Raw genomic sequence first — 72089 nt, 5'->3', positions numbered from 1 at the left:
ACATTTTTGTTAATACTGACAGGTCTATTTCTTAGCCCTTTTGTGTGAGAGACGCAACGTCTCGACGTGGCACCAATTCGCCATTGGAGTGGCTTTCTTACTAATTTTCAGTGTCCTTTTTCTCTTATCGTACAACCTGAAAAATGCAGTCATTCGAAGAAGAAGAAGTCCGAGGATTCTAACTAATTACACCGTACAGGCTATCAGATCGTGATATGCAATTTACATTTTCAAAAGTTCCATCGGTCCACACCTTTAGTTGCGTGGGTCGCAACACCAGTCTGGAACAATTACAACATGCATTATTTCTCCTGTTCGGCACTTATTTAGTGAGCGGACGTGGACGCCAACTCACATCAGGTAGTGCCTTACATGATGTCCTTGGGCTACACAACGCAGCACTCCATAAAAGAGCTTAGGCTAAGTCCATATCGTATCGTCATTCTGTCCAGTCTTTTCTTTCATTTCTTATGACCTTATGTCAAATGAACGTTAATTCTAAACTTCCGCAGTTCTTTCGTCGTCCTAGCTTCTACAGAGCAACTTCTAAAGAAAAAATGTACGCTTGTCAGAGGGCCCGAAAATCATCATTTTGGAATAACGAATCAAGTTCTAAAACGATTACTTCACGTAGTAAACACATGATGTGGTGTGACGTCTCGAAATGTGTGTAATGCGTGTGAGGTGCGTGACTGTGAACTGTTCGTGTTTCATAACAAACGACTGGCTGCCGCACTGACATTTGTTGCACAACTAAAAGCAATACACAGTCGTGTGGTGATTTGATCAGGCTAGAGTTTCTCACTGTATTCAGTATCTGGCTGCCGGTCAGAACTGCAGCTGTAATCGTTGTATCTACATACGGCGACTCACTTTATGTATGTTTGTAGAGGATGTAGCGCCAGAGGGACTCTACAGAGAAAAGTTTCGCAGCAGGAACCATCACTACGTACCGAACTCAGTGCGGCTCAAGCCACAGAGAGTTAGCCATGGTTCTCGATAAAGGATTATTCGCATCATACAATCAGAGATGGTGAGCCGTGAGGAAGGAGATTCATCAGTAAGCGCCAATCAGCTTGCAAGTAAATTTCCGTTTTTGGAAATTTCATTTTGGTGTGTAATGTGGGAACAGTACGTACGATCGTGTCACAAAGTTGTGCCAGCAACGGGCTAAATGATTCTGTACCAAAAGTTCAGTCCTGCCAAGCTACACTGCAGTGTCGGCTATACACTGCTCTGCAAAACTTAACGACACGATAGGTAAAGTAACATAACCTATTAATTATTCTGTGGAAGTAAATGAAACTGGAGAAGCATGTCTCCAGAGGTCTCCCAGACGTCCATAGAAAGATGGAGAGATGAAGGTCAACGTGACTACAGCGCCAAATGCGGTTGCCCCACATCACGAGGCAGCTGAAGGAACTGGTGAAGACAGTTTGAGTCGTTCATCGAACGGTAGCAATGCATTACGTTGGTGTTCTTCATTACAGTATGACCAGTAGACAGAATTGGGACGACTTCACACGGGGAAGAATCGACAGAAACTGGAAGAAGAACGGCATGTGATGAATGTAGCCCAGGGGTTTGGTGTTGCTCACAGCATTGTATCACTTGCATTTGAGGGTCCAGACCCACAGGCCTTGCTGCTCGAGCTGGTCGACCATCGGCTTCCACACAGCGCATAATCGCTACATTGAGCATCAGGGAAGATATATGAAGTCGTCACGGGTTGTGAGCCAGTAACATCGTCGTCTCGTAGCAACGTTTCAATGGAATGCGTCTACATCATCTTCGCCTGAAGAGACGACGATGCTACTCGGCTCACAACACGTGAAGACTTCATAAATGAAATTCGCCGAGAAAGCCTGCACTCACGTATAGGTAAGATATCTTTTCACAGCGGTGGACGATGTGCTCGATGGCCAGGTGCTACAACCATTACGGACAGTCGTTCCCGAGACAACAGCAAAAAACGTGGTCGCCACCTGGACAGCGCTGTTCGGCTACCCTTACCACTTCACTACAGATCATGACTGGTAACACGAGCCCGTTTTGTTCCACGAGCTGTCCAATTTATGCGGCATACTGTTTCATCATACGACAAGCGACCAGCTTGTTAGTAATGGGATCGCAGAAAGATGGCATCGGAACGTAAATACATCTCTGATGTGCTGTCGCGAGAAATTTACAGAGACCTTTCCCTTGGGACCGTATGAGCCAGACACCGAAGCATTGTGACATGAAAGCAGTTACGCATTCCTACGGTCTCACACGGCACGGTAACAGCCGAACTGCTACAGTTGGTGCAACAGATCCAAAATCATAAGGTCAGTATCCAATGCCGTCTATTTCCCACCATGGTGAACAACCAGTTTTCGCCCAACAAGTTTTGGACAGGTATATTCACATCAAGTTCCACACAGATATACACTACTGGCCATTGAAATTGCTACACCAAGAAGAAATGCAGATGATAAGCGGGTATTCATTGGACAAATATATTATACTAGAACTGACATCTGATTACATTTTCACGCAATTTGGGTGCATAGATCCTGAGAAATCAGTACCCAGAACAACCACTTCTGGCCGTAATAACAGCCTTGATACACCTGGGCATTGAGTCAAACAGAGCTTTGATGGCGTGTACAGGTACAGCTGCCCATGCAGCTTCAACATGATACCACAGTTCATCAAGAGAAGTGACTGACGTATTGTGACGAGCCAGTTGTTCGGCCACCATTGACCAGACGTTTACAATTAGTGAGATATCTGGATAGTGTGCTGGCCAGGGCAGCAGTCGAACATTTTCTGTATCCAGAAAGGCCCGAACAGGACCTGCAACATGCGGTCGTGAATTATCCTGCTGAAATTTAGGGTTTTGCAGGGATCGAATGAAGGGTAGAGCCACGGGTTGTAACATATCTGAAATGTAACGTCCACTTTTCAAAGTGCCGTCAATGCGAACAAGAGGTGACCGAGACGTGTAACCAATGGCACCCCGTACCATCACGCGGGTGATACATCAGTATGGCGATGACGAATACACGCTTCCAATGTGCGTTCACCGCGATGTCGCCAAACACGGATGCGACCATCATGATGCTGTAAACAGAACCTGGATTCATCCGAAAAAATGACGTTTTGCCATTCGTGCACCCCGGTTCGTCGTTGAGTACACCATCACAGGCGCTCCTGTCTGTCCTGCAGCGTCAAGGGTAACCACAGCCATGGTCTCCGAACTGTTCGTGCAGATGGTTGTTGTCTTGCAAACGTCCCAATCTGTTGACTCAGGGATCGAGACGTGGCTGCACGATCCGTTACAATAATGCAGATAAGATGCCTGTCATCCGACTGCTAGTGATACGAGGCCTTTGGGATCCAGCACGGGGTTCCGTGTTACCCTCCTGAACCCACCGATTCCATATTCTGCTAACAGCCATTGGATCTCGACCAACGCGAGCAGCAGTGTCGCGATACGATAAACCACAATCGCGATAGGCTACAATCCGACCTTTATGAAAGTCGGAAACGTGATGGTACGCATTTCTCCTCTTTACACGAGGCTTCACAACGTTTCACCAGGCAACGCCGGTCAACTGCTGTTTGTTTATGAGAAATTGGTTGGAAACTTTCCTCATGTCAGTACGTTGTAGGTGTCGCCACCTGCGCCAACCTTGTGTGAATGCTCTGAAAAGCTAATCATTTGCTTATCACAGCATCTTCTTCCTGTCGGTTAAATTTCATGTGTGTAGCACGTTATCGTCGTGGTGTAGCAATTTTAATGGCAGTAGTGTAATCCATTCGCAGTCCCAACCACCGCACACCGGCTTCTTTCTGGTGTTCCGATGAGGGGGGGGGGGCAGGGGGGGGGGGGCACACCGCGGAGATTATGCAAATCGGCAAAGCTACGGAGGTCATTATTGAACTAATCGAACCTGTGGGGGTTCTACCTGCATCCCTACAAGCCTCACCACGCCAGGATACACCTTGTCGCGAATGGGTCGTGGATGTCAGTAGAAATGCATAAGTTTGCATACGATGAACCTGTAGGAAAGCAACCTAATGTCAGCCAGGGCGCTGGTAAGCAAGAGAGCTGCGTTTTTGTAGCAAGGGACGCTGTAGCTACGTGACCAGCTACGACAGAATGTTCTAGAAGGACGACAGGACATGGGAGACGCGCGTGATCGCGGGGGATTGCATCAGACGAGCCTCTATAAGCAGGGCCGCTGGTGTTGCTGGGGAGATTCCTTCGACAGTTGTCTCAGGTGCTGGACCTGAGTTACTCTGCCCTCGGGACGGGACTTAGTTTCTCGTGGCACTTAGCTGCATAGGGTACAAGCAGGACTGCACAACTTCCATTAAATGTGTTTGTGCCTCTTAGGGTTCGACAGTGGTCTTATCCTACCTCGCGTTTCGTCTCAGTTATTTCATCAGAAATATACGTCCTTTATCCCACCGAGTTCTCTTATCTGCAAAGAAGTTCCAGCTTGTTTTCCAGCATCAGGACTTCGAGTTGGACGATCCACCTTATTACTGAATTTAGCTTCTAGCTCCCATCCTGATCCTCTCGCAGGAAACTACAGACGCGACGACCTTCGTAGCCCTCACCTGCGGTTACCACTCTCATCCATCAGCTTGCAGCCACACTGTCGCACCATGCAGCTATTGTACCGACGCTGTGACAAGTACTCCGCAAAACGGCTGGCTGGTGAATGACGTTTAATTTGCTTACATTCCAGCAGCTCCACGCTACGGCCACATGTACGCCCCGCAATCCAGCTCAATGTGTGTGGCCAAGGGTACGTAGTGTGCCAGAGTCATTGCCCATGCGGCCTTGAATCTCTCCAGTTTTACCATCTTCGTGCCATTTTTGCGAGATTTACTTAGGAGGAAGCAATATTTTGGATGGCTCTTCTAGGAATGCACGCTATCGGAATATAAGCAGTAGACGTAATGGAGCGTTTGCCACTGAAGTCGGCGAGCATATCAGTGATGCTTTCACTCTTACTAAATTAACCTCTAACGACACGTGCATCTCTTCATTGGTCTTCTCTCTTCCCTTTTTCAGACTTATTTGGTATGGATCCCATACTGAAGAGCAGTATTCAAGTCCTTTGTTGATAGACCACATTTCCTGAGTGAGCTGTGCTGCGGCTTGCGTTGATACTGTTTGTAGGTTTCCGCCCTCTGTTGGAGGCCAGACGGTATCATTTAGTTGGCATGGTTGCAGTTGTTCGTCTTCTTCTGGTGTTCACTGGCGCCACTCGGTTTCGCAAGCGTTGCCTGTCCTCTAGTGGCAGCAGCGGCAGTTATCGATATGTAGTAACTGTTGCCATAGCTTTGGGGCGAAGTCGTTGTTTTACCGGGTCGTGTGAGTGGCGAGTTCGGTTGGGGACCCAGGAGGAGCCAGATCCACGTAGTGCCAGAACACGCCGGGATCACTGGCGGCACGCATGGACTGCCGCATGGAAGATCTGTGGTCACGAGGGTGCACGACCTCGTCGTATACCAGATCCAGCAAACCTTTAAGATGAGCGCATTTCGGCCCAAGTAGAGAAACCTCCATCATTGTGATATCTCTCGATTCTCCTATGGCTTTGGTTCGTGTTGCTGCTCGTAGTGTCGAGACGAAGAAGGGCTAGTGGAATGCTTTCTACTCTCGTGGTAATGGTTCCTTTTTCGTTCTGGGCGCTCTAAACACAATATTCTAGGGACGTAGTGTAGACCGCCGGTTCCGGCGTTGGGGTATTGTTCCATCGTTGCATTTTGTTTATCGGACGTCAGGTAGCTTCAGCAAGATTGTCATCGGTCATTCGTTAGACTGTCACTAGTCTGAGTTTCCATCTTGTGAAGTAAATGCAACTCTTTGCTGCCTATCTCAACGCTCGGGAAAGTGTTTGTTGCCGGACCGTCTCAGAAGTCGATTCCTGGAGCACCGTCTGGATCAGTTGCTTGTTTTTTTAATTAACTTTTGATATTGTACTTGTTGTTTTACAGCAAGTTACAGTTTTTTTATATTATTGCCGTTCTTGGCGTGTAAGGCCTTCAGCCGTAATTCGGGTCATTTGCCTCAAAATTTTAATTTGGTATTTGTATTTTAGCGGTAAACCTTAAAACCTTACTTACTGCCATTCCTGGCGTCTCATGCCTTCTGCTCTGTTTGCGACGACTTACCTTAGTATTTCAATACCTGTAAGTTCTTAAACAATTCTTAATTTATTGCCATTCTTGGCGTGTATGGCGTTCAGCCTTGATTGTGGTTGCTTGCCTTAAAATTCTAAATTGGTATTTGTATTTATGCAGTAAGCCTTTAAAACCTTATTTACTGCCATTCCTGGTGTCTGATGCCGTCTGTTGTGTTTGTGGCGACTTGCCTTTAATATTTAAATACCTGTAATTTGTAAGTTGTAGCGAGTTTTAAACAATTCTTAATTTATTGCCATTCCTGGCGTCTGACGTCTTCTGCCCAGGTCACAGTGGCTTAGTTTCAAAACATTTTCTGTTGTATCTGTATTTAATGGTGATTTGCTAAATTGTAACTCATTGAAAACAATATTATTTACACTGTTGTTTATTCCTTCATTAATAACGTGTAGCATTTTTTAATTATTTATTGTTGAGTCTGGAATTACTGGTTTAAAATAAATTGTGTGTAATTGTAAAAGGCAACCAGTAGTAACTAATTATGGCCGCGTCCACATTGGTAACCGAATCCTGCCTTCCCTTAACTATCAGGTTTCACTGAGGGTTCTTCCACTGAGTCTCAGTCTGGCATCTTCCTTACTCGCAAATAATTTTATGTGGTCATTGCACTTCAGATCGCTTCGGACGCTTATAATCCTAGATATTTTATGGAAGTAACTGCTTCCAGTGATTGTCCTGCAATTTTGTATTGATACAGTGAAGGGTCTTTCTGTCGGTGTATTCGCATACCTTACATTTGCTTGGCCACCCCCTGCGCCAAGCTCCGATCCTCTGCAAGTCTTGCTGCATTTCGCTGCAGTTTTCTAGCGTCGCGACTTGTCTGTATACGACAGCATCATCCGCAAGAAGCTCATGGAACTGTGGGCTTTATCTAATACGTCTTACAAATATTGTAAAAAGTAATGGTCTTATAATACTCCAATTCGGTACCTCGAAATTACTTTTAGCCTGAAGACTTCTCTCCTTTCAGAACGACGTGCTGTGTTCGATTTGATAGAAACTATTTAGTCTAGTCACGCAATCGACACGGTATTGCACATGTTCGTATTTTATTCATTAGGCGGCAGTTGTATCGAATGCGTTTCGGAAGTTGAGGCACACAATAACCACCCAGGCGCCTGCACCTACTACTTTCTGTGTTTGGTGGACGATCAGAGCGAGCTGGGTTTCACACGAACCTCGTTTTCGAACCCATTTTGGTTCCTACAGAAGAGATTTTCGGTCTCTAGTGAGCATATACCACCTTCCAAAATTCTACAACAGACCGACGTCAGAGATATATGCCTTTAGTTTGGTCCCATTGTTCGACGATCCATCTTGAAGACAGAAATGACTTATGATTTTTTCCAATCATTAGGAACTCTTTGCTCCTCCAAAGACCTACGGTACACTGCTAGAAAAGGAGGAAATTCTTTTTCATTGTGTAGAGTCGAATTGGTATTCCGTCGGGTCCAGTGGCCCTTCCTCTGTTGAGCGATTGCAGTTTCTTTGATCCCTGGGTCACTAACTTCGATATCTGTCGTTTCGTCGACGATTTAAAGAGGAAGTACACTGCGATTAGTCCATGAAACAGCTTTGCAAAAAGACGTTTAATATTTCAGTCTTTTCTGTGTCATTCTCTGCTTCAGTGATATTGTAGTCGCAGAGCGTCTGAACAAATGGCTTCGATTCTTTTATTGATTTAACGTGAGACCAGAACATCTTAGGATTTTCTATCAAGGTAGTAGTTTGTGTTTTTTTTTCCTTTCGTATTCGTCGAACGCTTCACGCATAGCTCTCTTTACGCTAATTTTGCCTTCATTTTGGTTTTTATTTATCTGTGAGGCTTTGGCTACGTTTAAATTCGCAGTGAAGCTCTGTTTGCTTTCGCAGCAGCTTCCTAACACGCTTGTCGAAACACGGTGTCTCTTTTCCATCCCTGATAATTTTGCTCGGGATGTACTCGTCTAAACAGTATTGTACGATGCTCTTGAAATTCTTCCATTGATGCTCAAAATTGCCAGTGCTAGAGAGGAAATTTTAGTCACGACATGTAATCTGAAATCTCTGTCTCTTGTCATTCTTGCTAAACAGAAAGACCTCCCTGCCTTTCTTTATACTTCTATTTACAGCCGTATTAAGTAATGCTGTATCGGCCTTATGATCACTGATCCCCGTTCCACGGTAACTGAGTCGAAATGCTCGTGTCGGTTTGTCACCGGCAGGTCCAAGATGTTGTCTTCACGAGTCGGTTCTCAAGGTAATTTTCGTACATGGCACTCAGAATGATTTCACATGATTTTCTGCCCCTACTACCCATCCTAATCAAATGAGTCTCCCAGTGTACAACTAGTAAGTTAACGTCTCCACCTACAACTACAACAACACCAGGAAATTTACGTGAAATATTCAAGTTTCCCCTCAATTGTTTTGCTGCTATGGTTGCTGGAGGTCTATTAAAGCATCCGATGACCAAGTTGGTTCCATCCCTAACTCTAATCTTCAACCAAATTATTGGGTAATCTGGGTCTATACAAATCTCACTAGATATTGTCGTATTTTTTATTCTGTTAACATCCCTCAACCACCAGCGTTTCAACCTGTCTCTGCGATCAACATTCCAAAATGAATTTAGAATTCCATTGCTATGAACCACTGGTTTCAATCAGCTTCCTGTCCCATGTTTCACTGTCACCGTTTAAAAGCGGGATTAAATCTGGTACCTTTCTACAGATGCTCCTGCAGTGAACTAATTATTTTCTTTCTCCGATCTGCAATGACGAATGCTACTTGTCTGGACTCTGGAGGCATCTTATTGGCTCTGTCGATGGACTCCTGTAACCAAAAACAGGTATGTGCAGTCCACACGTACTCCGCTATCCTAGTAGCTGTTTCCTGCGTGTAGTGCACACCTCACATATGGCTGTTTCTGTTGTCGAGTTATCTGTTTTTGCTCGTGAACATATATGTGTGTTGCTCGAAATAAAAAGTAATGCTGTACACTTAAAGTCTTTCTACTTTGTTTTATATAGAAACAGGCCTTCACCCCATGATGGCACACACTTTCAGTGCGTGAGTTCTTCATTAAGACTTAACAAGAAGTGTATAATTTCAGCATGATGTACTACGTGATACATAATAGTCATTCAGTTTTTTAGTTTCTATAGTGTATTTCTTCCATTCATCGGAGTAGAGTGACGGAACTTCTTGTGATCGTTGCTTGCTGCGTAAGTTGTGGCAGCGGCCGGCTCAGTGTCTAAGGAAACTGTGGTGAAGATTCAGCCCCCAGAATGTTGCGTTGGTAGTGTACTCGACAAAGAAACAAAGATATTAATGAAATATATGTTTCCTATAACGTTTCAATGCATATTTCAAGTCATTTAGGTACACATAAAGCACTTTAACATGCAGGGTAAACCAGAACTCAACGGGAAAACTTTAAAGGGTTGTGCAGTGTTACCTCCTAGGTACCTTGGTATGTTTCATTAATTCGAGATACTCGCTGTTGGCTACAGTATGACCACTTGATGCTTCGCCCTCAAACCTGCACTCAGTACCCTCAGTTATGTTTCGGGTTTTTTTCCGGTGCTGTTAGTGTTCCTTTAACACTAATACACAGCAGTATTAACTGTTGGAAAGTTGGCTGATACCCACCTCGGTATTCACTGGAAGAGAGACTGCGGCAACATCATACACTCATGGAAATGGAAAAAAGAACACATTGACACCGGTGTGTCAGACCCACCATACTTGCTCCGGACACTGCGAGAGGGCTGTACAAGCAATGATCACACGCACGGTACAGCGGACACACCAGGAACCGCGGTGTTGGCCGTCGAATGGCGCTAGCTGCGCAGCATTTGTGCACCGCCGCCGTCAGTGTCAGCCAGTTTGCCGTGGCATACGGAGCTCCATCGCAGTCTTTAACACTGGTAGCATGCCGCGACAGCGTGGACGTGAACCGTATGTGCAGTTGACGGACTTTGAGCGAGGGCGTATAGTGGGCATGCGGGAGGCCGGGTGGACGTACCGCCGAATTGCTCAACACGTGGGGCGTGAGGTCTCCACAGTACATCGATGTTGTCGCCAGTGGTCGGCGGAAGGTGCACGTGCCCGTCGACCTGGGCCCGGACCGCAGCGACGCACGGATGCACGCCAAGACCGTAGGATCCTACGCAGTGCCGTAGGGGACCGCACCGCCACTTCCCAGCAAATTAGGGACACTGTTGCTCCTGGGGTATCGGCGAGGACCATTCGCAACCGTCTCCATGAAGCTGGGCTACGGTCCCGCACACCGTTAGGCCGTCTTCCGCTCACGCCCCAACATCGTGCAGCCCGCCTCCAGTGGTGTCGCGACAGGCGTGAATGGAGGGACGAATGGAGACGTGTCGTCTCCAGCGATGAGAGTCGCTTCTGCCTTGGTGCCAATGATGGTCGTATTCGTGTTTGGCGCCGTGCAGGTGAGCGCCACAATCAGGACTGCATACGACCGAGGCACATAGGGCCAACACCCGGCATCATGGTGTGGGGAGCGATCTCCTACACTGGCCGTACACCACTGGTGATCGTCGAGGGGACACTGAATAGTGCACGGTACATCCAAACCGTCATCGAACCCATCGTTCTACCATTCCTAGACCGGCAAGGGAACTTGCTGTTCCAGCAGGACAATGCACGTCCGCATGTGTCCCGTACCACCCAACGTGCTCTAGAAGGTGTAAGTCAACTACCCTGGCCAGCAAGATCTCCGGATCTGTCCCCCATTGAGCATGTTTGGGACTGGATGAAGCGTCGTCTCACGCGGTCTGCACGTCCAGCACGAACGCTGGTCCAACTGAGGCGCCATGTGGAAATGGCACGGCAAGCCGTTCCACAGGACTACATCCAGCATCTCTACGATCGTCTCCATGGGAGAATAGCAGCCTGCATTGCTGCGAAAGGTGGATATACACTGTACTAGTGCCGACATTGTGCATGCTCTGTTGCCTGTGTCTATGTGCCTGTGGTTCTGTCAGTGTGATCATGTGATGTATCTGACCCCAGGAATGTGTCAATAAAGTTTCCCCTTCCTGGGACAATGAATTCACGGTGTTCTTATTTCAATTTCCAGGAGTGTAGTTCCTTTGCAAATGTCTGAATATTGTAGCATTAGTTTCCATTTTCTGTTGTATGTATTGGTTATTAAATATTAGAGGCTCTTCACTGTTCTGAAGGTATTTTAACAGAACCAGGGGTGATAGTGTTAACAAACCGACCACATCGTAGCCTCATTATTACTCTGTAACGAGCTGCCGGGGACAGTGGGTCACTTACACCAAAATAAGCTGAACAACTTCTGAAAGTTTGTCGGTGGTGTTCTGGGACATCTTCTTTATTGCACTATTACTATGTCCTGTCACCTGCAATCTCTTATGTGGGATGTGTCGCAGTGTGACACTACAATACAGGCAAAATAATGGAACTCCTGTACTTACTTGGGAATGGTTTATTAATAAGGGTTGGATCTCCATTTGCCCCTAATACAGCTGCGATTCTTCTTGGAATACTGGTATATAATGATTGTATAGTTTTCGATCAGATCCGCTTCTAACTACTGTAGTCACGAGGGAGGCGGAAATCTGCTCCGGAGTCTGTGCTCCTATACCGCCCACAAGGGTCGCTAATGTTCAAGTCCGGGGACAGTGCTGGCCAAAGAAGACGCTGCAGTTCACATGCATGCTCTTCATACCACGATTGCACTGCCCTGGCTGTGTGAATGGGTGCATTATCATCCTCATTGTTGGAGAACAACATTTTAATCACGCGGTGCACCTGATCGCCTAAAATGTTCATGTAACACGACCTTTGAGAGAGAATAATGATGGGACCAGCAGAATACCATGATATGGCTGCCCGGACCATCAGACATCGACTTCCAAGCTTAAGGGTTGGAATCAAGCAATTAGGACTGTAGGCTTCTTTTGGCGCACTCCAGACGTAAACCCTGCCCTGTATTGGAAATAATGAAAACGTTGACTCGTCGGACGGTATGACGTGTTTCCACTGTTCAGCTGTGCAGGATTTATGCTCCTGACACCATGTTTTACGCTTCTTTAGATTGGTTGTCGTCACTAATGGTTTCGATATAGCCTCTCGTCCACATATATTCGCTTTATGAATTTCTCGGCGGACTATGTCCATAGATAAGAGGTCTCGAAGATGGTTACTGAGCTCTGCAGTCACTTATCAGTCGTAGTTTTGTGTTGTTTTTATACAATTCGTGTTAGTGTACGACAATCTCTGTCAGCCGCGTGGGATTAGCCGAGCGGTCTGAGGCGCTGCAGTCATGGACTGTGCGGCTGGTCCCGGCGGAGGTTCGAGTCCTCCCTCGGGCATGGGTGTGTGTGTTTGTCCTTAGGATAATTTAGGTTAAGTAATGTGTAAGCTTAGGGACTGATGACCTTAGCTGTTAAGTCCCTTAAGTTCTAAAAAAAAAAAAAAAAAAAATCTCTGTCAGTTAGTTTTCATTTGGGTCCACTATTACATTTATACGGTGATGTCTTTCCATGTTTTGTGTAGGCTGTCATGACTGTTGAAACAGTTGCTCTTGAAACATTCAAGAAGTCGGCTGTCTTGGTTACTGATGCTCCAGCTAATCGGGACTCAACAATCTGTCCTCTTTGGAAGGTCTTTCATTGCACGTAGACCTCTGCCTCTGAATGTAAATACGAAGTGTGCACTACTCGTAAACAACCTGCACTGATCCCTAGTCCGTACTGAACACGCACAGTCCAGCGCGACACGTGCCTTACCTGCGTTGTAGACCGTCAAACACAACCACCCCATTACTGTTCATATTATTTTGTCTATCCCCTGTAGATAGGCTATACAAACATTAAAACAATGTTATGGAAACGGAAGGGGAAGTGGACAAGGATGAGACGCAAGCTGCGACACACTGAGAAACATTTGACTGCACTGTAATACCTAAATCGAAACAAGGCACGTACAGTAGGTGACATTTCGTTAGAATGATTAGGACCCGTGGGAGAATCAATCATGATAAAATTGTTCGCTCTGGTATCCAAGAGCGCCAAGAGACACAAGCAGTGTCCTCAGACTTCAAGATGACTATAGTATTCCCATTTTCAAAGAAGATAGACGCTGAGAGGGACGTGTATTACCGAAAGGGAGGCAGTAGTTGAAAATTGAGTGAGATAGGTTTGTAACCTATCCCCGATATCATTCAGACTGTCCACTGAGTAAGTACTAAAGAAAATGAAACGGAAATTGTGATAGAAAATTAAAGTTTAGGAACAGTACTTAAAATGGTTGAAATTTTCCTATGACACTCAAACTTTGTCAAATATGGGGAAGGATTGGCAGATCGCTTGAACAGAATGAATAGGTTGAATGACAAACATAAACAGGGTAATAAACTGCAGGCGAATTAAATCAGGCGATGCAATACAGACAAGAAGAAAATCGAAGTAATAGTACAAGAGAGTTGAAATTGCGTAGAGTAATGAAGACGGACTGAATCTAATTTTGGAGAAAAGAAGTTAATGGTGTAACTTGGCTAATGGAAGGGATCAGTTGCTAGCAGACATCGCGAGGCGTAAAAAAATTCAATTTCATAACGAAGAGAGGTTAGGGAGAGGGCGGACAAAAAGTGCAGAGGGAGATCAACAACTAACTGCACTAACCATGTTCAAGTAGTTATGCAAAGACGAACAGGCTTACACACGATGGACTAGTGTGCAGAGCAATATCAAATTAAAGACCACAACAATAGCTGAAAAGTAGGTTCCCTTTCTTTGTAAGGTGCCTATTAGTTGGTGCTTACTAACAAGCGTGGGGAAAGGGGAGGGGGGAGGGATAAAGAGGCCAGGGCGGGAAATACGGCCAGCGCATATTTTATGCTCTGAACAGTGCCGCTGCGTACCTAGAATTGATTGTAATGTACACCATCGCTGTTGTCAATGATATTACGGAGAAAGCTTTGCGATAAACCAACTCGAGCAGACAAATCGTTCGTTCAAATATGGAAATGAATTTAACAAGCAGTAGATCAGATAACGCGTAAAAATTCGCTCATAAATGAGTTCTGGGTGTCGGTTCTCACGTAATTATTGAAGGATTAATAATTGAGGAATGTTATCTATCCATTAAAATGAGAATCTTGTTTCGGATTAGCATTGGCTTCATTTACTCTCTGCGAGCAAACACGAAAAAGTAAGCCAAACACTAATGTGCTTAACAAAATACCAAAACGATAGAAAATACTAGCAGTGAACATTGGGACAATGCGACTGTGTCTTAGATCCGCTTGACAATGCCCCAAGTAATGAGTGAGCTAAGAGTAATGATGGCCGTAACACGGTTATGCGTCAACCATATAGTCACCGTTGAAATGATGGCTCTGGTCGTACCAGAAATCATGCAAATGATTCTACATGCAAATCAAATACCGAGGCCCGCGCAGTCATGGAAGGATCGTCTACTACAACATGAAATATCAAGTCACACTGACTAATCGAAGTTCAAAAAAAAAAAAAGATCGAAAACATCTAATCGTTTTCCTCCTGTGATAGCCCAAGCTGCGAGGTACTCTCACCAGAGTCGCTTGCTCGGAAGTGACAGGTGCGTCATCTGCTGTGGCTTGCTGGCAGCAACAACCCATCTGTCTTACGGACATGAACTGATTCTCGAAGTTCAACTCTGTGGTTCTCTTACGTGTTCCCCGAACAAGTGTCCTCGCCTCAGGCCCTCACGCAGGTACTGGCAAAATTTTTCCATTTTCTCTCTGCACCACAGTTTCCTGCAAAAGGTCTGCACAAAAGTTCCTTCACCAGTAGGACAGCACAGTCAAATATTGTACAACAAAATTTTTAGAGAAGGGCCAGCACTCCACCATCAATGGGGTGACTTTCCCTGTATGACATTCTGTCAAAAGGAATTCCAAACTGAATCTAGTAGACGTATCTGTGTGTTACCGTATGAGGTGCCTTCCCACGTTGCAAGAGAAAGAATTTCTTGTCTGCAGTGACTGAGGTCTGGATGACACCATATCTCAAGCACAAGAGCGGAAAGAGAAAGTTTAACAATAACTGCCGCATAGCTTTACAACGTGTAAGTAGCAAGTCCATCCTGGCTTCCATCAGCTTTCTTGGAGGGCCAGTCAGCCAAAACGAACCACCAGGCTGTGCTTTGAGCACAGGTACTGGATCGTAAAATATTTTACTTTGAATTAGCTGCACATTCAACATTTTTCCTCAAACTAAGCTTTTTGGAAGAGTGTCTGGCCACATAAGGCGAGGACTGTAGTTTTAAACATCGCATGCCGCAGTGGACAATACAGCATGGGTGACTAATTTTACTTGCTGAATAGCAGACAGGCCAGTGCCCTCTGCACTGGGCGTCCATCGTCAGCCCAGGAGTCGCCTCATCCCCCAAGCAAGTCGCCCACTGCCCTCAGTGGCTTTCAGCGCTGCCTGCTACGTGGATCACCCATTCCTCTGCGGAGCTGTGTTGCTCGCGAAACATGCAGCCAAATAGATAGACGGAGAAAGAGAAATGACATGGGTGTTAGCAGTTCGGTCTTGGCAATCATTCACATTAGCCGGGACATCAACATACAGATACGTACCAGTCAGTACAGTCATCTAACGGATTGCTATAAAAAGGGGTAACAGCAATGAAATATGGAACGTATCAGGCAAAAGTAGGCTGACCCGTTTCAGCGTGTTGTGCTACTTTTTAATGTAAACATCCTGATTTACAGTCGCCTGAGATAAGGTAAGTCATAACCTCGCTTATACATAGAGCAATTTTTTTTGCAATATCGGTGTTTAAACAACATACGAGGGTCGGCCACAAAGTACGTTCCGTTCCAATTTCCATCCGCGGCAGCGCTGCGACCGCAGTTCCGATCATGCAAGGCAGTTACTCTGACTCAAGGAGAAGACATGTACGCCATTTTCCGATCGCTGCTGCCGACGTGTGCTCTGTAGTGCTTCTTTATAATGTCAGCCGTAATTGAAAATACCGCCCCGTATGAAATCATATCTGTGATTCGTTTTCTAAATGCAAAGAAAGTTAAACCACAGGAAATTCATCGGCAAATCTGCGAGGTTTACGGACAAAATGCTATGAGTGATTTAATGGTTAAGATGGGTCAGACTGTTCAATGAAGGACGTGATCAAGTGCACGATGAAGAACGAAGTGGACTCCCATCTGTGGTTACTGATGAACTGGTTCACACAATTGAAGTGAAGATTAAGCACAACCGTAAGTTTACACTTAGTGCTCTTGATACGGACGTTCCGCTAATCTCACGATCACAAATTCATTAAATTGTTACTGAAAAACTGAAATTTCGAAAACTTTGCTAACGTTGGATACCCAACATTCTTAGAGAACAACACAAAAACAACGGATGGGCAGTGCACTTCAGTTTTTGACGCGCTACAATGAAGAAGGCGATGGCTTTCTTTCTCGGATAGTCACGGGAGATGAAACTTGGGTATCGTACGACACCCCTGAAACAAAACGGCAATCAGTGGAAGGGAGGCACACTATATCCTCAACGAAGGTTAAGCCTGAGCAAATCTTGACACCTCGAAAAGCTATCTGCACCTATTTTTTGGGACAGAAAAGGCATTTTGCTAATTGATTTCTTACCACGAGACCAAACAATTAATGCATATGGTTATTGCAAAACCATTAAGAAATTGCCCAGCGCAATACAGAGCAAGCGCCGAGGATTACTGTCAAAAGGTGTTGATTTTTTCCAGGATAATAACCAACCTCACACGGCGAATGTGACCAAACAACCCTTACGGGAATTTCACTGGAACCCGTTTGATCATCCTCTGTAGAGCTCGGATCTCGCTCCTAGCGACTTTCACCTCTTCTTACAGCTAAAATCTGTCCTTGGTGGTCGGCAGGTGTGGCCGAGCGGTTCTAGGTGCTACAGTCTGGAACCGCGCGACCGCTACGGTCGCAGGTTCGAATCCTGCCTCGGGCATGGATGTGTGTGATGTCCTTAGGTTAGTTAGGTTTAAGTAGTTCTAAGTTCTAGCGGACTGATGACCTCAGAAGTTAAGTCCTATAGTGATCAGAGCCATTTGAACCATTTTGTCCTTGGTGGTCAACACTTCAACTATGATGAAGACCTGAAAGAACATGTTACCACATGGTTGAATACACAGGCGGCAACCTTCTATGAAGAAGGCATACAAAAACTTGTGCCACACTACATCTACATCTACATCTACATTGATACTCCGCAAGCCACCCAACGGTGTGTGGCGGAGGGCACTTTACGTGCCACTGTCATTACCTCCCTTTCCTGTTCCAGTCGCGTATGGTTCGCGGGAAGAACGACTGTCTGAAAGCCTCCGTGCGCGCTCTAATCTCTCTAATTTTACATTCGTGATCTCCTCGGGAAGTATAAGTAGGGGGAAGCAATATATTCGATACCTCATCCAGAAACGCACCCTCTCGAAACCTGGCGAGCAAGCTACACCGCGATGCAGAGCGCCTCTCTTGCAGAGTCTGCCACTTGAGTTTATTAAACATCTCCGTAACGCTATCACGGTTACCAAATAACCCGGTGACGAAACGCGCCGCTCTTCTTTGGATCTTCTCTATCTCCTCCGTCAACCCGACCTGGTACGGATCCCACACTGATGAGCAATACTCAAGTATAGGTCGAACGAGTGTTTTGTAAGCCACCTCCTTTGTTGATGGACTACATTTTCTAAGCACTCTCCCAATGAATCTCAACCTGGTACCCGCCTTACCAACAATTAATTTTATATGATCATTCCACTTCAAATCGTTCCGTACACACACTCCCAGATATTTTACAGAAGTAACTGCTACCAGTGTTTGTTCCGCTATCATATAATCATACAATAAAGGATCCTTCTTCCTATGTATTCGCAATACATTACATTTTTCTATGTTAAGGGTCAGTTGCCACTCCCTGCACCAGGGGCCTATCCGCTGCAGATCTTCCTGTATTTCGCTACAATTTTCTAATGCAGCAACTTCTCTGTATACTACAGCATCATCCGCGAAAAGCCGCATGGAACTTCCGACACTATCTACTAAGTCATTTATATATATTGTGAAAAGCAATGGTCCCATAACACTCCCCTGTGGCACGCCAGAGGTTACTTTAACGTCTGTAGACGTCTCTCCATTGATAACAACATGCTGTGTTCTGTTTGCTAAAAACTCTTCAATCCAGCCACACAGCTGGTCTGATATTCCGTAGGCTCTTACTTTGTTTATCAGGCGACAGTGCGGAACTGTATCGAACGCCTTCCGGAAGTCAAGAAAAACAGCATCTACCTGGGAGCCTGTATCTAATATTTTCTGGGTCTCATGAACAAATAAGGCGAGTTGGGTCTCACACGATCGCTGTTTCCGGAATCCATGTTGATTCCTACATAGTAGATTCTGGGTTTCCAGAAATGACATGATACGCGAGCAAAAAACATGTTCTAAAAGTCTACAAGAGATCGACGTAAGAGATATAGGTCTATAGTTTTGCGCATCTGCTCGACGACGCTTCTTGAAGACTGGGACTCTTTTCCAATCATTTGGAACCCTCCGTTCCTCTAGAGACTTGCGGTACACGGCTGTTAGAAGGGGGGCAAGTTCTTTCGCGTACTCTGTGTAGAATCGAATTGGTATCGCGTCAGGTCCAGTGGACTTTCCTCTATTGAGTGATTCCAGTTGCTTTTCTATTCCTTGGACACTTATTTCGATGTCTGCCATTTTTTCGTTTGTGCGAGGATTTAGAGAAGGAACTGCAGTGCGGTCTTCCTCTGTGAAACAGCTTTGGAAAAAGGTGTTTAGTATTTCAGCTTTACGCGTGTCATCCTCTGTTTCAATGCCATCATCATCCCGTAGTGTCTGGATATGCTGTTTCGAGCCACTTACTGATTTAACGTAAGACCAGAACTTCCTAGGATTTTCTGTCAAGTCGGTACATAGAATTTTACTTTCGAATTCAATGAACGCTTCACGCATAGCCCTCCTTACGCTAACTTTGACATCTTTTAGCTTCTGTTTGTCTGAGAGGTTTTGGCTGCGTTTGCTCTTGGAATGAAGCTCTCTTTGCTTTCGCAGTAGTTTCCTAACTTTGTTGTTGTACCACGGTGGGTTTTCCCGTCCCTCACAGTTTTACTCGGCACGTACCTGTCTAAAACGCATTTTACTATTGCCTTGAACTTTTTCCATAAACACTCAACATTGTCAGTGTCGGAACAGAAATTTTCGTTTTGATCTGTTAGGTAGTCTGAAATCTGCCTTCTATTACTCTTGCTAAACAGATAAACCTTCCTCCCTTTTTTTATATTCCTATTAACTTCCATATTCAGGGATGCTGCAACGGCCTTATGATCACTGATTCCCTGTTCTGTACATACAGAGTCGAAAAGTTCGGGTCTGTTTGTTATCAGTAGGTCCAATATGTTATCTCCACGAGTCGGTTGTCTGTTTAATTGCTCGAGTCAAGTGCCTACAAAATTTCGGGAGCTATGTGGAAAAGTAGTTTAACAGTTGTAGATTTTTGTACAGTAAATTTTTTTCTGTATCTGTACACATTTGTTTTATATAATCAGACGGAACTTGCTTTGTGGACATACCTCGAATTTTGCTTTACAACTATAGTTCCTTGTTGTTTCTTTCGCTTTGATAATTTCATCTGTGAACCATTAATGCCGACATGGTATCCGATCGGCAAACATGGTCACTCTACTTCCAGGTGGTTATTTTTCCCAACAGCTCATTTGTTACCTGTTTACATCTGTAAGAGTTACATGACACGTAACCGTGCAGACTGAATTCTAAATCCTTCTACGTACAAATCTACCATCCGTCATTCTGTCTCTTTTTAACGACTGTGAATCAATTAACCAATGTTATTTAAAGCTGCCTCTGTCCTGCTATATTTTGTCTAACACAAAAATGCGGTCTTCTCGAGTCACTCATTATTTTTAGATACTAGGACACCAAGATGCCTAGAAAATATATCAAGAAATCAGAGCAACTAACGTGGGAACCTTTGCCGATGGAGAATACGATGAGACGATAAAGAATGATAAAAAGCATTCTTCTACAACAGTAAAGCAATTTCATGTAACACATAATACGCTGAAAACAAATGTCGTAGGCAAAAAAGGAAGATGCGGTAGGTGGTAATGAGATTAAAGGAAGTGTGTTCGCCGGCAGCTGTGGCCGAGCGGCTCTAGGCGCTTCAGTCCGGAACCGCGCTGCTGCTACGGTCGCAGGTTCGAATCCTGCCTCGGGGATGGATGTGTGTGATGTCCTTAGGTTAGTTAGGTTTAAGTAGTTCTAAGTTCTAGCGGACTGATGACCTCAGAAGTTAAGTCCCATAGTGCTTAGAGCCATTTGAACCATTTTTTTGGAGTGTGTTCAATAAAAAGCAAGAACGAGAAACCATAGATTATGTTGCTTCAGCGAGGTTACGGAGAATGTTCAATAAAAAACAAGGAAAAGAAACCATGAGTTATGTTTTTGAAATGCAGAAGCGATTTATGGATTTACAGAGAATACTAGTATTCCAGTTGGCAGAGTGGAAATGAATACCACATCGCTTTAACAAACAGTCGGAGATGGCAGGCGGAGACAGCACCCTGATATTAGTGTTAGGAAACTTATCTTAATGACTAGAGAGCATGCTTTTAACAAGGTCAATGTAAATAAGTTTTCTGATATCCTTAAAAAGTACAAGAAAAGCGATTTCATGCTAATCATCACGTTTATAATGCGAATGAAACAGTTGACAGTTCATTCCAAGAGTAGAAAACTATTTGCACTTGAAGTAAGACGCCAAACCAATGGCGTTACCTCAGTTGAAAAAGGGCTGCCGTCCACTTTCGGAGTATGTATATCCTCACTGGCCGCTTTAACCCGTTAGGTTGGAAAAACTGGCCATTTTGTAACACTTCATAAAAAAAATTTACTACATATTTTTATTTGTAAATATTCAGTATAATGCGTTTTAATACGTAGATTCAAAATATGTAAGTGGCAAGCTTCTATCATTACTAAGGTTTGGTGAAAATTTAATTTACCTCAGCGTAGCCACTTCCCCTATCCTTCTGCTTAAAAACTTTACTTAGATGTGCCACGTTGAAAAGGCGCATCTTGTTGTGGAACTCAAGGATGTTCCCCACCTTTTACGAATAGGCCTTCAATCACAGCACCTGCATTGATTATTACTAGCTAACACTGCAATCTCTTTGCTTGGTAGTTTTAGGCAATGATGTAAGGTAAGGCTACGTACGACGCGGCAGGGCCAATACTCGGGGGTGAGGGGGGTCACGACCATCCGCTCTCAAGGCCACGACAAAATGTAGTTCAGTAAGGTTTCTTTTTTTTTTCAAGAAAATGGTTTAAAAGTAGATATTATGCATGTTTTAATAGAGTATAAACGGAAAATTTTTGTGGCTACTTACAAGTTGACATCCATCAAGCAAAGTATTAAAAATACTCAATAACTAAAGGTCTGTACCCCCCCCCCCCCCACCGTCCCCCCCCATACACACACACAACCGTATGGGCACCCTTGACATTTAATAGCACGACCTCACCGAACTGCTATCGTTATACCGATCTTTATGCTGGTGATAAAATTTCAGGCGTCTGCCACATACATTACAGCTAGTTAAATACTTTTTCATTCTGAATTTATGCGCATGCAACAGGCAAAACTGCCACAATACGCTGTCGAACGTTACACACGATCACGCAACGTGTAGCTTTCACGCAACTACTCATTAACGTACAGTGACGAAAAAAAGACAAGAAAAAATTAATAGAGAGTAATGAATACATTTGTTTAGCCAACATAAGTAATTAACATTGGTAGCTCACAGGTACAGCCATGCTCCAACATCCACCGAATCAAGAAAAACCATTGCAGATCTGAAATGCTGGTACATTAATAACCGAAGTAACCATCAGGATATTGAATGAAAGCATGCATTGTGTCGTACAGGTGCGAGGTTGAACTTAGTAGCTAAATGCAGAGACGACTAAAGCTCGTTTTGCACGATGCTGGACTTGTTGTCTGATGATGTCCTATACGTGCGCGATTGGAGACAAATCTGATGATCCAACAGGCTAACACAACGTGACAGCACTCTGTAGGGCATGGTGCGTTACAACAGCGGTATATGGGCAAGAGCTATCCTGTTGGAAAACACGCCCTCAAATATGAGACCTGAGTTTCTCCCGGCCTATATATATGTTCAGATAACTTACAGGAATACAGCCGGGTGGCATAGCCGGCACCCGCTGATGTTGGGCAGGAGCACGCCCTGCCATCTTCAAGGCAAAACTGTGCGCTGTGGAAGGGACTTTCGAACCTCAGTTTTCAGAGGAGCTCCGAAAAGATGACACACACACACACACACACACACACACACACACACACACACACACGCACACGCACAAAACTGTAAATATTGACGTCATCACAAACTGAAGATGATCAGCGTCACAAGTTATCGACAGTGAAATTAATAATTAACGGATGAGGTAGCATGAACTCTACCTCTCCATTTTTTGACAAGGCAGAGAGCTGGATGTTATGCAGAATTTAAACAAAAACCACCATCTCTATTTATAAGGTTATTTGCGCATTTAATGAACAGATTCCTCAATAACACTATCCCAATAGCTGTAAGTGCATGTCGGATCTCTTTGTTGTTGTATTCCATACGACGACCAGGGTCAATATAATGTTCTGTATTTGAGGATTTGCTCGGCTGTTATAAGCGTGTGTGACGCTTATGCTCAGTACTCAGGTCTCCCACAGTCCTGACTGACCAATATACGACATATCACAACTGGAAGGATTATGACAGTGGTCGAAAAAACACTTCACATTATATTTATGCAAAATACGCAAATCGTGCTTGAAATTCTCCCTGCGTAAGGCAGAAAGGCCGTTGATTTTTATGCCATCTCGGTATTATGATCACTTACCCGGTGCGCAGTTTGTCGATTGCGCAACGCACGTCTGATCTGTCTTTCAGTAAAGGCACTATGACGATAGGTGATTTCGAAATGGGCTAACTCAGCTGACAAGCTCTCAGCGTTCGAGATGAAATGGGCCGTGTGAAACAAGATACAAAGTACCTCTTCACGTCGAGCCGGATGATGACAACTTTGTGCCTCCAATAATTCTGCTGCCGCCAATCGCATCCAGCAACGCGCTGTTGTAGCTCTTGTTCGTGAAAGGATCCATTACACTCGTCGACAGTTGATTTTGTTTCCAAGGAATTCTTTCGGCTTCATTCAAATACTGCTTCAAGAATTTCTTTTTTCTTGGGATTCACTGGACGGAGCTTCAAAGTCATAGTCTGACTGGGATTTCATTCTGTAACTGCTGACAAAAATAACACACTGAAGAAAAATTGAAGATGTGTTATATCACGATCAGTTTGGCCTTAGGGAAGGCAAAGACGCAAGAGAGGCAATTCTGACGTTGCACTTGATAGTGGAAGCAAGATTTAAAAAATCAACACATGTTCATATGATTTGTCGGCCTGGAAAAAGCGTTCGACAACATAAAATGGTGCAAGATTTCCGAAATTATGAGAAAAATAGAGGTACGATGCAGTGAGAGACGGTAATATGTACAAAAGCCAAGAGGGAATGATAAGAGTGGACGACCGAGTACAAAGTGCTAGGATTAAAAAGTATGTATGACTAGGATGTGGTGTTTCACCCCTACTGTTCACTCTGTACCTCTAAGAAGCAACGATGGAAATAAAAGAAAGGTTCAGGAATGGAATTAAAATCCTAAGTGAGAAGAAGCATTGATGGAAATAAAGGAAAGGTTCAGGAGTGAAATTAAAATCCTAAGTGAAGGGATATCGTGATACGATTCACTGATGACATTGCTATCCTGAGTGAAAGTGAAGGAGAATTACATGATTTACTGAATGGAATAAACACTCTAATGAGTACAGAATATGGACTGAGAGTAAATCGAAGAAAGACGAAAGTAACGAGATGTAGTGGAATTGAGAACAGCGAGAAACTTAACATCAGGGTTGGTGGTCACTAAGTAGATGAAGTTAGGAAATCCTACTATGTAGGCAGCAAAATAATCAATGACGAACGGAACAAGGAGGACATCAAAAGAAGAGTAGCATTGGCAAAAAGGGCAACCATGCCCAAGAAAAGGCTACGAGAGTCAAACGTAGGCCTGAGAACGTACGTTTAGAGGAGAGCATTCTGTGGTAGCGAAACAAAGAGTGCGGGAAAACCGGAACAGATGAGAATCGAAGCATTTGAGAAGTGGTGCTACAGATGAATACTCAAAATTAGGTGGACTCACAAAGTAAGGAATGAGGAGTTTCTGCGCAGAATCGGAGAGGAAAGGAACATGTGGAAAACACTGATAAGAAGGGACAGGATGATAGGACATCTGTTAAGATATCAGGGAGGGAGCTGCAGAGAGCGAAAACTGTAGAGGAAGACAGGGAGTGCAGTACATTCAGGAGATAATTGAGAATGTAGGTTGCAAGTGCTACTCTGCGAAGAAAAGGTTGTCACAGGAGAGGAATTGGTGGTGGGCCCCATCAAACAAGACACAAGACTGATGACTCTAAAAATGCCTGTTATTTGGCGAAGTTTTAACATGTGGAATCTAATACTATTCTCGACATCCTGTGATAAATCTCACAGAGAAAGCTTTTGACGAGGCGACTTTATCTCTGCTAGGGAAAGGTTTAAATTGTGCACCGATTCGGAAGCTTTTACCAATGAATGATGTCATTAGTTCTGTTGAACAGGCTGTTTTTAGACTACCTCCTGACTTTGCAAAGGAGGCTAGGTGAGAGAGGCATGTAGTATGTTAACTGAGGTCCTTCCACCCAAGAGTAATATCGTAGCAGCTGAAAAGGCTGCTTTCCGTTCACTTAGAGTTATCCGGATAATGTTATATTTCCTGCGGACATGGGCAATGCTAACGTTGTTTTGAGAAAGCAGGATTATATTCAAAAGATGCAGTGTTCACTGTCTGATTCAGTGCATGGCAGGATCGTTACTGACCCCACAAAAAGTCTTGAGAAAAAGGCTAACATTATCCTGATGGAAAGTTCTTTATCGCAGGGGACTGTCAAGAGTCTTCATTCTTATTGTACTGTTCACCCTAGGTTATATACGGCCTCCCTAAGGTCTACAAGTAAGGGGTCATTTTCGTCCGATTGTAACATTGGTGCTCCTAAATAACGTATAGCAAAACACCTTGCTGCGCTGTTGAGCCCTATAGTAGGGCTGCAGTAAGACAACGGCGGATTTCTTACTTCGATCAGAGGGAATGACTCAGATATTCTGATAAGTTTTGATGTAGTCTCTCTCTTCGCACGTGTTCCCCTGTCCGATTCCTTACAGTTGATTCAGGTTAGATTTGGTGCTGAATTAACGAGCCTATTTCGACGGGTGCTGATTTCCACTGAACTTTTATTCAGTGATCAGTACTATGAGCAGATGCATGGAGTTGCGATGGGAAGTCCGTTGTCACCTGTTATTGCCAGTTTGTTCATGGAAGATATCAAAAATGGTTCAAATGGCTCTGAGCACTATGGGACTTAACATCTGTGGTCATCAGTCCCCTAGAACTTAGAACTATTTAAACCTAATTAACCTAAGGACATCACACACATCCATGCCCGAGGCAGGATTCGAACCTGTGACCGTAGCAGTCGCGCGGTTCCGGACTGAGCGCCTTAACCGCGAGACCACAGCGGCCGGCATGGAAGATATCGTGCAACGTGTCTTGGAGTAGGCGGTTTTGAAACCTGCGTGTTTTTATCGGATATGTAGACAGTATCTTTGTTATTTGGCCTCATGACAGTGAGAACTTGAACGATTATTTAGTACACTGAATTCAATCCGCTTCGATATTTTTTTTACGACGGAGGTGGAAAAGGATGGCTTTCTTCCCTTCCTTTATGTGTTGATAACATGGAAGGTGGATGGTACGTTGGAACATGCCCTTTATAGTAAACCTACTCACAGTGACTTGTATCTGCAGGCTGATAATTGAGTACATCTGCCTCAGCGTGGACGGGTACTTCATACTTTGGTTTACAGGGTCGGGACCGATGGACTTTGTGGTGTTTTCCCTTGAACCCCACAAATCAACCAACCCAACCGTATACAGGGTCGATGTCATGTTGGACCCTGAGAGCTTGCCAGCTGAGTTACTCATCCCGAAGTTACCCACCGTCAGAATGGTTACAGTGAAAGACAGGTCAGACATGCATTGCCAAGTCGACCGTCTGTGCACCGGGTGAGTAACAATAATACCGAGGTCGCACCAAAATCTACGGCCCTTCTGCCTTTCGGAGGGAGCATTTTGCGGAAATATGATGTGAAGTGCTTTTCTCGACCACCATCTAAGATCAGGGTCCTTTTAGGTTCCATAAAGGATGCTCTTGGTTTGCCTAAGGCGTGTGTCTACCGTATTCCCTGAAGTAGGGGCATACCCTATGTTGGTCGACTATCAGGACCGGGGAGGACCGATGTACTGAGCATAAGCGTCACACACTCTTACAACAGCCGAGCAAATCCGCCATTGCAAAAGTGGTTCAAATGGCTCTAAGCATTATGGGATTTAACATCTGAGGTCATCAGTCCCTTAGACTTAGAACTACTCAAACCTAACTAACCCAAGGACATCACACAACATCCATGCCCGAGGCAGGATTCGAACCTGCGACCGTAGCAGCAGCACGGTTCCGGACTGAAGCACCTAGAACCGCTCGGCCACAGCGACAGGCCCGCCATTGCAGAACATCGTCTTGGCACTGCTCATCCTATGGAATACAACAACACAGAGATTCTGGCATGCACTTCCAGCTATTAAGATAGCGCTATTAAGGAATCTGTTGAAATCAAATTAGCAAATAACTTCACAAATAGAGAGAGCGCTTTTTGTTTGAATTCTGCGTGGAAGCTTGCTCTCTCCTTGTCAATAAACAGCGGCATAGAGTTTATGCTACATCACCCGTGGATTATTAACTTCAATGTCGATAACTTCTGACGTCGGTCATCTACGGTTTGTGATGATACTAGTGTTCACAGTGTATGCTAGTGTGTGTGTGTGTGTGTGTGTGTGTGTGTGCGTGTGTGTGTGTGTGTGTAATTGTGTGTGCTGGATTCCCATGAGTTATGTGACCCCCTGGAATGCTGTTCAAGAATGGAGAGGCAATAGGTCGAACGATCAGACTATCAAATTTGTAGTGAGGGTGCGTGGAATGAACAGGAGAATGCTCCCGTTGTCATAAAAAGTGACCACCCACACAGTGAGTCCAGGTGTTGGTCGAGTGCGTCTGGGCCGCAGACAGACTGGTTGCGGGCGCTTAACTGGCCTCCTTCTAACCAGCACACGGCCGTCACTGATACCGAATCAGAACCGGATTTCATCCCAAAGCAGAACAAATTCCACTTTGCCCTTCAATGAGATCTCGCCTGACAGCAGTGAAGAGCGAATGGCGGTGGTTTGGGGTCAGTAGAATGATCGTTACAGTGCGTCTGTCTCGGAGCTGTCCTTGAATTAACCGATTTGTAACAGTACGTTGTGTCACTGAGGGCCAACTGCTACTCAAATTGCTGCCATACACCGAACATGATGATCTCCCTCTCGGTAGACTCTTGTGGACGTCCGGAGCCCGGTCTTGCGACCGTAGGTTCTCATGACTACCACTGCCAGGAATCATGTACAGTGGCTAGATTCCTGCCAAGTTTTCTGCAGTACCACAGAAATAACGTGTAGTTTGTCGTAGGTCCATCGTATGACCTCGTTCTAACTCAGTGAGGTGTTGATAATGCCGGCCGTAGTGGTCGAGCCGTTCTAGGCGCTTCAATCTTGAACAGCGCGACCGCTACGGTCGCAGGTTCGAATCCTGCCTCGGGCGTGTATGTGTGTGATGTCATTAGGTTAGTTAGCTTTAAGTAGTTCTAAGTTCTAGGGGACTGATGAACTCAGATGTTAAGTCCCATAGTGCTCAGAGCCATTTGAACCATTTGTTGATAATGGCGTCCTTGTCGTCTTAAAGGCATTCTTGACTAACATCAACTCACCATGACCAATCTCAAAGGTATGTAACGGTCGCGACTGTTGCTGCACGTATTTGAGGCAAATCTGATTTGCATCCTCATGAGGGCACTAGTAGCGCAACTCTTGTAAGATGTTGAATCATAGCTACCAACTTTCGTTTACCTCGTCCAATACGTTCTTGATGTGGTTCTATTTTCCGTCATTGTGTTACGTATTGTTTTAAGATATGTCGGCTTTTTTTCTCGTTCCGTTGCGAAGGATTTATGAAAGTGTGCCCTGTGTTGTTACCTTATAGATGTTTTCGAGTCAGATATCGTTAGATACTTATTCTTCAGGCATTACATACTTCATTCTGTATACCACACAAACACTCAAACACACCGAACACACTTTTCAGTTTAATAACATAAACTGAAAAGCTAATACCTCGTTGTGCAGACATTTAAAATTAGGTTTGCCTTTGACGTGATGACAATGCGCTGCAGACAACCACTAATCAATGAAGCTGTCATCAAATTCTTCACTGCCAGAAAACCACCAACCAATTTACACGCATGCGACAGCATGCTCTACCCAATATTCGCCGAAATGCCGCGCATGAAAACAGCATTCTTGGGGGGCTCGTATTCGGGTTGTGTCGGTGATAGAAGGTAGGGACAAGTGCTCTGAATAGCCCTTAGTCTAGGAACCCGACAGAAGGATCGTCTTACTATAACTATCCTACGGTTAATGGCCAAAGTTTGAAAATTACACGCTTCATCCAGCTCAGGCAAATCGAGCAAGTCTGTCGATTTTACATTACATGTGGCCTATGTTGCACCTTAAGCTTGTGGAGCCTGTTCCTGAGAAAATCCGAAAAATATCGTTATGCAAGACTATGCAAGGCAAATGGCTGTAATTTTTGCGATAAATTCCTAAGATCGCAATCTCGAACAACCTTGAAAATTTTCATCATATCTTTGTCCGTTTTCGAAATACAGAGGTTCAAAGTTACCCTACTTGTACACATAAAATACGCACATAATATCCTTTGTTAGCCAAGAATGTAATTTTAGGAAGGAACTTAGCACTCAGAAGTATGCTGAAAAGAGTCTTTGTTATCATCTGAGGGGTTTTGAAAACTCCATGTTTTAGTTCAAATGGTTCAAATGGCTCCGAGTACTATGGGACTTAACATCTGAGGTCATCAGTCCCCTAGAACTTAGAACTACTTAAACCTAACTAACCTAAGGACATCACACACATCCATGCCCGAGGCAGGATTCAAACCTGCGACCTTAGCAGTCGCGCGGTTCCGATCTGAAGCGCCTAGAACCGCTCGGACACCGTGGCCGGCCCCATGTTTTAGTACTGAAGCACATGAAAAATTTTTGTGCACATAAAATCCGGTCTCAGATGTATAATCAGTTTTGGGTTATTTCAATTACACTTAATCAAAAATGGAAATATTACTGACCGATAAAGTTCTTTTCATATGACTGAGAAGCCCTGTTGTAGGAGGGAAAAGAGGGCAGCCAGCAGAAAAATATTCCTACTGGGACATAAAAAGGGTTAATGCCCTTCTGTTTAAAAGACACAAGTGGGGTACCAGCTGCCTCATTCTATCTTTCTCAGTACCTTTAAAAATTCCCCAAAAATTTTGGTACGGGAATATGTTCGGGTTTTTTGTGTTTGGAGGGAGAAGGAGGCAGTGGCAGTCGAAAAGATAAGGAAAAGATAGTAGCAGTGGTTTGGTACAGAAAGAGCGAATGAGACAATGAGAGTGTTACAGAAAGAGAGGGACACAGTGGCAGAGGAATAGAGCTGACAGTGGCAGAACAATGCTAGAAAAGAGTGAGGAAACAATGCTAGCTGAACAGGAATGGGCGAAAGTGGAAATGGGTGGCAGCCAGTGATAATGAGAGACAGAGTGTGTGAGAATGACGAGAAAGTAAGTTACTGACGGGAAGAATAGACAGCAAATATGGGAAGGAATAAATGAGATAGTAGCAGCAAGAGAGAGCAAGAGAGATACAGTTGCAAAGAGACAATAATCGTAGACCAGCACGAAGGAGACAGCTGGAATGGACGAGAATGGCGAGTGCAGGGGAGGGGTATGAGCGACTCACAGCGATTGACCGGTTTGTGTGAGCGAGTTGCAGTTAGAGGAGTTTGGGGGAGTGAGAAGTGAGTTGTACGCTAAAAAATGAGCGTGAATACGTTTTCAATTCAAAATTTTTGTGAAAATTTTTAAAGGTGCTGAGAGCGACACACTACTGGTCATTAAAACTGCTACACCACGAAGATGACCTGCTGCAGACGCGAAATTTAACCGACAGGAAGAAGATGCTGTGATATGCAAATGATTTGCTTTTCAGAGCATTCACACAAGGTTGGCGCCTGTGGCGACACCTACAACGTGCTGACATGAGGAAAGTTTCCAACCGATTTCTCACACACAAACAGCAGTTGACCGGCGTTGCCTGGTGAAGCGTTGTTGTGATGCCTCGTGAAAGGAGGAGGAATGCGTACCATCACGTCTCCGACTTTGATAAAGGTCAGATTGTAGCCTATCGCGATTGCGGTTTATCGCACCGCGTTGGTCGAGATCCAATGACTGTTAGCAGCATATGGAATCGGTGGGTTCAGGAGGGTAATACGGAACGCAGTGCTGGATCCCAACGGCCCCGTATCACTAGCAGCCGAGATGACAGGTATCTTATCCGGGTGGCTGTAACGGATAAGCAGCCACGTCTCGATTCCTGAGTCAACAGATGGGGACGTTTCAAAGACAACAACCATCTGCACGAACAGTGCGACGACGTTTGCAGCAGCATGAACAATCAGCTCGGAGACTGTGGCTGCGGTTACCCTTGACGCTGTATCATAGACAGGAGCGCTGGCGATGGTGTACTCAACGACGAACCTGGGTGGACGAATGGCAAAACATTTTTTCGGATGAATCCAGATTCTGTTTACAGCATCATGATGGTCGCATCCCTGTTTGGCGACATCGCGGTGACCGCACATTGGAAGCGTGTATTCGTGATCGCCATACTGGCGTGATGGTATGGGGTGCCAATGGTTACACGTCTCGGTCACCTCTTGTTTGCATTGACGGCACTTTGAACAGTGGACGTTACATTTCAGATGTGTTACGACCTGTGGCTCTACCCTTCATTCGATCCCTGCGAAACCCTACATTTCAGCAGGATAATGCAGGGACGCATGTTGCAGGTCCTGTACGGGCCTTTCTGGATACAGAAAATGTTCGACTGCTGCCCTGGCCAGAAAATTCTCCAGATCTCTCACCAATTGAAAACATTTTTGTCAATGGTGGCCAAGCAACTGGCTCGTCACAATACGCCAGTCACTACTCTTGATAAACTGTGGTATCGCGTTGAAGCTGCATGGGCAGCTGTACCTGTACATGCCATCCAAGCTCTGTTTGACTCAATGTATAGGCGTAGCTAGGCCGTTATCACGGCCATAGGTGGTTTTTCTGGGTACTGATTTCTCAGGATCTATGCACTCAAATTGCGTGAAAATATAATCACATTTCAGTTCTAGTATAATATATTTGTCCAATGAGTACCCTTTTATCATCTGCATTTCTTCTTGGTGTAGCAATTTTAATGGCCAGTAGTGTAGAATGTGACATCCGGTACCCCACTTTTTAGTTACAGTCTTTTAAAACAGGGACATATTAAACTTTTCTGTACTCCGACAGGAGATATTTCCATTAGTGAATCTATCATAAACCTAGTTACTGTCACGAAACAAGATCTGGCAAGACGGATTCCTGTCGGTCTCGGTTTTTAGGCTTTGTGAGCAGGAGCAGGCGGCTGCTCGCCGCTGCCCTGTCCACAGCTTCTGCTGCCCAGACTGGAGGTCAGTGTCCGTTGTCGGCCTGGCCGCTGTCCAGGGAGGGGGTGGGACGGCGGAAACCTGTTAGCGCTGCACAGGCCGGTCGCTGCAAAACGGGGAAATAACTCCTGCAGGCCGCCGGACAATGGGCCGTTTCGCCGAAGAGCTGCTGTTCAGCGCGCTACCGTGACGATGCGGCTCCAGACACACACACCGCCCGTCTGCTGGGGCAGGGCTTCATGACGGCGTTCGTCCGCTCCCGACACTATAAAAGCCTACTGCCGGCACTCGGCGCACTAGTCGAGCGCATCCGGTTCTGCAGACTACCAGGGTATCACGAATCGCACGATGAACAAGTTTCTGGTGAGTCTCTCTTATGACCGCTGGAAAACAAATTTTGGCACCGTTTTTCATGAAGTAGACACTGCTCAGACTAGTATAGCTGACCGCTTTATTAGCATACCAAATATTGCGTAGCTACAATGTCACTTGCTCTTGAACGTCATTGAGAATTTAGTTCCTTGTACATTAAAGCTCTTCTGTCACGCAGTCACATTTAGAGGTAAAATGCTGTGTTGCGTAAATCTCTCTGATGGCCCCCAGTATGGGCTGCGTGAGCCTCAAGAATGTAGGGACAGTAGACTACGATTGTCCATTTATTTTAGGCTGGGCAAAGTCTTCTCCAATTTTGGCACAAATTATGAATGGCAATATCTACATTGAAGCTGTACCATTAAATAATGTCAGTACTTTTTACGGTCAGTGGCAACTTCTATTTCAGAATCGTACCATTACCAGAAATCTAAAGAAGAGTTCAATCGGTTCCGTCCCGTTTGATCTTCGTGGTTCCCAGATAGCAGAGTATCAAAAAAAAAAAAAAAAAAAAAAAAAAAAAAAAAAAAAAAAAAAAAAAAAGGCTCTAAGCACTATGGGACTTAACATCCGAGGTCATTAGTCCCCTAGACTTAGAACTACGTAAATCTGACTAACAGCGCGGTTCCGGACTGAATCGCCGAGAACCACTCGGTCACAGTGGCCACCAGCAGAGTATGTACACGGTCTAGTCACGTTAGTGTGACCGCGTGGCCGCTACGGTCGCAGGTTCGAATCCTGCCTCGGGCATGGATGTGTGTGACGTCCTTAGGTTAGTTAGGTTTAAGTAGTTCTAAGTTCTAGGGGACTGATGACCTTAGAAGTTAAGTCCCATAGTGCTCAGAGCCATTTGTACCATTTTGAACCACGTTAGTGTGACCACCAGTGAAAAACGTGAATAGCCACCTTTTGCATCGCGGATGGTTACAGGAAGAGTGTCTGCGAGGTTCTAGAAGGCACCGACAGGGATGTGAAACCACGGCCAGCTGCGCTAGGTTTCTCGGTTGTGAGGGCACATGGCGCGAACAACTCGATCGAGATGGTGCAACATATTTTCGATTGGTTTTAAAGACGGAAGCCTGGAACTCGTCGAACCACGTACGTACACTGCATGGAGGTGTGGCTAATGTCCCCAAGTATAGATGTACACTTGTGTTCAACCATTGTGCCTTGCAGAATGACGAGGTCGCCCATGGAATGCCACGAAAACATTTTCCAGACCATAACGCTCATTCCCATGGCCGGGATTTTTCTGACGGTTGGTGCACCGTGTACATGACGAAGGTCATCTGTCCAGTGGACAATAAAACATGACTTCTAGTTGCAGTTCAAAAATGGTTCAAATGGCTCTGAGCACTATGGGAATTAACTTCTGAGGTCATCAGTCCCTTAGAACTTAGAACTACTTAAACCTAACCAACCTAAGGACATCACACACATCCATGCCCGAGGCAGGATTCGAACCTGCGGCCGTAGCGGTCACGCGGTTCCAGACTGACGCACCTAGAACCGCACGGCCACACCAGCCGGTTCTAGTTGCAGTACTGGCACGTAAATTTCGGCTTAACATCTGAGGTCATCAGTCCCCTAGAATTTAGAACCACTTAAACCTAACTATGGACAACACACACATCCATGTCCGAGGCAGGATTCGAACCTGCGACCGTAGCGGTTGCATGGGTATATGAACCAGGCGCCTGCTTGGGAAACGCACACGCCGCAACGTTCGCTGGACGGTCATTGACCCACCGGAGTGGCCGAGCGGTTCTAGGCGCTACAGTCTGGATCCGCGAGACCGCTACGGTCGCAGGTTCGAGTCCTGCTTCGGGCATGTATGTGTGTGATGTCCTTAGGTTAGTTAGGTTTAAGTAGTTCTAAGTTCTAGGTGACTGATGACCTGAAGTTAAGTCCCATAGTGCTCAGAACCATTTGAACCATTTGAACGGTCGTTGAGGAGGCATTATTGCTGTCCCCTTGGTTCAAATCAGAGCGGTCAGTTGCTCAACTATTACACGCCTATTCGCCCGTATACATCTTCGCAGCTGTCGTTCACCCCGATCATCTATAGTTGGTAGTGCACCATAGTTGCTTCGACGCCGGTTTTGCAGAGCGCCATTTTACCATCGAAAGCATTCTTAAACCATGGCGGCACTTGAGCAGTTTACATACTTAGCCTTTTCGGAAATGCTTCCACCCTTGGCCGGAAAGCCACTGATCATGTCTTGTTGAACGTCAAATAACTCGCTGCTTTTTCCGCATTACAACAGCGTCTGTGCTGTTTTCCGCGTCCCCGCTCACATACTTTATATATACCCCACTTATAATGCTCTACCTATTGATTTTGAGTGATCATTGCACACCTGAAGTCAAACATAGCCGGTGGTCACATTAACGTGACTGCACCGCGGAGTGGAAGTCATGCTTCGCTTTCTGAACTACATAAATATATTCTCATACCCTTCTCTGGGTTCATTACCGGCTCCATAAATTACTTACTGAACATCGGTCTTTGACATTTTGAGCTGATTAAGTAGCCCAGCACTTTTCTTTGGAAGTATATCTACTGTCAGTTATAGGCAAAACTACGGAATGTAGCTTAAGAATAAGGTGTCGACAGTATATCAGCTACGAAATTGACCAGTTATCGAAACTGGCTTCGATTGTAGACTAGGACCTATTTTAGATATAGAATAATGAGGAACTCAACCCAAATGTATAGTCGCAAGGCCTTATTTTAAAATACGTGCGAATCTCAATAGTCATGACTAAAGAAGGAAACTGAACAAATACTTTTATACACAGCGCATCAACCACATGCTTTGTCGTCATATTGCAAGACATTCGCCAGTCTTTCCATTATGATTCCTTCGAATGAGTGAGTGAAGGATATCTGCTCCCCGCATTGGGTGACTTCCGTTTTCATATCACCCTAAATAAAGTCTGGTAAACTACAAAATACACGATCGTGTGATAACTACATTCAAATAAACACTTTACGCTTCCATTTTCAAGTGGTGCAGAAGATTTCTAACGTCTACACAAGATCACGAAAGGCAGGAGGGTAGTACTGTATTTAATAATCAGTGCACGTTAACACGTTCACGCCGGCGCTGAGAATTATGTTTCTCGATCCGGGGTGACACACGTGTTCAACCTCTCCCTCATCTGGCGGAGATGCTTTCCCTGCTTCCCGCTGCGGGCGATGGTAGTGTTCGCACGTATTCGGCTACTATTTTAATATACGGACCTTTTATTTTGAAAATGGCCTGTGTCCATTATTTTAAAGCAACAAGGCATCACATAAAATAATTTTACACTTATTGTCTGACATCTCAATTGTTCAGAAACCTCTCTCGCTGAAGGGCCACAAAATATACTATTCACTGATATTATATGTCCCTGGCTGTTAGGTAAACACATCATGCCTACATGTATTACTGGTAGCATAATACTGGAAGAGTCGATCGTGAGCTACCGGTTGAACACGCCGGCTTGAATCGTTAAAGAAGAGCATAGTTAGCATTTACACGTGCGAGTGGCATGCATACATTCTATTAACAAGATAATTTTAATTGGAAGTGTAATGTGTACTGCCCTGGAAATCAGAAGGAGACAATGTCCACTAGAGCAAAGCTAGTTCTTATCACGTTGGAAAGGAGAAAGTAGGCTGCAAAAAGTAAAAGGTAAAAAGGTGGCAACCATAGACATTTCCCTGAAATACTGCTTCAAACAATTAAGGAATTTCCAGTCGTCAAATATGCATTCTGATTGCTATGAAAATAATTACTGTCACTAGGGAAACACCAAATTCCTAGTTTTCTCACTATTCTACCATGAACTGGTTAATCTACTGATTTTCCTAGAACACTTCAAATTCTTAAATTTAAATAAATGGCAATATTTTAGTTTTGAATGTGAAAACATGCGTAACCTTAACAGAAAAGTCAGCCACGTCACTTAATGCACTGATCCATTGTTCTGTAAATTTGTAGGATGACCTTTAATGTTTAATCTAAAATGTAACGATCGTAAGACAAACATATTTGGAAAAACTGGCCCCCTTAATAACATAGGCATTTCCTTATCGTTATTTGCCCATAGTAGACATTGCAACGTACGTGTCATAGCTCTAGAAAACTTGTCATTGTCTACACAGAAAGTGAGAAAAAATTAGAACTACATGCAGTTCCCAATGGCTGATTTTATTGACATTAGTGAAGCTACACTGAAAAATATCAGAGCAAATGAGGTATGGGATACCTCTGATACTGGACATTTTCCAGTTCTTTATAACTGTGAAGAATATAGGTACGTAGCCCCATTACAACCAAAGCAATATTTAGGTGTCTTTCGAATTTATCTTTCAGCGATAGGGAGCCACAACTCTTCTTACCACAATGTCATCAGCGCGTAGACTGCTCTCTACACTAAGCGTTTACACAACACTCAAACTATGCAGAGATGAGCCTTGAATACGTGCAGACCTAGAAGACGCCTGAAATTATTCTTCTTTATCAGTTAATGAAGCGATAGTAATTTACTCTCTACTTCAGCAGAGATCATGGTAAACTTCTGACAATACATGTAGACACACTGGGAATATCTAATACACGTTAGCAACGGCGTTATTCAGAACTTAGAGGAACGAACACTGGACGAATGTGTTTCAATGAGTGATACCAGTTATTTGGCTGTTAGAGTCTTGATTACCAAGTACGACTTCACACGCAGCTGTTAAGGTGGAGTCAGTGACCGGCGGTGACTCCCTGGCAGATGGGAGTTTTTCGCACAGTGTTTGCACAGCTGCCGGCGCTGGTGGGGAAGGCGTGACCGTGTCCAGAGGCCGGTTTGGGCAACGCCTTCGTGAGACCGGTCACGGCCGCCGGGAGGCGTCTCCGGGAAGACGCCGTGTCCCGTATTTATTACACCGGACCTCTATATAAGAGCCACCACCGCTCTACGCTCTGCAGGTCTGAAGACAAATCGAACAGAATGAACAAGTTCTTGGTGAGTAGTTGCGCTGAGCGGAAATTCCATTTTGGGATTACATATATGTCCGCATTTGTTACCAGTTTCTGGTAGTTGTTGTGCCACATTGTCAGGGGTTGTGGTTGTTCCCGGAGTAGCCAAATTATATGACACATCTGTGCCTCTGTGGAAATGCTCGCCACTGAGACCTCTATCCGTAACACTCTTCAGTGATTCACAATTGTACCGTGTGGTGGAATCATATTTAGCAAGTTCGATCAATGCTGACACAAAAATTTTTCTCTTGCGGTGTATCGGCAACGTGGGAGAAGTAGGCAGTGGTATTGTCTAGGTCATCGGATTTGGCAACAATTTCGAGAGTAAAATTGTAAACTCCGCAATGTCTCATGGACTGAGAACATCTGAGACCGCTGATGTCACCGTCTGTTGGACTGGAACGTTAAGCTGGGAGATTACCGCAAGTTTTAAGCTTCTCCCTTCGTTTTCATTAACGGTGTGGAAGAGACCCTACACAGTTAAATATCCGAGCAGAATATTAGTGTCAGTTGCAGAAGTTCTAGGTTGCAGCGGACAATTATCGTACTTCACATATAATCTTATTACAGAACTTTTATCAGGTCACAAAAGCGCCTATCGTAAAGAATGTAGAAGATATGTTTTGCGAAGGGGGCGTTTTATGATTTCAGACATATAATTTCTGCAGATTCTTATACGATACTTGATTTACTGAAGTATTATCTTAGTCATTAGCGAATAATACTTTTGCTGAGAGCCTCTATGGATTTAACTTTTCTAATTTCTTATTTACCATAGTGCAAATCTCCACTTTGGAAATCTCCCTGTCTTTCAATTAATTTCCGTTCCGTAGTTCGTGTGCTTTCAGACAGACTTTTTTCACTTCTAGAAGCATGTGGTACACTGTCACACTTCTAGCTTTAACTAAAAACCTCTTTATATGTGCCTATGTTCCCTCTCTTCTAGATATTCCGAACGTCGTCGTTAAGACAGTCAGTAATGGATAGAACTCTGGAATCTTTGACTACTTTGATGCTTTCAGACACTATATGTATAGAGTGGTCAGAATGAGTATGGGAAGCATGTAAGGATGTTACAGGCTAGGATGTGTTGAAAATAGCTGTTAAGAAAAATTAGATACATTTGTGACGTTTCCGAGTTAATTATCATTGTAATTAGCCAATCAGGCCGTTGCGTACGCCATTTCAGCAGCCGAACTAGAGACGTTGCCACCAAACGTGTTCGTTTGGTTTCCTGAAACCGAACAAGAGAGCGATACAAATATTGTACATGGATCGGTAGTAAGGATCGAGTTCGAACGAAAGGATTAGCACTCTCGTGCGCCATCATCTACGCGACGGGAAAAAACTAACATTAATCGTGTCTCACGGGCAACTTGAATTAGCGCGCTACGGCCCCATTGGCTAAATTCAGTGTTAATTAACTAGGATAGGAAACAACGCAATGTGTCAAACATTTTCTTAACAACCTGCAACGTCTTAAAAGCTTTCCACACTGCTTCTGTCCACACTATACACTAATCAGCCAGATAATTATGACCATCTATGTAATAGCCAGTGTGGCCACCTTTGCGCGGATAACAGCGGCGATGAGTCGTGGTATGTAAGCAATGAGGTCGCTGGAGGGACTTGGAACTACATTTACACATACGAGTCACCTGAATGCAGTAAATTCCTGGAAGGGGGTGATGAGTTCTGACGCCACGCTCAGTCACATTCCAGATGTGTTCGATCGGGTTCTGATCTGGCGATTCGGGAGACCCTCACATCAGTTGGAACTGGCCACTGCGTTACTCGAACCACTCCATCACACTCCGAGCGTTATGACATGGCGCATTATCTTACTGAATAATGCCACTGCAACTGGGAAACATGATCGTCATGAAGGGGTGTACGTGATCTGCAACCAGTTAGGGTACTCCTTGGGCTTCATGGTGCCTTGCACCAGCTCCATTGGATCCATGGGTGCCCACGCGAATGTTCCACAGAGCATGATGGAGTCACCGTCAGCTTGACTCCGTCCCGCAGTAGAGGTCTCAAGGAGTTCTTCCCCTGGAAGACGACGGATTTTCCCCCTCCAGCAGCTTGTTGGAGAAGGAATCGGGATCCATCAGACCATAAAATGCTCTGTCACAACATCAACGTCCAGTGCGAATGGTCATTTGTCCATGTCAGTCGCAGTAGCCGATGTAGTGCTGTTAACATTGGCACATGCATCAGTCACCGACTGTGGAGGCCCATCGTTAGGAGTGTTCAGACACACCTGTACTCTGCCCACCATTAAAGTCTGATATTGGATCCGCCACAATTCGCCGTCTGTCCTGTTTTACCAGTCTGTCCAGTCTACGACGTCCATCTGTAATCAAGGGTGACGCCCAACCCCTTTACGTCTGGATGTGGTTTCACCTTGGTTTCGCCACTTGTTGAAGACACTCACCACCGCACTCTTCAAACACCGGATAAGTCATGAAGTTTTCGAAATGCTCGTTCGAGCCTCCAGCCCATCTCAGTCTGCCCTCGGTCAAACTTGATAGATAGCACACCTTCCCCATTCTACACACGGGCAGCACGCTCACTGATACTACAGGCATCGAGCGTGTGTCTGAATAGTAGTCATTCCCGCCAGGTGACGCTGCTGTTGCCTGGATGGGTTCATATCAATAGTAGGTCCGGGTTATAATGTTCTGGCAGATCAGCATATAGAGTGTCCCAAAAAAGCACCGACAACATTCAGGGCAGATCAGCATATAGAGTGTCCCAAAAAAAGCAGCGACAACCTTCAGGGACATCTTCCTTACATCAAAACAAGAAAAAAATGTCTAGCAAACAAGGGTTCTAAAATGCATACCTTAAGAGGTACGAGCACTTGTTCATCTTCGATACTATGAAACAGATCTCTTCATCTGCTATGACTTCGCTTACCGAATTTGGGCGGAGGTGGTGTGGACCAAAAGAACAAAATGTCGAGTTAACATGGGATCTCGGTCACGTAAACTGACATAATGCCGGAAAAGCAGTGTGCTGACCACATGCCCCTCCACATCCGCATGCAGTGACGCCTGTGGACTAAGGATGACACGTCAGCCGGTCGGTGCCGCTGGACCTTTATGGCCTGTTCGGGCGGAGTTTAGAGTTTAGTTTTAAACATGGGGCCTACAAATGCATACTTTAAGAGCTGTGAGCACTTGTTCATGTTCGCTATGTGAAACACACCTCCTCTAAGGTATGCAGTTGAGCCCATGTTGACTATTTTTTCGTGTTTTTGTCGAAGGTCAAACGGTTTAAACGGCTCTGAGCACTATGGGACTTAACTTCTGAGGTCATCAGTCCCCTAGAACGTAGAACTACTTAAACCTAACTAACCTAAGGACATCACACACATCTATGACCGAGACAGGATTCGAACCTGCGACCGTAGCGGTCGCTCGGCTCCAAACTGTAGCGCTTAGAACCGCAAGGCCACTCCGACCGTCGATTGTCCCTGTCCCTAAAGCATGTCGGTGTTTCTTTCCGAGCACACTATATACACTATTTACCACAGCAAACTGCATGACTTTCAATAAGAAAAGTGTGTCTGCCAGCGGAAATTGATATTTTAGAAGCGAATAAGGAACTTGCTGGGCCTATCCCCTTCCTTACGGAGCATTTGACTGTATTACAGACGCAACACTAGGCGGAAGATCGCTTCAGAGTGCCTGCCGCTACCTCTCAGAAGCATAACCAATACATATGGATGCCTAGCGTCACTGGAAACGGTCTGTGAATAATTTGTCTCTAGCAAACCTTGTTCCCCATAACATGACCGATCAGCCCCAGACATTTAATGCAAAAACTTTGAAACACCTTATATATTTTTTTTAGTGGCATTGTCCCCAGTTTGTACTTAATTTCTAAGAATAAAAATTATTACTCACTTCATCCCTTGTCTTCCCTAGACGCCAAGTCCCATACTCCTTTTTAGATGATGAAGCGGTTCTGTTATACACAGTATCCCACAGCAATATTGTTTTAATAATTAATTGTGTCAACCCCTTAGGAAGAGCCTTAACTTTATTGTATTTCATCATCGTTCAGTGTATTTTAATTTCTTTTTTTAATCGTTATTAGTCCTTACATTTATATTCCTCGGACGTTTAAAGAGAATTACGTTGAACTGCTGTTATGTCTCCTGTTATACAACCGTTCTGACGCTATGCCAAATGTCTTGCGTAGGATTTTGTGGATCAGAATGAACTTGAGCATTTCACTGGCTTTCGATGTACTGTTACAACGATCTGAACGGCTCACTAGATCGTTCCTTTTTCTTAGTCAGCTATTTCTTTCAGAATGTCATACTTAGTATAGGTTCTCTGCTGTGCATTTTGATGTTATAATGCTCTCTTCAGACGACTTTACGTTCGGCCGTTCAGTCGACTTTGTGTTCGGTTAATAGTGGTTACACAAATGCTTCTGTGCAGTTTCCACCCTAACGACTTTCTTTCATGAAAATGATTTTAATCTTTATGTATTAAACTTCATGTTACAATATACAACGCGTATCAACTATCGTACCATCTTTTCATCAATCTGACAGTTTTTCTCGCAAGTAAAACTGGCCGATCCTGCGATGTTTCAAGAAAAACGAATTCCTCTCATTTTCCATACCGTAATTGAATGTTTGTGGCTCATTTGCGCTTATATCGAGTAGGTAGCGCGCTGGTGAAGACACTGGTTACTAATTTGGTGGAGGGGGGCAGAAATCCTCGATTGGTCAACCAGATGAGAGGCGAATGATTGGATGGTTCCTTCTGAACGTTTGTCCAATCTGAACTTGTCGACCGTCTTTAATAATGCCGTCGGCGGTGAGACTTCAAGCACCAATCTTTCGTTTCGTGTTCATAACGATTTTATCAAATTTTATACGATTTTCAGATAGTGTGGACCTCCAAAAGTCTGAGTGGGAATCATTTCCCTGTTATCTGTTCACCTATCTAATGCGTAAAAAACCTATTTTAGTTCATATACAATGACAGAAAGAAATCGCAAGGCGGTATTACCAATCAGGTGCCGGCCGCTGTGGCCGAGTGGTTCCAGGCCCTTCAGTCGGGAATCGCACTGCTGCTACGATCGCAGGTTCGAATCCTGCCTCGAGCATCGATGTGTGTAATGTCCGTAGGTTAGTTAGGCTTAAGCAGTTCTGGGTCTAGGGGACTGATGACCTCAGATGTCAAGTCTCACAGTGCTTAGAGCCATTTGAATCATTTGAAACAATCAGGTGACTGAGTTTGAACCAGGTCGTGTAATCTGGTTACGTGAAGATGGATGTTACTTTCGTAATATTGCAGAAAAACTTGGATGTAATGTACCCAATGTACATGATTGCTGGCAGCGGTGGTCACGGGAAGGGATGGTAGACTGAAACTGGCTTCCAGATGACCACTTGGCACTACCGAGAGGGAAGAAAATCATGTTCAGCGTATAGCTGTGGCGCATCATTCTGCGTCTTCCACAGCAATTCGAACAGCAGTTGGCACCACTGAGACGAAACGAACTTTTATAAATCGGTTACTTCAAGGAGAGCTCCGAGCCAGGCGCCCTGTAGCGTGCGTTCCTCTGACCATAAACCACCATCATACTGGACTTCAGTTGTGTAAGCGAGAGCCGATTGGAGGGCGGGGTGGAGGTCTGTTGTGTTTTCTGACGAAAGCTGGTTCTGCTACGGTGCTAGTGGTACCCATGTGTTGGATAGAAGTAGGCCAGTTGAGGCCTGCAATTAACCTGTTTGCATGCTAAAGACACTAAATTTACACCTGGAGTAATTGTCTAGGATGCGGTTTTGTATGTCAGCAGGAGCACTCTCGTGGCTATCTCACGCACGCAAACTGCAAATTTATACGTCAGTCTGGTGATTAGAGCTGTTACGCTGACTCTCATGAACAGCTCACCAGGGGGTTCTTTCCAACAGGATAACGCTCCGCCATATATATCTGTTGTTACCCAAGATGCTCTACTGTGTGTCGACATGTTGCCTTCGCCTGCTCGATCACCAGATCCGTCTCCCGTCGAGCACATGTGTTACATCGGCGGGCGACGACTCCAGCGCCATCCATAAACAACATTACCCGTCCCTGTAACGACCGACCAAGTGCAGCAGGCATGGAACTCCATCCACAGACTGACATCTGGCACCTGTACGACAGAATACATGAACGTTTGCATGCTTGCATTAATATTGTTGATGTACCAGCATTTCGTATTTGCAGTGGCTTGTTTTGCGCTTACATTAATCCGTGATCTGATAATATTAAATCACTTAAACATGTTACCTAGACAAACACATTCCCGAAATTTCAATCCTCTTTGGCGTTCCATTTTTTTCTGTTAGTGTGTTTTTCTTTTCACTTCCACAATTTCCTTGTTTTATTCAACCTCCGAACCTTCCCCCTTTTGGCAGTCTTCTTATGATACATCAGTAGTTCGAGACGGCATGTGGAATAAAAGTACGTGTGTTTTCCAGAGACACTAGAACTTTTCTTTTCCAGAGACGCTAGAACATTCCAAGGAATGTCTTTTGAAGATTTCAGTCCATAGAGCAAACTTTCTGAATGAGAATATGTTACTAGCATATGGCGTAATTTCTGATGGTTATTACTCTTTGTATGTGTAATAAACATTGAGGTCACTGGGATATGAATAATCATACATTTTAACAAGAGCCGATGTAGCGTGTAACGAACGGCTTATGCTAAACGAAACAGTCACACACACACACACAAAGAACGACGGTATTGAGGCACTGTTTCTTACCATTTTGCTGTATGTGTACCGAGTGCCATAACATCGGTTCTGGTATTACCTTATCTGTTACACACTACAGCAGCCTGAGCTATATCTCTTACGTTTACTTCTTCTTGCTTACATAAAACCCGTCAATTTATAAGGAGAATCTACGATTATATTTGATCAGCGTTCTTTATAACGGCTAATGAGGTTGAAAATGTTTAGAAGGGAAGTGTCATTAGGATAAAAACATGCAGCCTTTGCGGGGAACGTATTTTGTCTCAAACACTGACAAGGAACGGTTTTCTTACGCCCCTGTATACACATGCCACTGGAGTTATTATATGAAAATGCGGGTTTTCTCTTCGAACTTCATTTATTTCATCTCACTGGGTGACCAGCTAAGAGGCTGCGTTGTCCTGACCCAACATTTCAACGTGTTTCCTACTCGTCATCTTCTTTGCCTGAATATTGCAAGTAGTAAACTTGTCAAGAAATTTTACTTCAAAATGATGTTTTCAATAGGCTGATAGTACGAGGAAATTACATACTTTTATCGAGGTGGACTTTCACACTAATACCCCTAAAATATACCCTTTACCACAGTTTTTGCTATAGTTCCGATGACCTGTTACAGCCAGTATACTCCAGATTCAGACCTAAAAACTCATCACAGCAACTGTGCGCGTCGTCAACAGTTGCTGCGACTAGTTTTCAGGTCTGAATCTGGAGTATACTGGCTGTAACAGGTCATCGGAACTATAGTAAAAATCATGACCTAAACTGCGTTATTCAGTTAATTAGAACATACAGACCACTTTGGTGTCTGCACGACAACGTAAAGCTGTTCTTCGTTTAACTTTCCGGTTTTTGATTCTTTCTGCTGTCATCATGTAAGCTACTGTGATATAATTTCTTGCTCTGATCCTTATTATGAAGGGTGTTTCGGAATTCCTGTTGTAGGTTTCTAGGGACTGTTCAGAGGATTTAGTAGATAATATTTTGATAAGAATCCAATATCCGGAATTACATCGTATCCGTATAAAATACGTTTGAAGACCGATTTAGCACATTGGAGTCGCATTCGGGAGGACGACGGTTCCATCCCGCGTCCGGAAATCTTGCTTTAGGTTTTCCGTGATTTCCCTAAATCGCTCAAGGCAAATGCCGGGATGGTTCCTTCGAAAGGACACTGCCGACTTCCTTCCCTAATCCTATGAGACTGATGACCTCGCAGTTTGGTCTCCTCACCCAAATAACCCAACCCAACCCCTAAGTTAGAAGATCGGAACACGTTCAAAATTCCCGCTTCATGGTACGCACACAAACTGAGAAATATGCCGCCATCGTCAGTATCTGTAGTAATTATCATAGCACATACCATTTTCGTCCGGTTACAACAGCTGTGAGCCACTGGTACGAGGGTTGACTGCGGCGATCCACGGAAGCACCGCACCCTCGACTTCGAAGAGGACGTGCTTCGTCATGTAGATGGGAACAAACGACCCGTATTCTAATCGTCGCCCATACCATGGGCTCCTGTAGAGCACGCAGATTACAGCTCATTGTCTCTCTTTTGTGCGTATCGTGTACCGGCAGATTTGGAAGTGATCCGTTCTTCAAAATTATTTTACATCCGAAATATACAATTCAGGACGTGGGTCCTTATCAAAATTTTGTCTACCTTGTTCCTTTCACATCCTCTAGAAGCCAGTAACAGTAACCTTCAGACTCCTTATATATTACTGTAGATAATTTTTCAAGCAATCGATAAATGTGGTCTTCCCAAAAGTTGCAAAATTCTTCTTCTCCTTCAGTTTGAGGAGTAGGCTTATGGCCTGATCCGTCATCACAAAGGCACCTGTGTCTTTTCTTTACGCCTATAGTTGATTAGAAGTCTAACTACTCTTCCTGCCCTCATTCTTTCAATATGCTTCTTCCATTTTCATGCAAAATATATTTATTTATAACCTCATTTGAGAACGCTTCATTTGATCTCTGACAGCACATCCGTTTACTTTCCTTAAAAATTTCATTTCACCTGAATGTATCCTTCTTAGTTATTTCTTAACTTCCGTATATGAGAATAAGTGCTGAAATTATTTTGTGGAAATTTGTCTGTGTGTCTTGCCTGATTTTATTGTCTAATATTCTGCGTGTATTGGTGTATTGCCACATATCACTCGAAACTTGTTGATCTTCTACGTAACTTACCTATATTACAGCCTAATAACCGAAGTGAGATACCTTACTCACCTGATTTTTCCATTTAGCACATTTTATAACGAACTGGGTATTTTCCTTTATACGCCATGTCTCTGCTCTGCTTTCATGTCATTTTCCCTCTTTTGTAAAATCATCTGGCCACCAGAAAAAAAAAAAAAAAAAAAAAAAAAAAGTAAAATAAAATAAAATAAAACCAGTGTCGTAATATATGTGTTAAATAAAGTAGGTGAGAGACTGCAACCTAGTCGTACTCCCCTGTTAATTGATACAGGCCTTATTCTCTCTTTGCCTCTATTGATTGCTATTTTGTTATTTAAATACAACTTTTTATCACCTGTATTAAATGTTTAGGATAACCTCGACTTTCCATTATATTTCGCAGCATATACCTATTTACGCTATCGAAGGTTTTTCTATAGCCTATAAATGCAGTCATTACGTTCGCGTCTCTTTCCAATTTTCTGTCGTAATGTTGTCACTGCATGATCGTCTTTTCTAAGACGATTTTGTTCCTCCAGTAAGAGGGTGTCAACTATTCTTTCCTGTCTAGTATTAATTATTTGTGCTTATAATTTAGAGTCAGGGATCAAAAGACTAATTCCTTAGTAATTTTCACAAGCATTTCTAGTTCATTTCTTTATGGAGCGATATTAGTTCCGCCGCTCCCCTGGAATCAGGTATCATCTTCCATTTCCAAAATTCATTTATTAAATTGAACAACCTCAATTCCAACATTAATCCTCCACATTCCGTAAGTTCTTCATTAATATTATCGGATTCTGCTGTTTTGTTTTCTTTATCTGCTTGGATGCTTCTTGCAAAACTGTCGCATTAAACTGGGAAGCGAGGAAAGAGGAACAAGAATACAACTATGGTACAGAAGGAAAGCACCAATCAAGAATACAATTACGTACTAATTTTAAATTATTATCTACTAGCATCTTCTCCATTTACAACATTGCCTTTGTTTTGCAAGAAATTTTACTTATATAGTGAAGGCAATATATTTCCCTTTCACTCACACGGAAGTTTACTGCATGCGCTTAACGAAGCAATTCGTGGAAACAGTAAACAGAACAAGCCAGATTAGAATGTCATACAGGATGGTCCTCTTAAACATTTCAGCGCAAATAACTCTAGAACAACAGTCGACATTAAAAAACGACTTTCACGGGTATGAATATAAGTCAGGGGCTCATAGAAGTAAATATTCTGAGACGTTCTAAAAACGTAAGCAGATATTATATTCAAAGCAAACTCTTTTTTATTTTATTTTACTTTTTTAAAGTGGGCACCCCGTGTTATTTCGTACGCAATCATCAACATGACATTTCAAAAAAAAAAAAAGAAAGAAAGAAAGGAAGAAAATCGGCATTGGTTGCATCACAATACTTCATTTGCATCTGGAGAAATTGCAAAGTGAAGTTGACTCTTGAAATAAACGAAACTCGCCGCTATTGCACATCTCGAGATGCATGCATGAACTCCACACTGCTGTGTGATTGACATACTACGGTGCAACAAACGTTTTACTTATTGGTAATAACACTGTTGTGAAGTGTACTGGAAACAATACGGATGTCCAGACACACGTCTACGTAAAAGTAACATTTAACCCTTTTTTAGATCCTTGGTCAACCATTAATCGTGTTTACTGTGGCCGGTAATATGTCCATTCTAGTACGAACGAGTAATCCCTTTCCTTATTTTTCATTGTGGTGACTGAACATCTGTATAGTGTCCAGTACACTTAATACCAGTGCACCGAGCGAGGTGGCGCAGTGGTTAGCACACTGGACTCGCATTCGGGAGGACGACGGTTCAATCCCGTCTCCGGCCATACTGATTTAGGTTTTCCGTGATTTCCCTAAATCGCTTCAGGCAAATGCCGAGATGGATCCTTTGAAAGGGCACGACCGGTTTCCTTCCCCATCCTTCCCTAACCCGAGCCTGCGCTCCGTCTCTAATGACCTCGTTGTCGACGGGACGTTAAACACTAATCTCCTACTCATACTTAATACCAGTGCAAACACCAATAAGCACAGAATTTGTTGCATAGTAGAACGTCAATCACATTGAGATTACGAGCAACGCTGACATCTCATGCTGCACAACAGCGGCGCGTTTCGTTTATTTCAAGCGTCGTCTTCACTTTGCAATTTAGCGAGATGTAGTTGACGTATTGCAATGCAAGCAAAATCATTCTTTTGGTGATTTTTCGTGTTATTGATAGTGTAAGAAATGATATGGGGTGTCTGTTAAAAACATTAATTGGCGTTGAAAATAATATTTGATTACATGTTAGCATGTCTCATAGCCTTTACTTTCTTGACCCTCTGCCATAGATTCATACCTGTCGACGTCGGTTTTCGATTTCTGTAGTTGTTCCAAAGATATTAGCGCCGAAACGTTTAAGTGGGCAGCCCTCTACATCAGATTATTATAAATTGATGTTAATGTGTTCAATATGCTGCAATGATTTGTCCATCAACTTCATATCTTGGCGCCACACAGGTGATGTTCGCCATGGTGCTGGTGGTGGCGCTGTGTGTGTCACCACTGTGGGCCAGTGCTGAGGCAGACCACCATGGTGGCGGCCACCAAGGGGGCTACCACCAAGGGGGCTCCCACCAAGGGGGCTACCACCAGGGACAGCACCACGGTGGGGGAAGCAGCCACCACGACTCTCACCACGGCGGCGGCGGCGGCCATGACTCGCACCACGGCCACCACGGCTGAAGCGCCGAGGCCGGCGGGTCCCCAGCTGGCTTCCACCGCTCCAGTTCCACACATAACAAATAAAATCCACATGTAGCTCCTAGTAAAATATTTTATGGAAAAAATCTAAATTATAGAGTGTCTTAAGACGTGACTGTCATCTGTATGAAATGCTCAATAAAATATAGTTTCTCGTGTGGTGACATCTTGTTTCAATTTCGTACTCGTCAAAGACTACCATATTTTCAATGTTAATATTTTAAGACTGTTTATATGTTCGTAAATGTTATGAATGAGGGGGAAGTATGGGCTTCAAGGAATAAGGGTGACCCGGCTGAGTCACGCAATTTGACTCTTAGTCTGATCACGAAGTGTGGCCATTAATAGCACGCGTTGATCACGTATGATGACGTGGGGATCAATGAACTATACTTGACGGGATGTATTTGGAACATGTTAGGTGATTAGAAAGTTAGTAGACACGAATACAATTAAATACTTAGCTTTAATCCAGCATCAGCGGTTAACATCGATCTTGACTTTGTACAATAATATTTACAAGTGCAGTTATACAATGAAGTGTGAATACTTCTTTACAATTCTGATTGCTTCACACATATAGATCAATTGTCAATGCATAAACTGTATGTGGCGCCTGGCTAGGTCGTATCTACTGACTTAGCTGAAGGCTATGCTATCTAGCGTTTCTGCAAATGAGATCTCTGAAGCTATATCAAGTGAACCTATTAAAGTCGGCTGTAGAACTGGCCAGAGCGCTATCTTGTCTCGTTAAGACCAACCGAGTGGCGGCGCTCGGTCTGCTAGCGTAGACAGTGGCGACTCGCGGGTCCTATGTGTACCGACGAACCGCGGCCGAATTGAAACCTACAACCTAGCCAGTGTAGCGACTTGCGGTGACAACACAGTAAGCAGTAGATGAATTTTGCTATTTGGGCAGCAAAATGACTGAGGATGGTCGAAGTAGAGAGGATATAAAATGTAGACTGGCTATGACAAGGAAAGCGTTCCTGAAAAAGAGAAATTTGTTAACATCGAGTATAGATTTAAGTGTCAGGAAGTCTTTTCTGAAAGTATTTGTACGGAGTGTAGCCATGTACGGATGTGAAACGTGGACGATATACAGTTTAGCCAAGAAGACAGTAGAAACTTTTGAAATGTGGTGCTACAGAAGAATGCTGAAGATATATGGGTAGACCAAGTAACTAACGAGGAGGTACTGAATAGAACTGGGAGAAGAGGAGTTTGTGGCACAATTTGACTAAAAGACCCTTCTTGGATGGTAGGACAAGTTCTAAGGCATCAAGGGATCACCAATTCAGTACTGGAGGGAAGCGTGGAGGGTAAAAATTGTAGAGGGAGACCAAGAGATGAATACATTAAGCAGATTCAGACGGATGTAGGTTGCAGTAGTAACTCAGAGATGAAGAGCCTTTCGCATGATAGAGCAGCATGGAGAGATGCATCAAACCAGGCTTTGGACTGAAGACCGCAACTACAAAACAACATATGTGTTTCTTGTCTTTCTCTATGTTTCTATGATCATAAACTGTACACATTGAATTTCGATATTTTTTGGACAATGAAGCGAGTACCCATTGAGACTGACAAGCAAACATTACTACTTTTAAATAATTGTATTTTATTTGTGTTCACTGTCTCGACGTTCAAAAAGCTGTCTATAAAAAGAAAAGATGTCACTGTCATTGCTCCAGAAGATTAAATGCTGATGAAAGGCATTTGAATGTCACTGTCATCGCATCAGAAGACGAAACGCAGTTGAACGGCGTTTAACTTTCGAACTTGTTCGCTACTATTATCTGATGTAATCTTGGTGTCACCTATTACAGTTTTTTGTTCATTTCAAGTCATAGGATATATTAAAGTCACTGAAGCGATGGCATTTGAGAGGAAAAAAATTGGAGTATAGAAAATTTAAAGCAGTACAGTAATAAAGCGCAGCGTATGAAATTTAAGTAAATGACAACCTCTCTTTTGTCAATAGACATATAAGAAAAAAAAAAGATTACCAATTTTGCATCTCCGGATAACTCTTAGCTGTTGTAGGGCATTGGTTACTTATATTCTATTGGACTGAAATATGGTTCAAAGCTGCTGCTGCGGATATTGTGAAGATGAGTTTATAAACAAAAACGACAGGAAACAATAGAAAACGTTCGACTTCGTTTTCAGATTTACAAGGACATCCTTCTAGTGAGCTCCAAGAGAATTTAAATTGTGCATCAACGACGTACACTATTTACACTTGCTATTTACATGGGAAGAACAGAGACATTAAGTTCACCACTTACCGATGAACTTTTTTATGATTACTCCAGATTGTGAAACGCAAAATGAGTTAAGCAGTGACCTCTTTTACTACTAGTAATGTTCTTAAAACTTCCCAGAACGATAAACGAAAGACTCATCTAAATATTGTAAGCAATTTCAGTAGCATGTACGAATGCTTAAGGATACTAGTGGATAGATGAGACTAAAATTATACTAAGTCATTCAGCAAAATAAATCATCTTTTATTTAAAACGGGACCTACAAGTCACAAAAGTTTTTGATTACACTCGTACTTCTATAACTATTCCTTAGGTTCAATATAAAGTATAAACTATAAGAATTCCAGACTTCTGTGAATATACCCAAACCTTTGCGAGACAATAACTACAACGTCTTAGCTGCAAATTTGTTTTGGCCATGGACTCCCAGTGCAGCTACAGTCTCAGACACGATGAACATTTCTGAATTGGGACGTCATTTGATGCTTGCAGTGTCTGATACCGTAATGAATTCAATCACATATGCGATATCCATATAGTAAGAGGCAATCCACCAATTACTATGTACAGATCTTTAAAGCGTGTGAAATGAGGGATTTCTTACAAATAAGAAGATAAAATGCGATTTCGGCCTTTCAGATGTCTTCACGGCACTCTTGGTTCTGTTAAAGATAAATCTGGTTTCAAACAGAGGCACTGTAGGGAATGCTATATTGATCGTATTTCTCAATTAAGATTATAAGTAGTGAACACCGGTGTCGTTCACAATTATACGCTACAGACCATCCTTGGTACAAAATGACATCCCTCAAACATGTGTCCAATCATGCCAACCTTTATCTTGACGAGACCTATAGACAAAAACGCATTTAAGCTTGAGGGTGGTCTGTTGTTTGATCGCAAGTTGTTGTTTTTAATGAAGTGACACACAGCTTTTGTGCAAGTCATGATTCTTCGATACTATTTAGCGTAGGATCTGGCACTGTCCCTGCTATAGTGACGCTGACTGCGAAGGCTGCTGCGTCAACGAAGGCCCGTTGTCAAACACCGTTAGTAGCCACCTGCGTACACATGGCTTTGTCACAATCACTAACGGTCCGCTGAAGTCTTCTACCAACAGTTAACATAGTCACCTGAACGAGCTCTGTCAAAATATTATGAAACTGTCATGACACCGTAATGTACACAACTAGTAAGATTTGAACGAAGAGCTTCTGTGTGTCTGGAATATTTTGTGTAAGCATTTTGCAAACAATCCTGTAAGCAGGGCATCCACAGCTAACATAATTATACATATTAAAAGGAACATCAGGAAAATTAAAATATACCGAGATGTCGAAATGCTGGTAAAACTGAGAGAGACATTGTCACGCTAGCTGTTTTATTTTACCCGCTAAGAGACTGATACAACCGGTTTCGTACCATGCAGGTACAACCTGAGGTGTACTTCAGCGTAAATTCTTTTCATAGAAAATTATATGAGAGTCATACTAATAACTTCGGAATTCTTAATACTAAAAAGCTGAAATCGTGGCATGCGAAATAATATAAAAAGACATGAGCCGCAATCATCAAATTACTTACAAGTTCTAATGCCCGATGCTAAATGGTTTAATGCGTGTTCCATTGAGCAATGGGGAGCACTAAATGGGCAACCAACAACGGTAGCAAAATTTAATAAAGCCAGTTGTCAACGAAAATTTACGGTCTGAGACAAATGTGAGGTATGTACAATCTGTGAACACTAAGCGCAGAGGGTCAGTTGATTGGTTGATTTGGGGGAGAGACCAAACAGCGAGGTCATCGGGCCGATCGGATTAGGGAAGTATGGGGAAGGAAATCGACCTTGCCCTTTGCTGTGTAACCACACCAGCTTTTGCCTGAAGCGATCTAGGGAAATCACTGAAAACTTTTATCGGAATGACCGGACGCTGGTTTGAACCGTCGTCCTCCCGAATGCGAGTCCATTGCGCTAAGAGCAGGAGGTGATATGGTGACTAATCCGAAGTTATAAGTGTGCATTCGGAAGAACGGTCAGGCAAATGAATGTGGATTTAGATCTACGTTCTGATGATAGAGTGTTTTCCCAGGCATTATGTAGAGGAGTAGTTTCGAGCTGTGGTGTGATGGCTAGACAGAAGAGCCTGAATTCGATACAGTTGCTTCCGTAAGTTTCACTTACTCTAAATCGACAGCAGAAGTAGCTGGCAGCCACAAGTTTGGTTCCTCAACATGTAATGCCTAACTGTGTCGCCAGCATTATTCACCAAAGCTCGGACAGGTGTTAAAACTGTAATAGGTGTTTTCCCAGATTACAAATGACAAATTAGAATACTGGCCATGCTCGCATAATTTGCTGCTATGTTGTTCCACGCTTCCTGAAACGTCGCACTGAAAGAATGACAGACATGATGGTTTTCTGAGCACCACTGTGAAACTTCCCTGTTATGGGAAATAGGTGATAGAGGGATAGAAAAACAATTAAAATCGCTCAAATGAGGAAAGGCCGCGGGACCTAATGGGATACCAGTTCGATTTTACACAGAGTACGCGAAGGAACTTGCCCCCCTTCTTGCAGCGGTGTACCGTAGGTCTGTAGAAGAGCGTAGCGTTCCATACGATTGGAAAAGGGCACAGATCATCCGCGTTTTCAAGAAGGGACGTCGAAAAGATGTGCAAAACTATGGAACTATATATCTAACGTCGATCAGTTTTGGAATTTTGGAACACGTATTATGTTCAAGTATAATGACTCTTCTGGAGACTAGAAATCTACTCTATAGGAATCAGCATGGGTTTCGAAAAAGACGATTGTGTGAAACCCAGCTCGCACTATTCGTCTACGAGACTGAGAGGGCCGTAGACACGGGTTCCCAGGTAGATGCCGTGTTTCTTGACTTCCGCAGGGCGTTCGATACAGTTCCCCACAGACGTTTAATGAATAAAGTAAGAGCATACGGGCTATCAGACCAATTGTGTGATTGGATTGAAGAGTTTCTAGATAACAGAACGCAGCATGTCATTCTCAACGGAGAGAAGTCTTCCGAAGTAAGAGTGATTTCAGGTGTGCCGCAGGGGAGTGTCGTAGGACCGTTGCTGTTCACAATATACATAAATGACCTTGTGGATAACATCGGTAGTTCACTGAGGCTTTTTGCGGATGATGCTGTGGTATATCGAGAGGTTGTAACAATGGAAAATTGTACTGAAATGCAGGAGGATCTGCAACGAATTGACGCATGGTGAAGGGAAAGGAAACTGAATCTCAATGTAGACAAGTTTAATGTGCTGCGAATACATAGAAATGAAGATCCTTTATCATTTAGCTACAATATAGCAGATCAGTAACTGGAAGCAGTTAATTCCATATATTATCTGGGAGTAGGAGTGATTTAAAATGGAACGACCATATAAAATTATTCGTCGGTAAAGCATATGGCAGACTGAGATTCATTGGAAGAATCCTAAGGAAATGCAATCCGAAAACAAAGGAAGAAGGTTACAGTACACTTGTTCGCCCACTGCTTGAATATTGCTCACTGGTGTGGGATCCGTACCAGATAGAGTTGATAGAAGAGAGAGAGAAGATCCAACGGAGAGCAGCGCGCTTCGTTACAGGATCATTTAGTAATCTCGAAAGCGTTATGGAGATGGTAGATAAACTCCAATGGGAGACTCTGCGGGAGAGACGCTCAGTAGCTCGGTACGGGCTTTTGTTGAAGTTTCGAGAACATACCTTTACCGAGGAGTTAAGTAGTATATTGTTCCCTCCTACGTATATCTCGCGAAGAGACCACGAGGATAAAATCAGAGAGATTAGAGCCCACACAGAGGCATACCGACAATCTTTCTTTCCACGAACAATACGAGACTGGAATAGAAGGGAGAACCAATAGAGGTACTCAAAGTGCCCTCCGCCACACACCGTTAGGTGGCTTGCGGAGTACGGATGTAGATGTAGATGTAGACTGAATAACTTTAACGACTATCGTACGTTGTCTTGTTAACAATACATCTATATCGTATCCTCCCTGTTCTGCCGTTTGACCTGAGATGCAGACGATAAATCTTAGTTAACATCAAGAGCCAGTTTTCTGATATACTCTGTCCAGTCACATTGATGAGATCACCTGTCTACACCTTTTGCATAGTGATTCGCTGCGAGGATGGCAGGAAGAGTGTCAATGAGGTTGCGGAAGCTACCGACAGGGATGTGGAGCCATGCCGAATCCAGCGCCGCTACTAGTTAACAGCCCCAGCGACGTGGTCCCACAGATTATCGATTTGGTTTAAATTCGGAGAGTGTTGGCAAGGAGTGTACGCTAAACTTGTGCTGGTGCTCTTCGAACCACGCACGTGCACTGTGGTCTCTGTGGCACGTTGGGTTGTCCTGCTGGTAGAAACCATGGTACTGTGAAAAAGCACACTGCATGTAGGCGTGGACATGGTCCGCCAGACAGGTGCATACTGATGTTGTCCATTGTGCTCTGTAGAATGACGGGATCACCCAGGGAATGTCGTGCCCTCCGGTCAGGAACTTTCTGACGATTGTTGCAGGGCGTTTGGTTTCAGACGTTCCAAGCCGTACACGCCAACGGCCATCTGTCCGATGGAGCATAAAACGTGATTCATTTGAAACGGCCACCTCAGTGGACGTCCAGTTGCGGCACTGGCGTAAGACTTCCAGCCTTCGTCACCGATGAACAGCAGTTTGCCCATGGCATCACGAAAGAGGCTCCTGCTGCGGAGGCCCATATGCAGCAACATTCGCTGAACGATCGTTGAGGACACACTGTTGGTAGTCAGTTGTTTCATCTTGATGATCAGTTATTTAAAAGCTGCCCATAAACATCTCCGCAGCTGTCGTTAACCGCTATCATCTACGGGCATGGTGCACCGCAGTTTCCTCGGCGCCAGTTCTGTTTAATGTTATTTTGCCAAGCACATTTGTAAATATACTGCCAATTTTAGAGCTGTATATTTAAAAATGGTTCAAATGGCTCTGAGCACTATGGGACTTAACTTCTGAGGTGTTCAGTCGCCTAGAACTTAGAACTACTTAAACTTAACTGACCTAAGGACATCACACACAACCATGCCCGAGGCAGGATTCGAATCTGAGACCTTAGCGGTCACGCGGTTCCAGACTGAAGCGCCTAGAACCGCACGGCCACACCGGCCGGCCTGTATATTTAAGTATTGATTTATTATTAGATATTCTGTACATAAACAAGCTAGCGGCCTGCCTGTCCCCTTCAGAGCAAAAATTGAAAGGAAAACGGTGCACGTTCACGCTTGTCGACAATCATTTAGCTAACAACAGTATCTGCATGTAAGTGGACGGTGTGTCGCTTGGTTCCGTTACATCTTGGATTTGTGCGGAGCACTTCGACGTCCCTGATTTTTTCATTTCTGCCAACGTCAGCGACCTAGCAGTTGTAGTGTCACAACGGCGTGGTGAAGATAAACGTTAAAGTTTTTAAGAATATTTAACATGTGATAAATTAATATGTCAAAAATCCGCCTCAGTTGCGAAATGTTACTGGTCTTTACCCAGGTTTCAGCTAATCTAGCTTTCTTCGGAAGCATAAAATAAACAAATACATGCCAGAATAAGGCACGGTCAAACATAAAAAGCTTAAGTACTGTGGTACCATTTCCAGCTACTTAGCTGAGGAACAGCCCCGGCCCCACTTCGTGGAAAGCGATCGGTTGGCCGCGGACGCTACGTTGGAACTCAGCTAGTAACATTTCGCAACTGAGGCGGAATTTTGACATGTTAAAGTTTCTGTTGGTAGCGCCGAGCGTCGATTACGACAGCATTTCCGCTCAAACGTCTCTGCCCACTGTAAACAGGAATCTTCTCATTTAATTTTTGTTTATTAACGCAACTGGTGTGCCATTTCTTCACATCGGAATCATGTTATTCCATTCACACCGCCACATACGAGGTGTGGCAATAAAGTAATGAGACTGATGTGAAGAAAAAATGTTGCTTACCGTTTTAGTCAAATTGAGTGTTGTCCCCTTCAAAGTAGTTCCCTTCTGATTGCACACACTTTTTCCAGCGCTTCTGCCATTGATGTTAACATTTCTGGAACTCGTCCTCTATAATATCCAGCAAGACCCTCGTCACAGCTTTTTGGACAACTTTTGTTCTTTGTAAATGGTGTCCCTTTACCGTTGTTTGACTCTTGGAAATAGAAAAAAGTCGCACGCAGTTATGTCTGGTGAACAAGGTGCTGTGGTAGTCCTGAAATTTGTTTTGAGGTTAAAAATTGCTGTACTGACAGAGCAATATGGGATGGCGCATTATCGTGAAGCAGAATCCTACTAACAGCAATATTGGCACGGGAATGAAGAACTCTTTTACGAAGTCTTTCTAATAAAATACTGGTTAACTGTTTGTCCAGGAGGCACCCACCCTTTATGAACAATTCCCTTGGAATCAAAGAAGCACACAAGCGTGTATTTCACTTATGACTTTGACATGCGAGTTTTTTTTGGTCTAGGTGATCCCTTTGAGCACTGTTGCGATCTTTGGCGTTTTGTCTCTGGATCTTACTGAAAAAAAAAAACCACTTTCATCACCAGTGAGAACGTGGCTCAACAATTTTTGATTGATTTCTATTTGCTCTAACATATCGGCTGCCATATTTTCTCGTGTTTACCGCTGTTGTGGTGTGAGATTTTTGGGGACCATTTTTGCGCAAATCTTTCTCATACCAAGATCTTCAGTTATTATTAGATGAACCGTTTCTCGATTGATGTTCAGTTCTTCTGCAATCATTTTGACGGATAATCTCCGATCAGATCGTACGAGTTCACGCACCCTGGCCAAGTTGACATCGTCCGTGAGGTTGATGGTCGTCCACTGCGGTCTTCGTCTTCAACATCCATTCTGCCTAAACTAAACATTTTATGTCAACGAAAAACCTGAGCTCTTGACATAACCTCCTCTCCAAAAGCCTTCTGAAGCTTACAGTAAGTTGTCATCGCGTTTTCACCAAATTTAACGCAAAAAGAAATGGCATACCGTTGCGCAATATTATGTGGTTTCATTTCCGTGACGAAAGACACAAACACGTGTTAACTTTATTACAGCACAATTCGCGACTGAGCAGCTGCATCGATGTGCCGCTTGGACTAGAGGCAGCTTATTGACCAATGTCAAAGATATTGTGCTTACACAAGCCTGCAGGGTTGCCACATCTTGCAAAGAAAATCAGTCTCATTATTTTATTGTCGCACCTCATATTCTTGCATCATACAGTCAAAGAGAAGAGAAAGATCGGGCATGATGAAAGCTCAAACAGTAGCAAGACTCCTTCACACAGTGAAAGTAAAATTATGTAATATTTCAAACCAATGACTTCAAATACTTACCGAAAATTGTGAAAAAAATGTAATCTAAAATAAAAATGTCGCCACTCGATACTGCCTTTTTACATCGATATATAAGGGGAAAGTTTATCGCCAATATATCGATATTTTTTGGAAAAATTATGGACGCTTCGGTATGTCGATATTTTATCAACAGGCATAATTAGCAGCCCACTTTCAGCTCTGCACACGCGCTACACATGCTGTCGAAATGCGTCAATAAGGCGTCCACTGTCAATGCAACCTAGGCTGTTTTTCATACTAAAAATAATTATAGTACAGCTGCACTTATGTATGACGTTCCCAAATAAATAACAAATAAAAGATTAGCTATACCTTCTGCAGGGACATAAAAACAGAGTAAAAAAAAGTAAAGCTGTCACAGTCCCGGATTTCTCACGATAACAGACCTTCTCAGAAGAGACAGAAGCGGCGAATAACAGATAAAAATCCTACGCCTGACCAGGGATTCGACCCAGGATCTCTGCATCCGAAGACTGACAGTGTATCTTTTCGTCTAAACTTCATTGTAAGATAGAGAAACTGTAATAAAGATAAATATATGATTCTTCACACTAACGTAACTGCTTCTTGATAAAAATAACAATTGCATCTTCAGTTAAATAGATGCCGTAATTAAAATAAACTCTTCTTCTTAAAATAATTACATCTTTGTAAAAAGAATTTTTTGGCTATATTCTGTAAAAGAGAAAACAGTTTAACAGCATATATTTGATTCTACATTAATTGTTTCCTCCTTCAGATAAAGATCTATCAATAAATCATACCTCATGAACTTAGAAGTCCTTAATGTATACTACTAAATTGAGTTGATATAAATGAGAGTCAAATCACCTGTATAACGTGGTTAAATCTAGAGTAACAGCAAATGTAAAATAAGCTTCATTTGCACTTCATGGTTTCTGGTATCATCCGTTACGAAGATGACACACATTGAATCTCCCATGTGGTGCCCCATGAACCACCGAAATTTCCAAGGTGTGGTGGCTTGCATACCTGAACGATAAAGACAGTTGCACAGTGGGTGCAACCACATCGGAGGGATATCTGTGGAGAGGCCAAACAAACATGTGGTCCCTGAAGAGGGGCAGCACCCTTTTCAGTAGTTGCAGCAGCAACAGCTTGGATGATTGGTTGATACGGCATCAGTGAAACAAAAGCCTTGCACTCCTGATGCTGCAAACGGCTGTAAGCAAGAGGAAACTACAGTCGTTTTATTTGCCGAGGACATACAGCTGTACTGTATGGTTAAATGATGGCGTCCTGTCAGGCAAAATATTCATGTTCAGATCTCCAAACCAGGACTACTCAAGAGGATGTCGCCATCAGGAAAAACTGAAAAGGAGAGTGGAAGGCCAGGTAGGTAGGTTAGGAAATTTAGAAAGGGAAATGAATAGGTTGTGGTAGATATTACAGGGATTATTGAAGTCGGGTGGAAAATGGACAGGGCTTCTGATCAGGTTAGTACAGGGCTATACTTACAAAATCAAATAGATGTTATACAGGAGTAGGTCAAATTTTGAATAAGAAAATAGAAATGCGAGTAAGCTACTATGTGCAGCGTGGTGGAGGCATCGTTGAAACAAGACAAAGCCGACAACCACCATAGTAATACAAGTTTATATGCCAACCAGATACGCAGATGATCAAGAGATAGAAAGAATGTATGGTGAGATAAAAGAAACTATGGAGATAGTTAAGTCAAAGGATGGGAGACTGTAATCTTGTAGTAGGAAGAAGAAAAGAAGGAAAATTGTAGAAGAATGTGGACTGGGGGAATGGAATGAAAGAGGAAGCCGCCAGGTAGAATTTTGCACAGAGCAGAATTTAATCATCACTAAAACTAGATTCAACAATCATGAAAGAAGGTTGTATAAGTGGAAGACACCTGGACAGACTGCAAGGTTTCACATTGATTGTATAATGGTAACACGGACAATCCAGAATCAGATTTTAAAGTGTAACCCACTTCCAGAGGTAGATGTGACCTCTGGTCATAATTTATTGGCTATGAACTGCAGGTTGAAACAGAAGAATGTGCAAAAATGTGAGAAATTAAGGGGATGCGATCTAGGTAAGTTGAAAGAACCAGATGTTACTGAGGGTTTCAAAAGGAGCATTAGGCAATGATTGACTGAAGCAGCACTGCACAAGTGACTGGACACCAGAGATTACATTCAACACACAGACAAGAATCTTATTCACGATTTGTGCAGTACATTCATTTATCTTTGTTCCAATACAGTACATGTGAATTATTTACAATGGCAGAAAATATGAAACCCTTGCGCAAAGTGAAAAACAATTATCAACAGATGACGAATAAATGTAAAGCAATATGACCTTGTAGAGCGTAAGAAAAACTACGGATATTCAAGGCAGGAAAAGACCCACTTGTTACAAAAAATGGTGTTTGCACGTTGTAAGGTTGCTCGATACAATTTACAGGATGAACAAGTTAGTGACACAGATTACAGTAACTTCAAGGGAAGCATTGTGTAGTTGCATAACTTGAAACAGTGCTTCAGAATTGGAAGACGAAATTTCAAACGAAGGGATTGGAGGTTGCATGCTACTCTCTCACTTTAAAACATTGTCAGTCAGATTAAAGATCATATCTTACGTCCTGATTTCAGTGGTCTCCTGTAGTACATTTGCTGTATGTCGTTAATGAGTACTTACATGAGGAAATTATGGACAGAATGTTCTTATAACTGCATGTATAACCTGTAGAGAACATGGACCCGAGGGGTCATAGTGGAGGCGATGGAGAACTGATAAATGACCATGTTGTACATTTTACAACTCGCGCCAGCTCGTGTGACAGCAGTACCGTGCCTCCTGTAAAGTTTTTGGCATTGCAATTCATACCAGCTAGAACCACTGGACAAATTCACGTCTGGATGTTTGTTTTTTCCATGACTACAGAATATGTTATCGCACTGTCTGCAGCGACGTCTTAAAAGATAACTGGCTTCACGGTACCTCCACGACAGACTGTTTCGCAGTTGATTGCATGTCACCACATTCCATCGATTCTCATCACGTCGTTACACCAACATGATTCTGTACGCCTTCTTTAAGATTGGATACGTAACTGAACGTCCTGCACATTCTGTAACTCCCAAGTAGTTCCTCTTCGATCTTGATGGCGCGAACATTTTTGATCACTGTGGAGCGCCATTTTTTTATTCGGCGTTCATGGTGAAAGCTAATTGTTTGTTATGAACAATTCTTGAATGCCGACGATGTCCACTTTACGAAGTGTAACACATACATCCCATGGAAGGTAGATCTCTGCACCTGCCGGACACTCATTTTTGTCACCTTCCTGATGACCACGGTGAGTCATTAGCAGCTAATATTTCTTGTCATAATTGTTAACATAGCGCTTTGAAATGAGCCTTACGAAGTACTGAACCTGCGACGTCGCACGTAAGGGGTTCCTTGCAAGTTTACAGTCCGTAGGACATACTCCCTGCCCGTCGGCCGGGGTGGCTGAGCGGTTCTAGGCGCTACAGTCTGGAACCGCTCGACCGCTACGGTTGCAGGTTCGAACCCTGCCTCGGGCATGGATGTGTGTGATGTCCTTAGGTTAGTTAGGTTTGAGTAGTTCTAAATTCTAGGGGACTGATGACCTCAGAAGTTAAGTCCCATAGTGCTCAGAGACATTTGAACCATTTGAGCCACTCCCTGCCAGCTCCTGTTATGTTGTTTGGTGTCTCGCGTGGAGTTCGCACGTTGTCGCCGCCGCATTCGTCAGCGGCATGTTCACAGCGCTGGCCGTCTGCTGGACAGCGTCTCCGTCAGTAGCTGGGCCACGCGCCGCCGCGCTCACTCGGCACGCACATGATCCGTGCAGCTGAAGATTGCACACTCCGTCGGTTGTCTGTCGTAGACGTCTAGCGCACGGTAGCCGGATATGAACGACGTTGTGTATAATAAAATGTATTTCAGTACATCACTCTTAACTTAGTTAACTCCACTGAGAACAGGGAGGGGAAATCCGTCATCCCATTACTCGTCCATATTCACCCAAAACTTCACTTATGTGATCACATGGGATTTCGTATCTCCTCAAGCACAGAAATTACTCGTCCATATTCACTCAAAACTTCATTTATATTATCAAATGAGATTTCAAAGAGGTGCACAACCCTAAGCCAGAATACGTTTACTGAACCTCACTTATGCTTACATTAGCATGTGTAAATTTGGTAGTGCCTCCTGCACCCTGAATTACTCGATTGAAAATACGCGATTCTTTAAGTTTAACACACGTAACAGTACCGAACTGTACACCAATAACATCGTCTATCGAAGTTCTAAACATTCCAACAACAAAACAATTGTAGTCCAGTGCACTATGCTCCACCCAATTGTGATTGCAACAAAACTTCAGAGTCTCTTTTCTTGAAATCAGCGACATTTTCAGATACTTTAAATTAACAAACATGTGGATGTATAGCGAAACAACTGTGCAATAGCTAAATACTCAACAATAGGCTTCTAACGAAATTGCCTTCCTATGTAGTACCGTGGCAGGTATGCGAATGGATTCGAGGTTTTCTGTCAGAAAAGTCACAATTTGTAGGAACTGATAGAAAGTAATTGAAAGGAAAAAAATGGTTCAAATGGCTTTGAGGACTATGGGACTTAACTTCTGTGGTCATTAGTCCCCTAGAACTTAGAACTACTTAAACCTAACTAACACAAAGACATCACACATCCATGCCCGACGCAGGATTCCAACCTGCAACCGTAGCGTTCACGCGGTTCCAGACTGTAGCACCTAGAACCGCTCGGTCACCCCGGTAATTGAGTGAAACAGAAGTAATATGTGGCTTTCCCCGAGGAGATGTTACAGGACTTCTGCAGTTCCCTATCTGTATAAAGGGTGATAATTTGAGTAGCCACCTTAGATTACAGGTAATGCTGTCGTTTACGGTCTATTAAAATCATCAAAAGATCAAAACCAATTGCAAAATTAGCTAGAAATCTGTATGGTTCCAAAAGTGAAAATTGGCTCTAAACTCCAAAAATATTGAGGTTCTCCTCATGGGTACTAAAAATAATCCGTTAAATATCAGTCACACAATAAATCACACGAATTTAAAACTTTTGGTTTGAATTAAATACCAAGTGATTACAACTACGAACAACTTAATTGGAATCATCATATAGAAAATGTTTTCGAGAAGGCGAAACAGAGATTGTGGTTTATTGGCAAAGTACTTGGAAGATGCAACAAATCTTCAACACTAACTTTGCCCGTCCTCTTCCGGAGCACTGCTGCCCAGGATGAGATCCTTACCAGATACTACTCGCGGAGGACATCGAAATAGTTCAAAGAAGGGCAGCTCGTTTTGTATTATCTCTAAATAGCGCAGAGTGTGTCACGGATATGATACTCGAATTAGGGTGGCAATCATTAAAACGAAGCGAATTCGTTACGATGATATCATTTCACGTAATTCCGGACCATAACTATCTCCTCCGAATCAGAAAATATATTTTTGATTCCCACCTACGTCGGGAGAAAAGATTGTCACAACAAAATTAGAGGAACCACAACTCACATGGAAAAGTTTTGACGTTTATTTTTCACACATGCTGTTCGAGAGAGAAACGGCAGAGAAATAATCTGAAAGGATTTCAATGTACTCTGTGTCAGGCACTAAAGTGTGAACTGTAGAGTAGTCATGTAGCTGCATATGCTGCAAGCAAGACTGCTGAGCCAGCGAGCCATAGAGTTGGGTCTACTTGGCAATCATTGTTATTATAAGATACGTTTGCACCCAGTCAGATCAAGTAAAGCTAGTAAGTTTCAAGTTTTTCTATGTCCATCCTTGTGATTGATGGTCGGCGGTATTTCGGTCATTCACTTACGTAATAAAATGAAACACCAGCGTCCGTCGGTTTGATGGTATTTTATTATATTGCCACCGGTTTCGGTGCCTTAAGACCTGAAGATGGTAGACTTAGTCACCGAAACCGGTTGCAATATAATAAAATACCATCAAAACGAGGGCTGCAGATGTTTCATTTTATTATGTGGTGGAGTTTCTTAGCAGCTCTCATTCTTTCTCCGAGGATTCTTTTTATTTCTTGAGCTCCTTTTTGTCCATGGTATTGTAGTGACTTCATTCTCTAGCAGTACTTCCCATCTGCTAACTTTGTTTGTTTCTGTCGAAAATGTCTAATGGAACTATATGACTTTTTTCTAAATCTATTTTGACATGTTGGATGCAGGGTATAATTTAGAGTTGTTTTATGTATCAATCTTGTGAGTGAAGGTTGTTGTGGTGAGTCTTTGGACAAACCTAAAAAATTTAATTCTTCTTTTTATTATGTCCGCCACCAGATTCAATAATCTTTCGGTTGTTTTTTGGGGTTTTAGTCTGTTTACAGCTTCTGTTCTTTTGGGGCCGAGTACCTTTCCTAGGATTTTGCTTACTTATTTTCGGATATCTGCCAGATAATATTTTCGGCAGAATGTAAGCCGTTTCGACTTCAGGCTCGATAACTGTGTAGTAGTGCCTGAATTTGTTTGTATAGACATACATCTTGTTGTAGATTTTATTGTAAGCTCCCCCCAGTTTTTGCATCCGAATTGTCTATTTTTTCTCCCTCTGTAAGTGCAACGATTTTTTCTAAACACCTGGAACTTGTTCGATTTGACCGAACTTTGCGATCAGTTTTTGAGTAGGATGTTTTGAGCAGACGTACTTGTTTCTTAGGAAAGATATTTGGCGTCCAACTCTTTCAGCGCATTCCTTGAGAGTCTCTGCCTGTTTAAATGCTGTCGCCTCGTCCTCTACAACATCTACCAAGACATCAGGGAATAACTTCCATGATTCTAGAGGGAGCTGCAGAGGACAAACACTGTAGAGGAAGACAGGACGGATACTGGAAAACATCCAGCAAATAATTGAGGACTTAGGTAGCAAGTGGTAGTCTGAGATGAAGAGGTTAGCACAGGAGAGGAATTCGTGCCGCGCCTCATCAGACCAGTCAGAAGAGTGACGACTGAAAAAAGTACCCTCTCAATCATATACACTCCTGGAAATTGAAATAAGAACACCGTGAATTCATTGTCCCAGGAAGGGGAAACTTTATTGACACATTCCTGGGCTCAGATACATCACATGATCACACTGACAGAACCACAGGCACATAGACACAGGCAACAGAGCATGCACAATGTCGGCACTAGTACAGTGTATATCCACCTTTCGCAGCAATGCAGGCTGCTATTCTCCGATGGAGACGATCGTAGAGATGCTGGAAGTAGTCATGTGGAACGGCTTGCCATGCCATTTCCACCTGGCGCCTCAGTTGGACCAGCGTTCGTGCTGGACGTGCAGACCGCGTGAGACGACACTTCATCCAGTCACAAACATGCTCAATGGGGGACAGATCCGGAGATCTTTCTGGCCAGGGTAGTTGACTTACACCTTCTAGAGCACGTTGGGTGGCACGGGATACATGCGGACGTGCATTGTCCTGTTGGAACAGCAAGTTCCCTTGCTGGTCTAGGAATGGTAGAACGATGGGTTCGATGACGGTTTGGATGTACCGTGCACTATTCAGTGTCCCCTCGACGATCACCAGTGGTGTACGGCCAGTGTAGGAGATCGCTCCCCACACCATGATGCCGGGTGTTGGCCCTGTGTGCCTCGGTCGTATGCAGTCCTGATTGTGGCGCTCACCTGCACGGCGCCAAACACGCATACGACCATCATTGGCACCAAGGCAGAAGCGACTCTCATCGCTGAAGACGACACGTCTCCATTCGTCCCTCCATTCACGCCTGTCGCGACACCACTGGAGGCGGGCTGCACGATGTTGGGGCGTGAGCGGAAGACGGCCTAACGGTGTGCGGGACCGCAGCCCAGCTTCATGGAGACGGTTGCGAATGGTCCTCGCCGATACCCCAGGAGCAACAGTGTCCCTAATTTGCTGGGAAGTGGCGGTGCGGTCCCCTACGGCACTGCGTAGGATCCTACGGTCTTGGCGTGCATCCGTGCGTCGCTGCGGTCCGGTCCCAGGTCGACGGGCACGTGCACCTTCCGCCGACCACTGGCGACAACATCGATGTACTGTGGAGACCTCACGCCCCACGTGTTGAGCAATTCGGCGGTACGTCCACCCGGCCTCCCGCATGCCCACTATACGCCCTCGCTCAAAGTCCGTCAACTGCACATACGGTTCACGTCCACGCTGTCGCGGCATGCTACCAGTGTTAAAGACTGCGATGGAGCTCCGTATGCCACGGCAAACTGGCTGACACTGACGGCGGCGGTGCACAAATGCTGCGCAGCTAGCGCCATTCGACGGCCAACACCGCGGTTCCTGGCGTGTCCGCTGTGCCGTGCGTGTGATCATTGCTTGTACAGCCCTCTCGCAGTGTCCGGAGCAAGTATGGTGGGTCTGACACACCGGTGTCAATGTGTTCTTTTTTCCATTTCCAGGAGTGTATGTTACTGTGCTGTAAAAAATATGATACCGATCAACCTTTACAAGAACGTTTTACTGTACTACAGGACTTTTAAAGGTCGTCTTGGTAAAAAGTTAGTGCAGGCTGATTGTTGTTCTGTTCTACTGTGAAAATACACTCCTGGAAATTGAAATAAGAACACCGTGAATTCATTGTCCCAGGAAGGGGAAACTTTATTGACACATTCCTGGCGTCAGATACATCACATGATCACACTGACAGAACCACAGGCACATAGACACAGGCAACAGAGCATGCACAATGTCGGCACTAGTACAGTGTATATCCACCTTTCGCAGCAATGCAGGCTGCTATTCTCCCATGGAGACGATCGTAGAGATGCTGGATGTAGTCCTGTGGAACGGCTTGCCATGCCATTTCCACCTGGCGCCTCAGTTGGACCAGCGTTCGTGCTGGACGTGCAGACCGCGTGAGACGACGCTTCATCCAGTCCCAAACATGCTCAATGGGGGACAGATCCGGAGATCTTGCTGGCCAGGGTAGTTGACTTACACCTTCTAGAGCACGTTGGGTGGCACGGGATACATGCGGACGTGCATTGTCCTGTTGGAACAGGAAGTTCCCTTGCCGGCCTAGGAATGGTAGAAGGATGGGTTCGATGACGGTTTGGATGTACCGTGCACTATTCAGTGTCCCCTCGACGATCACCAGTGGTGTACGGCCAGTGTAGGAGATCGCTCCCCACACCATGATGCCGGGTGTTGGCCCTGTGTGCCTCGGTCGTATGCAGTCCTGATTGTGGCGCTCACCTGCACGGCGCCAAACACGCATACGACCATCATTGGCACTAAGGCAGTAGCGACTCTCATCGCTGAAGGCGACACGTCTCCATTCGTCCCTCCATTCACACCTGTCGCGACACCACTGGAGGCGGGCTGCACGATGTTGGGGCGTGAGCGGAAGACGGCCTAACGGTGTGCGGGACCGTAGCCCAGCTTCATGGAGACGGTTGCGAATGGTCCTCGCCGATACCCCAGGAGCAACAGTGTCCCTAATTTGCTGGGAAGTGGCGGTGCGGTCCCCTACGGCACTGCGTAGGATCCAACGGTCTTGGCGTGCATCCGTGCGTCGCTGCGGTCCGGTCCCAGGTCGACGGGCACGTGCACCTTCCGCCGACCACTGGCGACAACATCGATGTACTGTGGAGACCTCACGCCCCACGTGTTGAGCAATTCGGCGGTACGTCCACCCGGCCTCCCGCATGCCCACTATACGCCCTCGCTCAAAGTCCGTCAACTGCACATACGGTTCACGTCCACGCTGTCACGGCATGCTACCAGTGTTAAAGACTGCGATGGAGCTCCGTATGCCACGGCAAACTGGCTGACACTGACGGCGGCGGTGCACAAATGCTGCGCAGCTAGCGCCATTCGACGGCTAACACCGCGGTTCCTGGTGTGTCCGCTGTGCCGTGCGTGTGATCATTGCTTGTACAGCCCTCTCGCAGTGTCCGGAGCAAGTATGGTGGGTCTGACACACCGGTGTCAATGTGTTCTTTTTTCCATTTCCAGGAGTGTATTTCTTACAGTGATCAACTAAATGAAGCCACGTACTAGGAAATCGACTAATAAATGTCTCATAAAAGTAAAGGGCTGCCAGTACTTCATTTAGTAAACAAAATTAACAGCTTAAAAGAAGGCGACGGCCCCTACGCTTATCCAACGGAAAACCAGACGGATTGCGTATAGTGTGTACAAGAAGGAAGCACATGTGAGCACATGGATCTCCAATTTAAAATACTAGAGAGCTGCAGACTTGGACCCATAGCACTTTGTGCCACAACTCTTCCTTCCATGTACCGACATTACATGGATTGCGTTCGGCGCTGCACGCTCTGTATGCACGCGTCTTAAGGTATTCAGATATTATTTGTTGAGTGTTGAGACACTTTCAAATTGTACAGAAGATTGGTAAACGAATCTCCACTGCCGAGAAAGAGATTTAGGTCTTTTAAAGCTCATAAAGATGTGGACACGACTTTCTAGAATGGGGTCTAGAAATTTCTTGCGTATTAATACAAATGATTTAGAAATACATCGACAGATGGTTGAGGGTAGCATTTGGCGAAAAACGACAACCAATTTCTGCTTCCTTCAGATTAGCAATCACAATTCGCAATCGTAATTCAATGAAAATTCTTTGAAGAACGGGCAGTGAGTTACTCAAGTTTGAAGTATCGTAATAAATACGACCAAAATTGAAAAGATTACCACCTCATCAGACTGTCATGTGAGGCTTTTAATTCGAAAGAATCAAATACTTTTAACCAATAAATTCCTTGAAATCATCTGAGAAGCAACTGCGTAGCGAAAAAGAGAAACATGCTAACCCAAGTACAAGTAAAGCGTTTTATGAAATACTACTTCAGCAACTTTGCTTCGTTTACACACAATACACTCTTTTAGCTTCGCTGATGATGACTCATGTTGCTAAATATGTACATCATGCATTTCTTTCTTTCTTTTTATTTGCATCACTTCAGCCAGCCTCCGATACGTATTGAAGCACTCACACGCACATTTGCCCATGACACGCAAAAAAAAATTCACATTGGTTGTAAACATATTGCTTACATCATAATGTGCTGTTGTCACTGCCATAAGATGTCATTCCAAACGCCAATTCAATACGGAACGCATAACATCATGCCTCCAGATAACCTTCTATTGCGCGCTGCTTACACACTGTAAGTTATTTGATAGTGATAGTGAGTTACTTAGCGTTGTTCTCTGAATTTTATTCGTAACTGTACGCAGTGTCCCAACAAGGTACGCTACACCAGACAAGTCGTCTGCTAATAGAAATGCTACCCGTGTGAAGCCGCGCCAGGTCACTAAATATATATACAAAACAGGCTCACTTTAGCCTTGAATGACTATACAAGAGGTCCACAATAAAGTGATAACATGTGTCTGTCCGCGATTGACTTAACAAGCTGACACCAAATGAAGAACTAACTAGCTTCTGCCCATTAGTAACTTTACAAGGACGCATTAAAATAAATCAGGACGAGCAACTCGCTCATTATAACTACCTTCAAACTACTGCCACCAACACCTTGTCTCTACAAAAAAAAAAAAAAAAAAAAAAAAAAAAAAAAAAAAAAAAAAAAAAAAAAAAAAAAAAAAAACACAGAACTACAACTACTATACTGTTAACAAGACAATGCAAACAAAGACATAGTAACAGAAAATGCAGAGAGCAAATGAGAACTTATTGCCATTAAAGTGTTATCGAATAATGGCCTCGGAGTATTTACAATTTCAGAGTCAAAATATTACGCTCTGTGCCACCACAACTACGCCGTGCGAAACGCTTGCCAGTAGTTTTGCCACACTGAAATACTTCATGGCCTCATCCTTAGCTGCCGGAGTAGCCATGCATGTTGCCGGCCATGGATAGAATACCCGGGGGATTAACGACGAGGGATCGGTGAGACGGCCAGCCTGGATGTGGTGTTTAGGCTGTTCCCCACATCCCACTGGATGTATACCGCACTGTTTCTCATTTTCACGTGACGCAAACATTTAAAATACTTACTCACACATGCACTCTAAATTTGTAACATCTGTCCTGTGAGGTCAATAGCAGACAGCCGACCTCACCTGGTTGGTCTCCTTAGACACTTATTCAAAGCAGCATCAAGCCCTCCTCACCTGTCCTGTACACACTGCCACCCTGTTACCTAGTCGACAAAACTCTTGTCTTGCCACAACCAAATTCTTCCCTACTCCTGCTCACTGACTGTTAGCTGTCACCTTGGGCTTCAACATCGTCTGCTACCCCAGCTCTAAGACGTTGGTATCAAAGCAGGTCACGCCCTACGCTGATCGCTGCTGAACACTCTGCTTGTGGTTTCATGGCGCTCTCCTTGCCAAGGTTACCTTGCCTGGCAGCCGTCAACTAACTCCCCACTCTGTCTCCACTGCAGCACCTCCAGCTGTCCCCTTAGACAACCAAGCTTATGCGAAGGCAAGTGCAGCTGGGGTGCCAGCAACACCCTGGCGCCGCCCCACGACTTGTCAACTTGAACACAATGTGGTTAGCGCACCACGTTCTTCCTGATGCCACTCCACAACTTTCAGCTGCTGCTCACAGTGGCCTCCTGGGCTGGCCCAAATCGATGTCACCCCCTTGGCCCTGTACTCCACATACTCTTCCTCCCTATCCCGCTGCCACAGGTCACCCCGTCAGGTCACCCCGTCGTGGCGTTGAATCCACCACTTGCCAACACAACACACACACACACACACACACACACACACACACACACACACACAAACTGGTGAAATTTCAGCACCGTAATCGCGTTGTCATAACCACGTCGGCGGGTGGAAATTAAAATGTGCAGCGTAATTTTAACTTTACGGCACAGTAGGTGACACAATATCATGGCTCCACATCTAGCAAACACAACAGTTAACCAACCATTACGGTTATCAGGCAGAGTAGCACCAGCCTGACTTACAGAAAAATCATATCTACAACGTAAAAACACGCTTGGCCATCAATAACAGCACAAGAACTTTATTCTCAGCTGTGATAACAGCAGTCTTCAACTCAGCTTTGTCTATAGCCTTGTACAAAGTCGCGAGTGAGCGACGAAGTCAACGACAGCGAC

At 44.1% G+C, this 72089-nt stretch overlaps 1 protein-coding gene across 2 annotated transcripts; it reads left to right on the top strand.

Annotated features, from left to right (window-relative positions):
- The first annotated feature begins 32346 nt into the window (after window positions 1–32346).
- On the top strand, window positions 32347–49437 carry LOC124613047 (glycine-rich protein HC1-like). 2 transcript variants are annotated; one of them, XM_047141621.1, is made up of 2 exons: window positions 32347–32498; window positions 49031–49437. In XM_047141621.1, the coding sequence occupies exons 1-2, from the start codon at window positions 32484–32486 to the stop codon at window positions 49253–49255; spliced, it is 240 nt and encodes a 79-aa protein (XP_046997577.1). In that variant the 5' UTR covers window positions 32347–32483; the 3' UTR covers window positions 49256–49437. The 2 variants fall into 2 exon arrangements, with proteins under 2 accessions (XP_046997577.1, XP_046997578.1); XM_047141622.1 differs by lacking the exon at window positions 32347–32498 and adding an exon at window positions 37368–37514.
- Window positions 49438–72089: the final 22652 nt, after the last annotated feature.

Source organism: Schistocerca americana, chromosome 4 (assembly GCF_021461395.2).
Source record: "Schistocerca americana isolate TAMUIC-IGC-003095 chromosome 4, iqSchAmer2.1, whole genome shotgun sequence".
NCBI classification, from domain to species: Eukaryota; Metazoa; Arthropoda; class Insecta; order Orthoptera; family Acrididae; genus Schistocerca; species Schistocerca americana.
This window is presented reverse-complemented; position numbering and strand designations above follow the sequence as displayed.